This window comes from Elaeis guineensis, chromosome 8 (assembly GCF_000442705.2).
Source record: "Elaeis guineensis isolate ETL-2024a chromosome 8, EG11, whole genome shotgun sequence".
NCBI classification, from domain to species: Eukaryota; Viridiplantae; Streptophyta; class Magnoliopsida; order Arecales; family Arecaceae; genus Elaeis; species Elaeis guineensis.
In genome coordinates, this window is record NC_026000.2 from 19821525 (window position 1) to 19893613 (window position 72089).

The 72089-nt window shown below is 38.7% G+C and overlaps 1 protein-coding gene across 4 annotated transcripts; it reads left to right on the forward strand.

Moving 5' to 3' along the window:
• Positions 1-25655: 25655 nt before the first annotated feature.
• Positions 25656-50225, forward strand: LOC105049965 (uncharacterized). 4 transcript variants are annotated; one of them, XR_832921.4, is made up of 3 exons: positions 25681-27748; positions 27823-27864; positions 49977-50225. XR_832921.4 is itself a non-coding variant. In XM_029266087.2 (2 exons), exon 1 carries the CDS (start codon positions 25908-25910, stop codon positions 27699-27701), a length of 1794 nt encoding a protein of 597 aa, XP_029121920.1. In that variant the 5' UTR covers positions 25680-25907; the 3' UTR covers positions 27702-27748; positions 49977-50225. The 4 variants fall into 4 exon arrangements, 2 of the variants coding, with proteins under 2 accessions (XP_029121920.1, XP_010928098.1); XR_003801582.2 differs by having other exon boundaries at positions 25656-27864; XM_029266087.2 differs by lacking the exon at positions 27823-27864 and having other exon boundaries at positions 25680-27748.
• The last annotated feature ends 21864 nt before the right edge of the window (positions 50226-72089 follow it).

The window sequence follows — 72089 nt, forward strand, 5'->3', positions numbered from 1 at the left end:
AAGAAATTCTTGATGAACTGGTTCCTCCCCGATTCAAGATGCCTGTAGTGGAATCATTAGCCTCCCAAGTAATTCAATCACATCATTCTCAGCAACCTACCTTTCAAGATCCTCGCCGTAATCATCTTCTTGACCTTATTGATCAGTCTTGGGAAATAGAATCTGCTCCACATAAGAAGCTGAGTATGGAAGAAGGTCTTAGACAAAAAGATCCAAAATCTAGAGAAAAAATTGATGGAAATATAGATTGGAAGCCATTCTCATGGCGGAAGAGATTTCAACTTATGATCTCCTTTTTCTCGAGAAATTCTTGATGAATTAGTTCCTCCCCAATTCAAGATACCTGTAGTGGAATCATTTGATCATTTCACTGATCTTTTAGATCATCTTGAAGGCTTCAGAGTCACTATGAGATTACAAAGGACATTTGATGTGCCTACTCTGCATCATTTTCCTAATCACTCTCAAAAAATTTGCAAGAATCTGGTTCTCCGACCTCCGGCCAAGATTTATTTCATCTTTCGAGCAGTTGGCAAAACTGTTCATCACATATTTCAGTAATAATCGAGTTTATCTGAAGAACACTAACAGTTTTTTTACTATTAAACAGTAAGAAGGTGAATCTCTTTGAGAATATGTGGCATGCTTTAATGCCGCCACATTGAAAGTGAAGAACTTCAACGAGTTCGTTGTAATGATAGCTTTGAAGTAAGGACTCAAAAGTAATTATCTGATCTTCTCTCTTAATAAGAACTACCCAGACAGTTATTGTTGCCGCAGGGCTTAAAATCTGAAGTAGAGTGAATTGACTTGGGTGAGATTGGGCTGGAGCAATCCTTGCGATCTGACGAAAACTCTTTCAATTTATAAAATCAGTCAAAAAATCGAATAAGGATCCTCCGATTCTTGACCCTCTGATGCATAAATCAGTTTGAGCCTTGAAAGCTGGGGTGGAAAAGAGTGAAAGAGCAAGAGAAATTAAGTAAAACTGGAGGAGAACTAGATGGAAGCCAAGAGTCTGACCTAATTTTCTACCAACAGAATCTCCCTTAATTTTGGAGAGTTGAAACTTACCAACGGAGGATCCTTGATCCTCTATTTATAGAAAGATTGAGGAGGCCGTTCCAGAATTTAATAGACCGTTAGAAGAGTCTGTTAGGTGGTTAGAGAGCTACTTCTAAATGAGCTGACGTACAGCTATGCATATGAGCTGGATATGAGATAGTGGCTAGCTATGGCTTGGTTGAGGAAATCGTTGTGGGCGCTTACAGAATGGTTAAGTCCATCACAATAATAGCTCACTTCAATAGATGATCGAGGTGAAATAGAGGTGCCATAACATTCATCCCAGATAAAGAAGGTATCAGGGTTTAGGTCGGTAGATACCTGACGTAAACATTTTTTTGTCAGTTGAGACGTCGTCTGGATAGAATACATAAGGATGCCTTTTATTCAGCCTAACAAAATACTGAGCTGAATCTGCTTATAGGTAAATTGGTATACTGGGATCTGGCGCTTTAAGATTGATATTTTTTTGATCTCGTATTATAATGCCACGTGTCTCGAGGTTAGATTAATGCACCAATACTTTGCTCCCCACATTTATATCTGAAGTGATAATTTTCTGATCAGACTAGGAAGTAAAAGTATCTTCAAAAAGTAAAATTTTCACCAATTTGGAAAGCATTTGCTATAGCGACCAGATTTTATTAGGTGGGGTATCCTATTTCTAAATTAGAATCTTTGGTCCGATTTTTTACAGACTGGAAGATATTTTGTACTGAAATTTTCGATCTGATTTTTATCGATCAGAAGATCTTATCTTCGCATTTGACTTTCAGTTTGACTTTTCACTGATCAAAAGATCTTATCTCTATACTTGAATTTTTGATCCAATTTCAATCAATCAGAAGATCTTATCTTCGCATTTTGACTTTCAGATCGATTTTTCATCGATCAGAAGATCTTATCTCTACACTTAAATTTTCGATTCGATTTTCACCGATCAAGAGATCTTATCTTCATATCTGACATTTTGATCGATTTTTTATCGATCAGAAGATCTTATCTCCGTACTTTAGCTCGAAACTTTTCAGACTGGTATCGTCACCGCCTGGAATAAATACACCGCACCTCGAGAGCATAAAAATTAATTATTTGATTGAAAATGAAAGAATTTGATCTTTCAAAAAATGATCCGCCAGATCTTCCCTCATCATTGCTTGGACGGATGATTTGAAAATATCAAATAAGAGTGCGATAATTATCAACATCTGGTTGGCTTATCAACTTGGGCATGGATCGATCCGTTGTGGCAGAATCTAGAGGGAGGTGCACCTAATCGCTATTTGACTGAGCATTGGATTAACGTTAGTTGTCACAAATCGATAAGGAGACCAGTTAATCCTAACCATCGGTTCACCTATAAAAGGCTTTTGTCTTTCGATCATTGTTCATTTCTGCTGTTACCGTGCGAAGATGCTGTCGAAATATTTTTGAAGATTTCTCAGCATCGAACGATCGTCAGAAACAACAAGAAGCTTTGTCGGAGTGGGAGGAGAGGAGTTCACCATTCATCTCTTGAGAGGATTTCATCTATTTTTCTTAGGTATTAGTCCTCCCTCATTTGTTCTCTTTCAGTCTTGTTCTCTTTTAACCTAGGGTAGTCCTTTCTTTCTTCAATTCTTTTTCACTGTTCTCCATATTTTTCCTCAAGAAATATGTCCAAAAGAGGTCGAAAGAAGAAGGAGACCATAGATGACTTAGAGATTAGGTCGACTCAACTTTTACTGGCCATTGAGGTAGAAAATCTATCTTAGGAGGATCCTGAAACTGGTTTGTTAGGTGAGGGGAGTTTGGATCACAGCGTAGAATCTCCTGTGCATGGTCTCACGAACTACCTCGATCCAAAAATAGAGAAATCTATTTTGATCGAGAAGAACCTCATAACCCTCAGGGATAAGTATGACATACCCGATGAATATGAAATGATAGTGCTGGATCTAAAAGTTCGGATCTCTGAACCATCTAAGGGTTGCATAGCTTTTTATGATGAGTCTCTTCGATCCAGCCTGCGGTTTCCACTGCACCCCTTCTTCCATAATGTCTTTGATTTCTATAGAATCCACGCCACTCAAATAACTTCAAATGCAATTAGGATGATTATAGTATTTATCATCATGTGTAACTTCCTTCACATAGATCTTAGGATTTTTCTATTTAGATCCTTGGTCCTTTTGAAAAGGCATCTGAGTGAGAAGGGTTGATGGTACTTCTCACTTTAGAAGAGCTATAAATTTGGATCTAGCCTTTCCTCTTCTATTTACGGCTAGAAAGGTCATTTTTTCTTTGTCCGCACTCCCATTCCATGAGATTTTAGGACTTTCTGAAGGCGTCCGGACACCAAACATAACTCCCATGATAAAATTCTCTCTGAGGATAAGGTGGCTCATTCAACCCTGATCACCACTAAACACCCAAGCTTTCTTCTCTGATAAACGATCAAGCATTGTATGACATCGATATCAGTCTGTACTCTCCTCAGAATAAGATCCAAGTATTTTACTTTTAAACTTCTCCTTTTTTTATCTTCATTGTTCTAAAACATATATCTAATGCAGAAATGAGATTTAACCTAACGAAGGTGGAGGATAAGAAGAGGAAGGATCAATCGAAACCATCTGCCAATGTTCCCACACCAAAGAGAGCTAAAGGTGTGGAACTTTCTTTTGCCTTGATGTCGTCCCGATCTTCATCAACGACTCCCTCCCCAGCCAACTCAAGAAAAAGTGAAGCCTCCCAGAGATCGCAAAATTCTCCTCGAGCATTGTTGCTGAAACCACCTAGCCAACCCACTGTGGTGAGGGTTAAGAATAACAATGCCTGGCCTGCACTGCCTTCCAAAGAGCTCGGGCACAAACTGATCACAACCTCTAGGGCTCCATCAAGCTCGGTCAAGAGGGACACCGTGTCAAGGATGTCATTCCTGGAATGACCCCGACTTGATCAAAATCTTCTCAAATCGATAATGCCGACTATCGATATGGTGGCATGTCACAAGAATAAACCAGAGGAGATCATCAACCATTGGTTTGAACAACTCATACATGTGAGCATTTCTTTCTCTTCTTCTTTCCTTTTTTTTTCTTTTGGTGAATGACCGATCTGAATCTTTTATCCTACAGGTCATCGTTGACTTCAAAATCATGTACGAGAATATGGTCTACCTATTGAAGAATAAAGAGGCCATGGATGCCAATCTGATCTCCAAGAGCAGAAGAGAAAGGAGTCCGAACTCGTCATTGGACTCAAACATCAACTCGAGGAGAAGCTGAAGGCCTTGAAAGAGAAGAATCAAAACTTGTTGGACCTTCAGTGAAAAGTAAACGAGCAGGAGAAGAAGATTTTTGACCTACACACTACTACTGAGAAGAATAAAAAACTGGAATTGGAGCTTAGAGAGACGAAAAAGGCTAATGAAGCTCATGAGAAGGACATCGAGGCCTTGAAAAGATAAATTAAGAAAGAACAAGATAAGGTGGCTAAGGCAGTGGAACTGTATGAGACTTCTGAGGAGTTCGAGGATGAAGTATCCGAAAGCTCTGAGGGTGCGTATGACTACACCTTCAGCAAGTATCGCAACCTGATTAAGAAGTTGTATCCCGAGTTAGACATCTCTAAGGTCACTCCAAATGTGGCCGTTAAGATGAACGTGAAAGGAGATCTTGAATCACCCTCGGAAGTGGTAGAGGAGTCAGCAAAGGAGTCTGGACGGTCTCCTATCAGGGTGAACACAACTGAAGCTATTATCGTGGAGCCTATATCTGTAGTGCCTCCAGTAAAGGTTAAAGTTCTTAAGATCGGCAAGAAATCGGAGCCCACCCCAACTGCACAGCTTGCTATTACTGATATTGAAAAGACAGAGCAACCCAAGAAGGAACCAACCAAGGAGAGCTCCGATGCGTTGGTGATCATTCAATGAAAATTTCTCTTCTTCTCGGGATGTACTGACCTGATATAGGTCTTCTTTTTCCTTTTTTGAGACATGTAAATCTGACATGGGTTCTTATTTTTGTATCTTCTTTAAATATCAATACAAGAGATATTTTCTCAGGCGTGCCTGAGTCATGCATTCTGAATTTTATTGCTTGCTAGGATAAAGTAATTATACGTATCTTTGTAAATTAACAGAATCGAAAACTGATAATTAATTCAATAGTATCGAAGACTGGTAACCTTAAATTCACCCATCGTCAATTAATTAAAAATGAAGGACTGGATGTACCTTTATTTACATGATCATGGATAGATCAAGTTTGGAGATTCGATCTGAAGATTGATATTTTCAAGAGAATCCAAAAATAACTCACTCTAGAGATCAACATAAACCCTTCAGTCTCGTATTCGGCATAAGATTCGTCAGTTGATGAGGGGGTCAAATCCTCCGAAGCTTGTCTGGACTGAAATCTGGATGAATGCACATGCCCTTCGGGACTTTGCTGAAATGAGATCTGGGTTAATATTCATGCCCTTCAGGGCTTTACTGGATTGAAATCCAGATTAATATGTGTGCCCTTTGGGGCTTTATCAGACTGAAATTCGGATTAACATTCATACCCTTTGAGGCTTTATCGGATTAGAATCTGGATTAATATATATGCCCTTCGAAGCTTTACCGAACTGGAATCCGAATTAATGTTCATAACTTTTGGGGCTTTATCGAATTGGAATCCAGATTAATATATGTGCCTTTCAAAATTTTACCAGACTAGAATCCAGATTAATATTCATGCCCTTCAGGTCTTTATCAGATTGAAATCTGGATTAATATATGTGCCCTTTAAGGCTTTATCAGACTGAAATTCAAATTAATATTCATGCCCTTTGGGGCTCGATCGGATTGAAATTTGGATTAATATATGTGCCCTTCGGAGCTTTACTGGACTGGAATTCGGACTAATATTCATACCTTTCAGGACTCTATCAAATTGAAATCTGGATTAATTTATGTGCCCTTTGGAGTTTTATCGGACTGAAATCTAGACTAATATTCATGTCCTTCAGAATTTTACTGGATTGGAATCTGAATTAATATATGTGCCCTTCGGGGCCTTACCAACTTGAAATCCAAATTAATATTCATGTCCTTTGGAGCTTTACTGGATTGAAATCTGGATTAATATATGTGCCCTTCGGGGTATTACCGGACTGAAATTCAGACTAATATTCATGCCCTTTGGAGCTTTATCGAACTAAAATCTGGACTAACATTCATACCTTTTGGGGCTTTACTAGACTGAAATCCGGATTAATATTCATGATCTTCTAGGCTTTATCGGTTTGGAATCTATCAACTTAAGGATCGAATCTCGATAAATGGGAGAGAATGACATGCAAGAAAGAGCTCGTTAGAACATTTTTATTGATAATATTTTTTGAGATTTTTAGAATTTCAAGTGCAGAGAATAATAGATCCATCTAAATTCTCAATTTTATAAGTCTCCAGACGAATTACATCAGTGACTCGATAAGATCCTTTCCAATTGAGAGCCAATTTACCTTGCTCAGTAGGCTTTGAAACTTTAGCTCGTCTCAGGATGAGGTCACCCTTCTGAAATGACTTCGACTTCACTTGGGTACTGTAATACTTAGTGATTCTTTGCTTGTAGGTCATCATTCTGACATGAGCTTGTTCTCTCACTTCATCAAGAAGATTTAAGTCGATCTTCAACTGATCAAAATTGATTATCTCATGAAAGTTTTTGACTCTATCAGATAAGAGGCCAATTTCAATTGAAATCATAGCTTCAGTCCATAGATGAGTCTGAAAGAAGTTTCTCCTATCAGAATCTGATGTGTAGTCCAGTATACCCATAATACACTCTGCAACTCTTCAGCCTACAAGCCTTTTACATTAATGAGCTTTGTCTTCAAACTATGAAGGATAGTTCTATTGGTTACTTCAGCCTCACCATTTGACTGTGGATGCCTAATAGAGATGAGTTGGTGATCAAAATAAAACTTGAAGCAGAATTCTTTGAACTTGGGATTATCAAACTGCCGACCATTATTAGTGATGATGATCTGAGGTAAATCAAATCGACAGATTATAGGTTTTCAAATAAAATTCTGCATCTTTTTTTCTATAATTTGGACTAAAAGTTCTGCCTTTACCCACTTTGTGAAATAATCAATGGCCACCATCAAAAATTTTCTATGACTTGTCACTACCGAGAAAGGCCCTAGTATATTCATCCCTCAAATTGCAAAAGGCCAAGAGATAGTAATGGAAATAAACTCAATAGCAGATTGATGTTGGATGTTAGCGTACCTTTAATATTGGTCGCACTTGTTGATAAGATCAGTAGCATCTTTTTGAATAGTGGGCCAGTAATAATCTTGTCAGATTATTTTATAAGCAAATAATCTGTCCCTCAGATGATTTTTGCATATACCCTCATACACTTCTCGAAGTGCAAGTCAGCTTCATATGGCATCAAGCATCGAAGTAGAGGAAGAGAATAAGACTTTTTGTATAAATGACCTTCTTGGAGACATACCATGGAGCTTGTCTTTTAATGCTTCTGGTCTTGATTGGATCATTGGGTAAAATTTTCTTAGATATGTAATCCACGAGAAGATCAATCCAACTTGGCTCATAATCGACCTGAAATATGGAGAGCACTTCAATACTAGGCTTGTCCAATGGTTCAATCAATATTTTTTTAATTCAGTTCGAAAAAATCTAAAATGGCGAGGTGGGATAGAGCGTCAGCCCGAGCATTTTTTGATCTAAGAATCTGGAGTACTTCAAACTCTTCAAAATTTTTGGATAACTTATTGACATTCTGTCAGTAACGGGCCATCATAGAATTTTTGACTTTAAATTAACCTCGGACTTGGCCGACGACAAGTTGTGAATCTGTAAAAATCTTTAACTTTCTGACTCTGAGGTTTTTTGCCATTTTGAAACCCGTTGTTAAAGCTTCATATTCAATGCCATTGTTGGAAGTGTTAAAATTGAATCTTAGAGCCTGTTCAGTCACGAACCCTTTAGGATAAGCTAGAATTACACCGAACATCACTTTTCTAAAAATTTGAGGCTCCATCCACATGTAGAATGCAGAATAAATCATCACTCTTAGGGCTTGCTGAGATCGACTCATCATTTGAGATAGTGTATTTTGTAACAAAATCAGTTAATACCTGACCTTTAGCTGTAGTTCGAGGTTCGTAGTGGATATCAAATTCACTAAGTTCAATAACTCACTTGGTAATTCGATTTGAAGTATCAACTCTTTGTAATATCAATCTGAATGATTGATCTATCAATATTGCAATAGTATGAGTTTGAAAGTAAGGTCTGAGTCTCCGGGCTACCATAATCAAAGCATATATTATCTTTTTGGCCTTCTTGTACCGGATATTTACATCTCGTAACAATTTATAGGTGTAGTAGATAGACCTTTGAGTGCCTATTTCTTCTTGGATAAAAATTGAGCTGACTACATAGAATGAAATTAAAATATACATATATAGTTCTTCACCTTCGACTGACTTAGAAAGAAGAGATGGAGAGCCAAGATATCTCTTAAGATCCTCAAAGGCAGTTTGACATTCTTCTGCCCAGCTAAATTTTTGATATTTTTTAATATTTTGAAGGAAGAAATGCATCTTTAAGCTGACCTAAAAATGAATTGACTGAGGGTTGTCACTCATCCGATGAGCTACTGGATTTTTTTGATAGATGCCAGATATTTCATTTTCAATAATGCACTAATCTTTTTAGGATTAGCTTCTATTCTTCTTTGATTAATAAGAAAGTCAAGAAACTTATCTGAGCTAACTCCAAAGGTATATTTGTTAGGATTGAGCTTCATCTGGTGCCTCTTAAATTCTTCAAATGCTTCTTTCAGATCAATAATATGCTGATCTTCTTCGGTGCTCTTCACTATCATGTCATCAATATAGACCTTCATATTTTGATCAATTTATTGCTTAAAAACTTTATCGACGAGGTATTGGAATGTAGCACCTGCATTTTTAAGATCAAAAGACATCATTTTGTAATAATACAAATTTTTTTCGATGATAAAAGTAGTATTTTCTTTATCTTCTAGAGCTATTTGGATTTGGTTATAGTCCAAAAAAACATCCATAAAGCTAAAGAGCTCGTGACCAGAGGTAGCATCTACATGTTGATCAATTTTGATAGAAAAAATTATCCTTCGGATAAGTTTTATTGAGATCTTTATAATCATTGCATATCCTCTATTTGCTATTAGCCTTTTTGGCCATAACAATATTGGCTATTCATTTCGGATAGTGAGCTTTCCTAATGAATCTTGCTTTTAAAAGCTTGTCAACTTCCTCATCGATGACTTTTGGCCTTTCTGCGGTGAAACTTCTTTTCTTCTACTGAACTGGTTTGAAATTTGGATCTATATTTAGTTTATGAACAATCACATCGGCAAGGATGTTAGGCATATCAGAGGCCGACCAAGCAAAGACGTTTGTATTTGCTCGTAGAAATTTGATCATTCTCTCTTTTAAACTAGGCTTGAGGTTTACACTGATCTGAACCATTTTTTTTGGATCATCTCCTAAAGGAATGGTTCGAGCTTTTCTACTGGTTCATCTCGGATTCTTCCAACCTCATCTAGTGCATCCGGTATATCAACTGGCATAGTTTTCGTCGATTGATTTATTTTAGTAGAAATCATAAAATACTATCAAGCCACCATCTGATCGTCACGTATTTCACCAACTCCTTTCATGGTTGGAAAATGCACTAATAGATATTAAGTAGAGACAATGGTCTTGAGTGCATTGAGATCAGGTTGGTCGAGGATAGCATTATAAGCAGATGAAACTCGAACTATCAGAAAAGTGAGCTGCACTATGGACTGCTTTGGTTCTCATCCCACTGTAATCGATAAAGTAATTTCTTCCTCGACCACCATTAGATTTTCTGAGAACTCAAAGAGGGGAGTGCTAATCCACCTGAGTTGTCTGGCCAAATTCATTTTTGAGAAAGCATCATAGAACAATATGTCGGCTGAGCTTCCATTATCAATAAGAACTCTTTTTACATCATATTTTACTATCATCATAGAGACGATGATAGTATCATTATGAAGGATTTGGATCTCTTTTACATTATTTTCAGAAAAAAAAAAATCTTTAGTACTCTGTCTCTTGGGGGATGGGCATCTGTACCAGGTAGGACGTCGGATATCATATTGATAATACCAGCAATTGGTCAATTATGATCATCACAAGTTCCTTTCACTGGAGGCATGTACTCTCTGATTTTGGTTGGTCTAATCTATTTATCGAGGTAACCTCGGTGCATCAAGATTTCTATCTCATCTCGTAGCTGTCCGTATTCCTCGATGTCATGACCATAATTTTTGTAGAAGTGACAGTACTTTCATTTATTTTTCTTCTCTAGAGAGGCCTTCAAAGGACCAGGTCTTCGAAGATTTCTCTTCTCTTTGATTTCCATCAAAATCTGAGCTCGAAAAGCGATCAGGGGAGCATAAGAATTAAAACGTCGAGGTGGGCTTCTTGATCTCGGATCTTTTCGAGATTGATTTAAATTTTTAGTCTGCTCGTCATTCTCCCTTGACCATTTTTTTTTCATTTTTATCCTTCTTTGCCTACCTCAAGATATCCTCCTCCTCCTCGGCCTGGGCATACTTACGCATCCGATTGAGCATCCATCGAAGGTATCTGAAAAGTTCTTATTCAAAGAGAAAACCAGACAATTGCTCTAGGATCTCCTTTTCAAAGCAGACATGGCAACTGATTCATTAAAATTTTTTATCTTCAGGGTGGTCGCATTGAAACGAGCCATGTACTTTCAAAGATTATCTTCTTCCTACTACTGAACAGAGAAAAGACTGTCCACATACCTCAAATGAGGTTTGTTAGTGCTAAAATAAGTGACAAACAGTCTTCTAAGCTGCTTACAAAAATAGATAAACCCTTACGAGAGTCCAAAAAATCAAACCCTTGCCACCTTCTTGAGGGTTGCAAAAAAAGCAATACACAATAGGCCATCAGAAGCCTCTTGTAAAGTCATGAGGATCCTATAACCCCCGATATGATCTATCGAATCAGTAGAGCCATCAAAAGACTCGATAGTAGGTATCTTGAATCGGTTTGAAATTGGTTCACTTAAGATCTCATGAGAGAAAGAAGATTGAAGATTGAAATTATCTTTATTCTAAAATCGACCTCCTACCTGAAGCTCCATCAAATGCCTTTCAAGATCCAAGACCTTGTGCTCCAAGTCGCCCCCTCTTTGAACTTTCAAAGTACTGGGGGTAAATTCGTTGTTAGCCTCATAAATATTATGTTCATCTTGATGGGCTGGTTGAGGACTATGCTGGGATAAAGCATTTGGAGGTGGAACTTCTTTCAATGGCTACTCCTTCTTTTGAAGCTGCTGAACAACTGTTGTCAGGGCTTGAACTTACTGAACAAGAAGGCTGAATTATTGAGGATCAATAATAATTGGTTGCTGTGGTGGTGACTCAAAGGCTCCTTCTTCTAGAGCAGAGGGAGAAGGGTGCTGAGTTTGTGCTTTAACCATCTTTTCTATAAAAAAATCGAGATCCTCTTTCTAGCGTCAATCTATTACCGCAGGATTCAAAATCTGGAGTAGAGTAAATTGACTTGGGTAAGACTGGGCTAGAGCAATTCTTATGATGTGACAAAAACTCCTTCAATCTGTAAAATCAGTCAAGAAACTGGATGAAGATTCTCTGATTCTTGACCCTCCGATGCATAAGTCAGTTTGAGCTTTAAAAATAGGGGTGAAAAAGAGTGGAAGCTAGATGGAAGTCAAGAGTCTGATCTAAATTTCTACCGATAGACTCTCCTCTAGTTTTAGAGAGCTGAAACTTACCAACAGAGGATCCCTGACCTTTTATTTATAAAAGAGTTGAGGTGGTCATTTCAGAGTTTGTTAAACCATTAAAAGAGTCTGTTAGACAGTTAGAGAGTCACCTATAAGTGAGTTGGCATACAGCTATGCATATGAGCTGAACATGAGATTGTGGCTTGGTTGAGAAAACCGTCATGGGCGCTTGCAGAACGGTTAAGTCCGTCACAATAATAGCCCACCTCGGTAGATGACGGGGGTGAAATAGAGATGTCATAATATTCATTTCGAAAAAAGAAAGTATCAAGATTTAGGTTGGTAAATATCCGATCTGAATATTTCTTTATCAGCTGAGATGTTGTCTGGATAGAGTACATAAGGATGCCTTTTATTCAGTCTGATAAAATATCGAGCTGAATCCGCTTACAGATAAATTGGTACACTAGAATCTGATGCTTTAAGATTGATATTTTTTTGATCTCGAGGTTGGATTAATGCACCAACAGCTATAAACAAATATTGATCCGAGTTTGAAAGTATGCTCAAGTTGAACAGGAAGAGAGCATATTTCGTCATGCAAAGAACGAAAAGAATGGAAGAAAATAAAAACTCACATCCATGATACTGTTGAATCCATAATTTATTATTTGCTCCAGGAAAAGGTCTCTCCTCTAAGCATTCAAGTCCTTCTAGGGTAGCATTTTACAGAGCAAGTCTTTGTCTAGTCTTGGTGTCTCTAGAAATGATGCCTTTGCTAGGTCAATCTTGTTTGACGAGGAAGATGGTGGGTTGACATCAGGAGTTTGGGACTTTGGATGCTGATCGATTGGCCGAGCTGACTTGGCCAATGTTGGAGGAAGTGCTGGAGAAGCCGCCTGCTTCAGGCATGCAGATTCTTTTGAAGGCAGACGAGCCACCTTGATAGGTGGGAAAGTTGATTTTGCTAGTGGCACAGCTGAAATTGGAGCAGCATCTGTGTCGATTAGTATTGCCCCAGATAATGATTCAAGGACAGTCGATCTCGGAGGAGCAGTCTCTTTACTATTCTTCAGAGCAAGCTGGTCGGTTAGATCCTGCTTCCTCTTCTTTGAGTCAGCCAGCCTTTGTGGATTGAACTTAATTATTGCTGCTATACAAAGACAAAGATTATTAGAAAAGAAAAATGATAAAAAATGATAAAGTAACAAAGAAAAAGAATTAACATTAGACTTACCTTGGGAAAAGATCTGATTGATGTCGGTGTCAAACAAGGATGGGTCGAACACCAGTAGGCTCAATTTGGATATTTTTATATCCAGAAGCTCTGCAAAAATCTCCTTGTCCTTAGGTAATATTTCATTATTTGAGTTTCATTTGGTTTTAGAATTATGCTATTTATAGCTAAAACCCCATGGAACATCGAAAGAAATAAAGAAAAAATGGTTTTTCTAATTGTGTATTGAGGAACGAAGAGCAGGACCAAATTTGTATTTAGACCAAAGTGAAAAATACTACCAGCATTTCTCATAAGGATGTGTTTTTAGGATGACTAGTGCGTTAAAGAGAGAAATCCTAAGTTCTATGATAGAAAATTTATAATAGATAATGAAAATTATGATCATCCTAATGATATTGGGGATAACCTGAGTTGAATGGAGTCTATAAAAATTTAAAATATTATTGAAGAAAGGATGTAAAGAAAATCAAAGTCCAGACTGAAGTGCCTCATCATAAAATGCGACACAACCTTCTGGAGGTTCAGTAATCCTACCATTCCAATCTGGAGTTATAAACTAAAATTCTTTAAGAATTGAATATTTTTTCTTAAGTTTTTGAAGATTGAGATCGGTCAGGATAGATTGTTCAGTATTCGGGCTGAAATAATCCAAAAGATCCCTTATAAGAGATTCTAGATCATCCCGACCTGAGGTACTAACCTCAGCTGATGCTTGAGGTGAACTTTTCACCTCGAACTTGAGCAGTGGTTGGATCGACCAAGATACCTGATTGTCCTGACTTATCTCGTTGCTACTATCAGAAAATAGTTTTGAAAGAAAAGAAGAAAGCAAAGGTGAATGGGAAAAGAAAAGCAGACAAAAAGAAAAGAGAAAAGGGGAGAATTATCCAAAAAAAAATAAAGATTGCAAAAATCTAAAATCTCATATTTTCATGAAACAGAAGTCGAAGACGAATACCTAATAGGTAAGGAGGGATCTGAGGAAGCTTTTAAAAGACTTCTTTGCTTCTTTCTTCTCCAGCTCTGATGACTTTGGGGGGATCTCTTCTCCGATATTGGTGATGCGGGGCCTCTGAAAAAATTTCAGCAATGCTTCTGAATGAAGAAAATAGTAAAGTGACTTTAGAGCAGAGTATAGACCTATTTATAAAGCTTATCAATGGTTTGGATTGATTTGATATGCCATTGGATTGATGCCACTTGCTGATTATCTGATGATTTTGTGGAGAGCTATTTCGATGCATCTCTTCCAGATCGAGTCATGCAGGCAGAATCCATGTGATAGCTAAGGCATCCAATTACGATATCACACTTGGCCCATATACATCAAGGATTAGCCACCCAAATAATTGTAACCTCTCAATTTTCTAAGCACTCATCATTACTAAGTCCGACATTATTTTCGAGAAATAGCATATCACTTCGAATGATTAATAAATTAATACTTTCAATTGTCAGTGGTATGGAGTATTTATGATAACAATACAAATCAAATGAGATCTCTTGAAGAGATTTTCTATGCCCGATGTGAAGAACTTCATCTCGATCTAAAAAGTGGGGGGTATGTGTTGGTATATGTTATCTGACCTCATTATCTAGACATGTGGCAGTAAATTATTGTCTGAGTCATGAATATTCTTTCAGATCACATCGGTCGTTTATCAATCTACTTCTTCAATCTAACATTCGATTGACCTGACTTATCCAGAGTTGTTCTTAAAGTATGATGCTCATCTCAGCTTGTGGTCGATTTGCAGTGAGTTATGTCGATCTTTAGCCGATATGATTATTAAAATACTAGAGATATATGATATTCAGTTCGATCAGTTATCAATATCAGCTGCATCACATTGGTTGATTATCGATGTACTGTCAAAGTGGAGACGATTATCTGACAGCTATCATCCAGCTCAATTTTAGCTATCTTCCAGCTATATTACAGTCAATTGCCATATGGACAAATACCCCACGATCTCTATATAGCCGGTCATTCTGTTATAATAAACTAACAGCCTAATAAACTTCTTCTAACGACCTAATACTCTGAGCAGACCTCCTCATCTTCTCTCTATATAAAGGGGGCAAAGTACCCTCCAAGAGATAAGTTTGATTGATAGAGCTAAGATTCTGCTGAATCATTTTTAGCTTTCCCACTGAAGGGAACCAGAGTCTTTTCTCCATTTATGGACAATCTCTCTTCTCATCCTTCTACTCTTTCATTTTCACTATCTGTTCTCAAGACTTTATCTGACTTAACCATCGAAAGATCTGGAACCAGAGGATATCTACCGATTTTGAGAATTTCTTTGCAGGAATTATTATAGTCTTCATCAGATTCAACCAAGAGGCAATCTAGTTCGGTCTATGATCGATCTTGTCGATTGTCTTCTAAAGTCTTGCAGCAACATATGCAACAAAAGATGATGTGTAGTGGTGGTTATCACGTCAGTCTTACAAAAGTTTCTTTGTTTTTTTGGTAAAATGACAAAAGTTCCTTCGTTTAAACCTGTGTAGCAGCATTTTCTTCCAAATACTGAATTTATCGCTAGATTCATGGATTAGGTTGCTCATTTTAGTAGGGATAACTTAACACCTCACAGCCTAAATCTTGTGAGAAGATAAAAAAAATTTTTATGGGTCTTTTTCTCTTCGTCTAGCCTAACAAGCCTATAGGGTGGGATTTATGCAAATCCTTGTAAAATTTGAGTTGAATGGACTAAGAGTTCCAATCTTGTAGCTCAATCCTATAAAGATATCCAACTAGATTTCAATTTTTTTTTTAAAAAAATATTATATATCTTAAATATAGAAATAGATGGATGAGATAGATGAGGAGGTGGATGTTTCTTGTCATGCATTCTAAAGGGGTGATATCATCATTTTTATATCGATGATTAAAGACAAAATTCTTACCAACCAAACTGAACTTTAGCACGATCTTTCACCCATAGACTAATGGACAATTCAAAAGGACTATTCAAATTTTAGAGGATATATTGAAAGCCTGTGTCCTTGATCTAGAGGATGCCTCAGATGGTCACCTGCTTTTGGTATAGTTTACTGTGATAATAGTTATTAAACAAATATTCAAATGGCTCATCTCGAGACATTATATGGTAGAAATATAGCTCTTCTATTTGTTGGGATGACGTTGGTAAAAGACAACTATTAAGCCCTGGATTAGTATAGCAAACTGTAGAAAAGGTCCTACTAATCATGGAATAGCTGTGAGTAGCTCAAAATAAATAAAAGAGTCATGTGGATAATCAAAGATGAGAGTCAAGATTCCAATTAGATAACCATATCTTTTTAAAAGTATCTCCTATGAAAGATCTAATGTGGTTTGGTATTTATGGCCAACTTAATCCAATATATATGGGTCGTTTCGAAATTTTGGATAGAGGAGGGAGAAGTAGCATACAGATTGGCATTCTTATTTGCCATTTTCGATGTACATAACATATTCCACATTTAATGTTGAGGAAATATATGTCGGATCCTATCCATATAATGGAGTTCGAGTCATTATAGCTATATAAAGATTTGATATATGAAGAGTATTCGACATAAATTTTAGATAAAAAAAAGTAAGTTCTAGGTCATTGTATTGTTTTTTATGTTAGGATCCAATGGAGTAATCATACTGAAAAGAAAGCTATGTGGAAACTCAAGGATGAGATAGAGAAAAGATTCCCCCATCTCTTCACAAATTTTGGTATATAAATTTCAAGGATAAAATTTAATTAAGAAAGCAGGATATGATACCTAACGAAGCCTAGCTAGGGTCCAATCGACCAAAGTGCTCCTTATCGAGCCTAATAATCCTTTTAGATCAATTACTATGGTCCTAAAAATTATAATCAGAACCAATATGTTGAGAAAAAGGAATACAACAAATACGCCAATTTAGTTCAAAGTAATCTGAAAATAAAATTTTGTTTTAATTAGTGATCATTCACTCCCGATGTTCATTTATAAGTGGCAACGCCATCAACACCCCCCCCTCCCATGGGAATCCAATGTTAGATCATTCACTAGTTACTTTGAGACCTATGTAGATGGACGAATGCTAGAACGTTGAGTGCGTTGAGATATATGTGATAGATGACTCAATGATGGATTCATGCGAAGGAAGGTGAATCATTTTGTGACGATCTGGATCAGATGGAGCCCAAATCTCACCCTAAGTGGGGCCTGCTTCTTAGACGGTGTCCTACTGTATTTTGAAATCGAGAACAGGGGAGATTTTTCTATTCTCTCCCGATGGTTTCCAAAGCCCCACCACCCTCTCTCCCTCTTGCTCCCCCTCCCCACACACACTTTCTCTCCCCCTCTTCCTCTTTCTCTCACATGCTCTCCCCAGCCCTCTCTCTTTCTCCCTCTCTCTTGCTTTCTTCCCTCTTCCCATCTCCCTCTATGTGTGAGTGTTTGTGTGTGTGAATCTCCCATATTCTCTCTTTCTCCCTCTCTTTTGCCTCTTTGTGAGAGTGTGTGTGTCCATGTGTGTGAGTGTTTGTGTGTGCGAGTGTTTGTGTGTGCAAGTGGGTCGAAGGTAGAAAATAGGAAAAAAGAAAAGAAGGGGAAAAGAAGAAAAAGGGGGTTGCTACCTAAGGTTCTCTTTCCTATCAAAGTAAGTAAATCCTAAACTCTTTTAGTCTTTAATCTAATTTAAATCTGGATGTAATTGCTATATGGTTTAAGAAATAATGGGTGAATATTAAGGGAAGATTATTGCTGAATTTGGAGTATATTGAATCTGCCTATGATAATTTGAAATTTTTTAATTAATTAATGGTTAAGTATATAACTCTGAAAATTTAATTGAAGGTTGTCAACTGATTGTCCAACCAATTTGTAAAGTTTGAAAATTTTTGGATATTAAATAATAGGATAAATAAATCTCGAATTGGGACTATTGTATAGGAAAAATAGTAAACCAGAAATTTAGGTTTTAAAACTTTTATGGAGTTTTATAGATTGTTTCAAGGGAATAAGTGATATTGACTTTAAATTACATGTATACATTTTGGATTATTAGGTTCCGAGGAATGGTGAAGCATTAGATAATCTAATAGTGGATCTCCAAGATAAATAACCTTTACTTAATCAAGCAAATACATAAAAGGATAATTACATATTTAATTTAATTGTTGCCAAATGTTTTGGAAATCATGCCATTTGTTGTTATATTGGTTTTATTGAGCCAAGTATGATCATGGAATTATGAATATTTTAAGTATCAAGTAATCATAGCATTTTCCAAATTGATAATTATAGGTTTATTTGAATGATTTCTAATTGATAAATTCAAAGAAAATTTGTATGAATTTTGGATTTTATGTGAACAATTGTGAATCATTGATTTGACAATTATATTGCATATAGATTATTGAAAGTTGGATGATTAGTCATTTATATGAATTTCATATACTTGTTCGAAATTTTATATATGTTGTAACTTATATATGTTATAATAATGATTATTTGATTTGAGTTTGTGCATGTGTATTGAACCCTTAGTCTACCTACGTTTTGGATCCTGCCATATAAGGGTTGTACATTGGCAATTGATGGGGACTATTCTGGAACTTAGTACTTTGGACCTACTCCATGGGAGTTAAATGCAGTACTTTAAACCTACTCTGCAGGGGTTAAATACGGTATTTTGGGCCCTGTTACAGAGATTATATATGGCCATAGTTGTTTAGACTGATAAGTTATTATAATGCTTTTGAAAAGTATGATTTCATGATATTATCGAAAACTTGGAGGTAATTATCTGATTTAATATGGATTGTGAAATACCTTAGTTTATATATGAGATTTCTTTGATTTACATAGTTATATCTAAAATGGGATTATATATGGCTATATTCGTATGGACTGATGAGCAATATGACATTTCTGAGTGATACGATTTTATGATAATATCAAAATCTTGAAGGTAATTATCTGATTTTTATGTGAATTTTGGAATACTTTTAATTTATACATAATTTTAGTTTATATGGTTATATTCATATTATGGAGCTATAAGTTTGATCCTAACTATATGTACATTATGTTGATATTCCAATTCTTATATCAAAGGTTTATTGTCTCCAGCAGTTTAATTTCTTGATTATGTCTTGATTATTTACTGAGCCGTGAAGCTCATAAATTTTTACTTGTAGTTTTCAGATTCAAAAATTATTTTTGGAGGATCAGACCTTGACGTCTTGAAAGTTATGTATAGAGGCAAGGTCGGTCTGTAAAAGATGTTTATTTTTGAGATAGTTATATCTAATGATATGGTATAAAATTTATATGGATTACTGTAAAGTTAAAGTTAAAATTTACAAGCAATAGTTAGTTGTTCTGTTATTACCATTACTTAGATTAAATTATTTTGGATATTGTATTGAAGTTTTGCTAGATTGGAAGCCTTGCATGCCTATAGGATCAGCATTCTGTAGGCATGCAGTGACTGCTCACGCTCTTTGAATTTTATTTTAATTTATATTCTGGATCGGGGGTGTGATAGTTAAAGTGATATCAGAGCCTAGGTTTATAATCATTAAGGATTGTGACTTAAGCGGTATGAGAACTTGGATTTATAATTTTTAGGAATTGTGGTGCAAGTAGTATTGGAAGACATAGCTTTAATCATAAGAATTTTTTTAGATCCTAGAATGTGATGTATGTTGAGTGTAGGCAGGATACTTATTAGAAATTAAGATGCAATCTCTTGTGATATGATGAATGAAAGCTTGAGGTTGAAATTGAGTTACATATTGAGTTGAGAAAATTATGCTAACAGGTTGAGAATTGTATTTTAGTTGAGTTATGGTAGGTTATAATAGATGAATAGGATTTACTAGTATCTTATGAACTGCGGTACAAGATGCTAGCAAAATTCTACTCAGCTGTTATATCCTTGCTCGATCTAGGAGGTGGGGTGTGACATTTATTGATATCAGGTATCTTACAATAAACTCTTCATGATATTTCAACATAAATTAAGGATGGTTTCAATGGTATTATGAATATTGATAGTAATATTAATGAGTACAGTACTGAAAAGTTTTTCTTATGGTTATAGTCTAGCACTATACTGGATGTTATGCATTAATTAATATTTAAGCAATTTGAGTGATTATGAGTTGTTGGTATTTTGCCTAGTGAGCACAAGTTGAGTGAGTATGTCTATGTTGTTGATGGTTCTTGTGATAAGTAAAATATATGCATATTTCTATTCCCTTGTTATACTGAATATTATTTGTCAATTGGCAGAACTTGGGATAGCATTCCTATGTGGATGATGGTTGGTATGATTTATGTCGATAGATAGAGAACTAGATGGCCACTGTTAAGGATTATAGTACGTTAAAAGTTTCAAAATTTATACGATTATGATTTATAGTTTCAAGCCTTAGATAAACTCAGATGTTTAAGACAGCATTGGTGTGTACAATGTGGATAATCGAAGATAAGAATAACGTCCATAAATATTTAACATTTAGCAAGATGAGTGGATCAGAGTAGTGCAGCAAAAGCATGATGGAATTATAAACCGCAGATTATATGAAAATTTTTAATATATGATTTTATGATGATTAACTTTAGAAGAAGAGAATCGGTTTGTATATGTTTATAATCTAGTTGGGATTCATCTTCATATGTATATAATAATAGTCATTTTGTATTGGTAATTAAATTTTTATGGAGATAATTGTGAAGCAATGGAGGTGATCGAGATATCTCTAAATACTATTTTGGTTAAGATAATTAAAAATTTAGGACTAGTTGAACCTATGTCTGAGTGTGAATAATATAAAAGGTGGTATGGGCAGTATGTACAATCATTTATAAATATTGTGATGAGAGAGAGAATATCTCATAAAGTTGAAAGTCGGTGGTGGCCAAACAGAGTAAAGCAACAAAAATCAGAGGAGAAGGACTGGAACTTAAGCTTTTAATTTACTTCAAGAGACAATTTAGTTTGAAGGTTAAAGATGTAAATTACAATGATAAAGAATACAAGTATGCATATTAAAGAGTGAATGCTAGTATGAGGATTTATGAGTAGAACATCAATAGTTGAGATGAGAGTATTGATTTACTGGTAAAAAAATACTAAAAGTAAAGGAATGAGGTATTGAATTGCATCAAGAAGTCAGGAGATGGAGGCAAATACTTTCTTTAGATGTTGAATCTTTGTCAGGAGAAAACTAATGTATGAGAAAAAAAAAAGAGGAAACAAGTAAGATATGATTTATTATTGTTTAGAATAAGTTTATACATACTTAATAATTGAAAATATTCTAATTTAAGTTTATTTGAGTGCTAGCTTATGTTAGAAGACTCAAAGTAGTATTCATGTATTTAAAAAATAGTATAATTATGTATGTCGTTATGAAAGATTGAAATTATTTTTGATAATTTTTTTTTTAAAGAGCATGTTGGCTGAATAATAAGTATTTAATACTTTGATTGGTCTCCATTGATACAAGTAATAGAACTGAAGGCATTAACATATTTGGTGACAAACCTTAAAAGTTGATTAGGTCTAACTTTATTAATTGTTTAGAAATTTGAAAGCTATGAATTATTAGATCGTGAAAGTAGTATGTGGTGAGTAAGAACTAAGTTATCATTTTGTGAAAGAAGTTTGATGCATGTTGATCACGATAGTATTATGGAAAGAAAATTAAGGATTCAAGTAAAGGTTGCAAGCATATCAAGTAGAGGAACGTTCTAGAATCCAGAGGAATAAAGGTTGATGTAGGTTGTTAAAGAAAAGGAAGAAAAGAATTAGTAGGTACCAAAAAATTTGACATCAGAAGGCAAATTTAGAATTGAAATTATGATAGTTAAGAGAGAAAGGCTATAGTAATATAAATGCTAAATGATCAAGATAATCTAGGTTAATACATTGAAATAATTATTGTCTGGCACATTAATTATAAGAAATTTGAAGAATGCCTAAGTATATATGATAACAGAACTCCTTTGGTCACAATAAGAAATTCTAGTTCTTGATACTAAACTTGGATGTTTGATGGTTCTTGTTTCTTGAGAATTTGAAGTGAAGTGTGGTAAGGCCAACTATCTATAAGTGTATTTAAAAATTTGTAATAATTGTAATAAGCTAGAAGACTAAGATCTTAAAAGTATTTTCATCATTAAAGTTTTAGTTATGGACTAGTGTGTAAGCAATGATGATAGAAATTGTCGATACAGTTTGTGATTAGTTGGATGAGTCTAGTAATGATGAATTGAGGATATAATTCGAGTTTGAACATGCAAATTTTGAGGATAAAATTTAATTAAGAAAAAAAAATGATGACTTGGGCCAGATGGAGCCCAAATCCCACCTCCAACGGGGCCCACTCCTTAGGCGGTGCCCTGCTGGGATTTGAAATCGAGAACAGGGGGAGATTTCCCCTGTTCTCTCCCGATGGTTCTCGAAGCCCCACCACCCTCTCTCCCTCTATCTCTCTCTCTCCCGCTCCTCCTCCCCATGCTCTCTCTCTCTCTCCCTCTCCCTCTTTCTCTCACATGCTCTCCTTAGCCCTCTCTTTTTGTCCCTCTCTTTTGCTTTTTTCCCTCTTCCCATCTCCCTCTACGTATGAGTGTTTGTGTGTGTGAATCTCCTATATTCTCTCTCTTTCTCCCTCTCTTTTGCCTCTCTGCGAGTGTGTGTGTGCGTGTGTATGAGTGTTTGTGTGTGCGGGTGGGTCGAAGGTAGAAAATAGGAAAACAGAGAAGAAGAGGAAAAGAAGAAAAGGGGATTGCTGCCTAAGGTTCTCTTTCTTATCCAAGTAAGTAAATCCTAAACTCTTTTAGTCTTTAATATGATTTAAATTTGGATGTAATTGCTATATGGTTTGGAGAATAATGGATGAATATTAAGGAAAGATTATTACTGAATTTGGGGTGTATTGAATTTGCTTACGATAATTCAAAATTTTTAATTAATTAATGGTTAAGTATTTAACTCTGAAAATTTAATTGAAGGTTGTCAACTAATTGTTCAACCAATTTGCAAAGTTTGAAAATTTTTGGATATTAAATGATAGGGTAAATAAATCTCAAATTGGGGCTATTGTGCAGAAAAAATGATAAACCAGAAATTTAGGTTTTAGAACTTTTATGGAGTTTTATAGATTGTATCAAGGGAATAAGTGACACTGACTTTAAATTATACGTGTGTATTTTGGATTGTTAGGTTCTGAGGAACGGTGAAGCATTAGATAATCTAATAATGGATCTCCAAGGTAAGTAACCTTTACTTAATCAAGTAAATACATAAAAGGATAATTACATATTTAATTTAATTGCTGCCAAATGTTTTGGAAATCATGCCATTTGTTGTTGTATTGGTTTTATCGAGCCAAATATGATCATAGAATTATGAATATTTTAAGTATCAAGTATTCATAGCATTTTTCAAATTGATAATTATAGATTTATTTGAATAATTTCTAATTGATAAATTTTGGAAAAATTTGTATGAAGTTTGGATTTCATGTGAACAATTGTGAATACATTGATTTGACAATTATATTGCATGTAGATTATTGAAAGTTGGATGATTAGGCATTTTTATGAATTTTATATATTTGTTCAGAATTTTATATATGTTGCAATATATATATGTTATAATAATGATTATTTGATTTTAGTTTATACATGTGTATTGAACTCTCAGTCTACCTACGTTTTGGACGTTGCTATATGAGGGTTGTACGTTGGCAATTGATGTATACTATTTCAGAACTTAGTACTTTGGACATACTCTACCGGGGTTAAATGCAGTACTTTGGACCTACTCTGCAGGGGTTAAATACGGTATTTGGGCTTTGTCACAGAGATTATATGTGGCTGTAATTGTTTAGACTGATGAGTTATTATAATACTTTTGAAAAGTATAATTTCATGATATTATCGAAAACTTGGAAGTAATTATCTGGTTTAATGTGGATTGTGAAGTACCTTAGTTTATATATGAGATTTCTTTGATTTACATAGTTATATCTAAAATAGGATTATATGTGGCCGTAGTCGTATGGACCGATGAGTAATATAACATTTCTTAGCAATACAATTTTGTGATAATATCCAAATCTTGAAGGTAATTATCTAGTTTTTATGTGAATTCTGGAATACTTTTAATTTATACATAAGTTTTAATTTATATGGTTATATTCCTATTATGGAGCTGTAAGTTTGATCCTAATTATATGTACATTATGTTGATATTCCAATTCTTATATCAAGAGTCTATTGTGTCCAGCAGCTTAATTTCTTGATTATGTTTTGGTTACTTATCGAGCTGTGAAGCTCATAAATTTTCACCTATGATTTTCAGTTTTAGAAATTATTTTTGGGGGATCAGATATTGGCATCTTGGGAGTTATGTATAGAGACAAGATCGATCTGTAAAAGATATTTATTTTTGAAATAGTTGTATCTAATAATGTGATATAAAATTTATATAGATTACTGTAAAGTTAAAGTTAAAATTTATATACAATAATTAGTTGTTTTGTTATTACCACTATCTCGATTAAATTATTTTGGATATATATTAAAGTTTTACCAAGTTGGAAGTCTTGCATGCCTATAGGTTAGCATTCTATAGGCATGCGGCTATTGCTCATGCTCTCCAAATTTGATTTTAATTTACATTCTGGGTCAGGGGTGTGATACATTCTTTGAGATACAATCTTAATCCTTTCTCTTTCCCCATCCTATGTAAGAGTGGGGATATCATCTAGGAAAGCATGCAGAAGGAAAGAAAAAATCAAATAAAGACATGGGGATAACCCATATTATATAGGAATTAGAAATCTACCTCAGCGAATCTTGGTTTGGAAGCCTGCGATATAGCCCGTTGAATGTGATTGTAATCATGGAGCATTTTAATATTGCCATTATTTCTGTGATTGTAGTGTGAATGGAAGTTTATTTTACATAGTGGTCATTGAATAACACTTTATAGATGCCTAGGTCTTCCCAATTGCCTCATTTCTCTCTCCCTCTCATGTCCCACTGCCACCTTCAATTCTTCAAATTTGGAGGGGTTTGGCAACTTGAGGACAACCGATAAAGTCATTTACATCAACCTGTGAACTTCCTATATGCCCTTTCCATTCCAGGCGCATGTGAGCGCATTGGTTGGAGAATTATTTGAAATTTTAACTTAGAAAATCTAATTTTTTATTGATTTGTTTTGTTAAAAAAATAATCTACCTACAAAATTTTTTAACTAGTTTTCTAAAAGCTTTTGTATAAAAATATTATTTTATTTTTTCTCATAAATTTTGTAATCGAACACAATTTAAATAGTGGATGATTTGCCCCATCATCTTAGAAATAACAAACAAATATAATCATAATGGACTATGCTAGATATCTTGGAAGTGTTAAAATTTGCATGAAAGACATCTCAAGGTCTTACATAATTTCAAGGATCCAAGATATTGTATTATTCATCCTTGAAATCTGACTATTTGAATGATCTCCTTCCTCTTATTCATTTGCAGAAGATCGTTTGCCGCCAAAATTGGTAGCCTACCATCGCAAAATTACGTGTGCAGAACGAGTACACAGATATTGGTTCTACCCAATTCTATCACGGTCCTGTCTTGTGGGTCCCAGCTGACTCAATTCTAAGACGGTCAAAAGGCCAAAAAATCCTTTCCTCGCGATGTTCTTGCTGTTACCGCCCAACAACGGATCACCCTTGAAGGCTAAAACAGCAGCACCCTCCTCCTCCTCCTCCTTCAGAAACCCTAATCCTAGCCCAAGCGGAGGATGTCTGCGATCGAGCCCGGCGGAGGTGGAGAACAGGGCGGGTTCCACCGCAACGAGGCCATCTCGGCCGTTCAGGACGAGGAGCAGTTATACGGGGAGGACGAGGACTACGACGACCTCTACAACGACGTTAACGTCGGCGAGGGCTTCCTCCACGCCGTTCATCGGACCGACGAGCCGGGGGGGTATCCGAGGGAGGACGGGAGCAGGAGAAAGCCTGCGCCGCCGCCCCCGGTGCTCCCGCCGTCGGGGGAAGCGCCGGAGAAGGTCCAGATCCCTGGGATCGCTGGCGACCCGAAGATCGAGAGGCCGGTGGATAGATCCGGTGGCTTTCATGAGCAAGGGTTGCGGGGAGGTGGAGAATCCACGGTCGCGGCGCGGCCTCTGGCGCCGCCGCATGGTGGAAATAGGCCTGAGTTAGGGCAGTCTTCTGGTCGATCCGGCGAGACCCAGGGACAATCGAGGAACTCTAGTTATGGGAAGGAGGGTTATCAAAGGCAAGGGAGTGGCTATAGAGGTGAGGCGAGGCAGGTAGGAAGCGGGCCTGCAGGGGGAGGGAGTGTGAATGGTGGAGGAGAAGGAGCTGGGGGGACTACTCTCTTCGTGGGGGAGCTTCACTGGTGGACGACGGACGCTGATCTCGAGACAGAGGTCAGCAAGTACGGGCAGCTGAAGGAGGTGAAATTCTACGATGAGAAGGCGAGCGGGAAGTCGAAGGGGTTCTGCCAGGTCGATTTCTATGATCCAGTGGCCGCTGCAGCGTGCAAGGAAGGGATGAACGGGCACGTCTTCAATGGCCGACCCTGTGTCGTGGCATTTGCATCGCCGCACACTGTTCGTCGGATGGGAGAAGCTCAACTCAAGAATCAGCAGATGCCAGCCCAATCTTCAGCCTTGCCTCAGAAGGGGAGAGGAGGGGGAGGGGCCCCAATGGGTGGGAATTATGGGAGGGGTGGTGGTGGTGGTGGTGGTAATTGGGGGAGGGGTGGGATGGGGAATCGAGGGCCAATGGGGAATATGAGGAACAGGATGGGTCCTGTGGGCGGCAGAGGAATCATGGGAAACGGTGGGATGGTCGCTCCACCACCTCCGATGCTGCATCCTGGTGCTATGCTTGGTCAAGGTTTTGATCCAACTGGTTACGGAGCAGTGGCTATGGGGAGAATGGGTGGTGCATATGGAGGCTTTCCTGCAGGGCCGACGACAGCTCCATTCCCGGGATTGATGCCTTCATTTCCTCCAGTTGTGGCTCCTCATCTGAACCCAGCCTTCTTCGGAAGGGGAGGGATGGCCGCTGGTGGTGTTGGGATGTGGCCGGATCCCAGTATGGGTGGATGGGGAGGTGAAGAGCAGTCAAGTTATGGGGATGATGCTGCTTCAGACCAGCGGTATGGAGAAGGAAGCCATGGCAAGGATCGGGGTCCTGATCGGGATTGGTCACGGGTTTCGGATAGAAGGCATGACAAGGAGACGGACATGGGTCCTGCACAGGAATGGTCGGAGAGGAGGCATCATGATGGAAGAGAAATGGATAGGGAGAGGGATCGTGATTGGGAGAGAGACAGGGACAGGGAGAGAGAAAGGGGGAGGGACAAAAACAGAGAGGGGGGAACGGAGAGGGAGAGGGAAAGGGATAGGTATCGGGATGACAGAGACCGTCATGGAGATCACTACAGGCAAAGGGACCGTGAATTGGAGCATGCTGATGACTGGGATAGAGGACGATCATCGATGCAAAGAAGCAAGCCACGGGAGGTTGAGCATTCGAAGAGGCGGCGTTTATCACCTGAGTGAGATGGGGTGTTAGCAAATTCCTTAGCTAGGAAGGAGATCAATGATTTGTGAGCAAGCATGTCACTCACTCCTGTTTATGTTTTAGACTTTTAGTAATTTCATGCTCATGGGACATTTGCAGACGTTGCTTGAATGGACCTGTTGTAGCTGTCATTTTTGATATGTAAGTTTTCTATGTCGCTGACATCCGCATTTTTAATGCTTAGCTTGTTTGTAATCTTGCTCTGTGACTGATGTTCTTGATGACACTATCGCATGTTGTAACCTTTTCGTGCAATTTTATGCACGATGTAATTGTACATTACTAAATTAATTTATTCTCAATGCTCTGTGCATTCTTTATGCATACAACCTGAGGTTTCTTCAATGGCAATCTTTTCATGGTTTAGATTTCTGATACCACTTACAAGAATACTGATGATATATGAAATTCCTTTCTAGGGATGGTTAGTTAATTTTCTAAAATATTCGAGAACTTTTTTATTATAGGTTGTGTAATCCAATAATTGCTATTTTTGTCTCAGCAGCAATTGTTAATTGCACAAAATTTTATATGTGGTTCATCATATTGTTCTGTGGCTTTTTTCTCATGTTTTATTCATGGTGTGTATTTAGATTTATGATACTTGCTTTTCATCAAGCACACAAGAATTGTTGATAGCCTTGTCGTATAGTGGTAACTGTTCTTACCAATGTTTGGTCATTCTATGTACTATCATACTATAAATGGTGTCCATTGTTATTAGAGTGCTAACTGTGTGCCTTTAGATTTTAAAGAAGAGGACATGCCATCCTGTTGGTGTATTTCTGGAATTTTTGCTGCAAAACATTTCTCTATATCTATTTTTAATTCAAAACTTGACTTGGGGAAGTTTGACAGTAGCTGGAAACATCATAAAAATTTTATGATTGTTATCTTCTGGAACTATAAGTACATTTATGGTCAGTTTGTTGGATGCATTGAAAGTTTAAAAAGAAGTGATATAAGTAGAGCCTTTTTGATCATGGAATTGAAAGATGGAGATGGGAGTGGTCACTGAGAGGCCCTTAAGTTGATGGGTAAACCATGGAAAAATGTCCTAACCTATGAAATGTGGAGGGCATGACTGCATCAAAAGATGGTGGGCACATGAAAGGTGATAACTATTATCTAAGAATGTGCTAACCAAGGTTTGCCATACCGTGCCGAACCGGCCGGTACATCCCATCTCGTACCGGACCGGCGGAGAACCGGCACGATTTGGCCGGTAAAATCGGTACACCGGCGGTACAGAAGAAAAAAGAACGGAAAGTAAGAAAGAGAGAGAGAGGGGAGGGGAGGGAGGAAGGTGGGAGCCGCCGGAGGCCGGCGGTGGCTGGCTGCGGCCGTCGGAGGGCTTCCGAGCCCCGTATCGCCCGATAGGACTTTCAAGAGAGCAAAAAAGAGAGAGAGAGAGTGCTCGGAGAGGGGGCGGGGAACCTACTGGACGGACGGTGCCTCCATTGCGAGGCTCCTGATGGCCGGCGAGCCGACGCCGACGGCCTGAGGGCGGTCGAGCAGGCGGAGCCCCTCCGCGGCTCCGCCCCCTTCTTCTTTTTCGAAACAGACGATGTCTGTTTCGATTTTTTCTTTTTTTTTATTTTAAACTTATGAAGTCGGCAACCTAGTTGCCGACTTAAGAATTTTTTTTTTTAAAAATAAAAATCGTGAAGCCGGCAAATCGTTTGTCGACTTCACTTAAAATCATATTTTTTAAAAAAATTTGCGAAACAGGGGCGATGCCCTTGTTTCACGCCTGCGGCGCCGCGAGCATGGACTGCGCCTTTTTTTCTTCCTCTTTCTCTCTCTCTATTTCTCTCTATTTTTCTCTTTTTTTTTTCCGGTTCGAATCGTCGATGTGGTACGGTATGAAACCATACCGAACCGTACCGCCGGCCGGTCGAAACGGCCGACGGTACCGGTTCAGCATACCTTGGTGCTAACTAATAAAGGTAAATGGGGTGCTTATGTATATGTATACTTGAGGCTGATAATTGACATGACCATTGTAATCGTAATCGTGTCTCTTAAAGAAATGGTCTGAGAGGAAGCTTTATAGAGTTGAGAATCCATTTTGATCCTAGAAGGTTAAAATTTTAGGCTTTGTTTGAGCAAAACCTGTCAAGAAAAATGATGAGACTCTTATAATGAAAAGAAAAATGAAGGTGCAGGTCTTCCACTGCTCAAGAAAGGCCCATCAATTCCATCCAGTTGTAGTGCTCTCTTATTAATAAGTTAAGTTTAAATATTTTGTTCCTTAATTTATACTTAAATATCATGTTTATGTATACATCATATATGGTTTGACTGGACTCAACATGCCTTTTTGTATTGATGGGTTTCTTTGATTGCATGTGATTGGCTACTGGCATTCTCGTTATTGCAAATGCCTTTTTCTTGTTTTTATTTTTGCAGAGACTTGAAAGTGCTTCTAAATGTTGCTAATTGACATGTGCTGCAATTTCTGTGGGTCAATTTAATGTAGATGAGGGTAATTTAGAGTGTCTATTATAATAACATTGAACTGAAACTGGCTTTTCTGATGCATAGGCTCCATTCAAGTTTACTTAGACAATATATTGAGTTGCAAACAGTCAAAAAGATCATATATTGGTCGAGGATGAATTAAGTCATCTTGGAAAATGTTACTGTTAGCATCACCATTATAGCTTGCTTCATGAAGTTGGGCTTGCCGGATTTGCAGTGTATGTAGAAGTTCCTTAAAACCTGTTCCATTTGACTTATGTTGTACTTGGTGCAACAACTGACATAGGTTTTATCCTCAGAAAGAATTGATTGTATTTCTCTGTTTGCTTGCTAGAGACAAGGGCCAACATCTTTTAAACATCAAAGTTTCTGTTTAAAATTGGCATAGTACCTGGAAAACATTCAGAAAGCAGAGGGTCTGGATGTCAGAAACTTGTGGATCACCAGATTACGTGGTAAACTGAAGTTATGGAGAAGTATAGGACATCCGGTATGACCAAAGTGACTTTCTGTGGACATTTTTTGAGGACCTGAAACCAAGGACTCCATTGGGTTTAGGATTGACCCACAAGGAGATTACAGGTAGAGCAGCTCTTAACATGCCGTAATGTTATTGAAATAAAGTGTTGTGGCAAAAAATCACTAGTACTAGGTGGATAATCCAAATTATATAGAAGTTGTTTTTTCATCCAATCCATCACAACACAAAGGGTAATTTTTGCACGAGCTTGTATTGGGAAGCAGTTAGTAGTTCACACCCACAAGGGAAATTTAATTTCAACAACTTTATGGCAAAATCTTCTCTATAAATCTAGTGGATGAATTATTAATATGCTCAGATTGATGAAGAAAATGATTGGACCATAAGGAACTTATGTTTGACTTGATGAATTTATGAGCTCGGGAAGCAGCAAAAGTCATGGTTTCGATTATCTTTTTTTTTTAAAAAAAAATATGTTCTTTGGCAAATCCTAGATCACCATGGGCAATTTCTCTAATCTTGATTATATCATGTTCAATAACCTTGATCCTAGCTAAATGACTCAAGTACACTTAAAATAGATTTGCTTGATCGGTGCATCAAACACATGACATATTTAATGTTGCTAAAAATGTTATACCATGTCCATTACTGTAACTTCCTTTGATTCATTATCATTTTTGTTTTGGTTGTGTTTATTCGGGGTTGGGGGTTGGGGGCAGGGGCATGGGTAATATATATATAATTATATCCATGGATTGAGGTACAGTAACATACTCATAGGGTTTTGTACTTATATTCACATATCAAACTCATAGGGTTACATCCATCGTAAAGGTATAAATAGGAATATGATCACATTGTGGGTGTCTTCTGAAGCATTGTGTCTTAGTCTAATCTAGCTCTTAAAGTTTCATTTTATTGAACATTGAATGTTTGAATGCTTTACATAGTTTTGTTTCTAATGTTAAAAGATTGGATATATATATATATATATATATATATTGATTTAAGCTATATTTCAACTCATTTGTTTGGTCCATTATCGATGTAGATGTGTAGTTAATGGCTGCCAATACAGTAGTATTTTGGTCAATTATGAAAGGAATATGTCCTACAAGCCAATCGAAATTTGTAATTTGATGGATTTTTCTTGTAATCTTTCAGACTCATGTCATTGACACTTTATGAATATAAGGCATTTTTTTCATCATATGCTGCATCTTACATTCGTAATAATTATGATGAACCCCATAAATCAAGGCAATGATTTTATGGTTATGATAAGATCATATCTATGAGATCTAAAATCCTAAAAATTTTGATTTAGAATATTTCTAGTCATAGGAACATTGAGTAGGAGATCAATATTCCGGATAGACTGGCACGTCCTATGTATGCTCGATGATGAGAGTGGCTGATCTCATAGGCTACTTGTGTGAGACACTAATATAAGGATATGGGTTCTCATTAGAGAATGAGTTCACTGATTGATCCGATTTAACAAACATCTTATGGAATCGACTTATCTGTCAAAAGATATTTTCTTATAGTGAGAGTTGTGCATGTAATCTTTTGATCTGAGACTACCATAGAACCTTGTATATATGAATCCGTATTTTGGTTTATACTCATTCATGACTTAGTCATGTACGGGGTGTTCTGGATATGGTGGAATGTGTATGGAGGTTGTGAGTAGGTCAAATGGAATCGGTCACTCCTCGTAAGAGGAGATCGCATCCTATTTGTTCTAATTGATTGATGATTCAGGAAGTCTTTGATCAAAGCAGAATGAAAATTAGAAAGAGCTTCTAATATTTCATTAATCGAATCATTATTATAAGATTAAAAGATATAAATATGATATTGGATTTGACATGATTTTATATCCAGAGTCATATTTAGGATGCAGATTGATCGCAAGATCGAATTGCACGGTAATTTTTTATTGAAGAATATTTTTGGTATTTTCATCAAAATTTCATATCTTTCAGGTAGACATGATATGTTGCTAGACGTCAATCTTGTCTTGTAGGTTTGATCGAATTAAAAAGTTTAATTCGATCATCAATTAGAAAAAATTTTAATTGTTGAAATCGGGTTAGCTTGATTGGATCTAAATTGGTTAGATTAAATTCTAATCAAATCAAATTAACTTGCACCTGGATCCACTGCCGGCTAAATATGGAACCCAATAGGTCACACACAAAAAAAATTGATCGAGGATCTAATTGGATTAGATCATATTTGCAAGATGAACATGCTAGCACATGTTGCAAATCCTAGCTCTTTGTTTCGAATCGGGTTCGAATTTGATTCCAGATTGGGCTAATTAAATCTAATTAAACTCAAACCAAATTTGAGTCTGAGTTGGGTCAACCCTTTGCTGGGTGAACCAGGGAATGGGCGCCACAAAACCAGCATCCCACGTGCCAGAAATTTTTTTAGCGCATGGGGTTTATCTTGTGCGCAAATATCAAGTTGGCGTCCTATGGGATGGGATGCCCCTTTTCTCATCCTTATCCTTTTGTTCCATGGTGAAAAAAATTCACAAAGGTTTGTGATCTGATTTTAGGCACAGAAGAGTTCTTCTGTGGCTAAATCACTTCATGAATTAGCGTTGGAAATTGGATAAAGATCAAGCCCTAGCCAAACCTAATCCATGCGCCACTTAGAGTCCAGATTGTTTTGGTCTCTTAAAAATGTTACACGCCATTTTTTATCTCTGATTTTTCTCCATGCCTAAAGCAAGTTAGTGCCTCCCTTGTGGGCCCTTGGGTGGCCAGAGTGCGCTGATCAAGGGTGGGGAAAAATGCAGCCCAAGAGAAGCCTCGCGACGTCTCGAAAAACATAAAAAAAATTTCTCTGAAGAGTCTTTCTGTGCGAAGCAACTCTTGGACTTTTTCTCGATATTTACCACATGTCACAAGGTTTCCGGATGGGCGTGTGAAATTGGTTGGAGGCGTGAGAATTTTTGGTTGGGCACGAGTTGTCGCGTGGAGAGGGCGCGAGATGTTTCTGATGGCATCTCGTCGCTAAGTATAAAAAGGGTCCTGTGCCGGGACTCTGATTCATTCAGATTTATATTCTTATCTCTTCTTTTTTACACCTTTCTTCCTTTTGTCCAATTATTTTCTTCCTTTCTTTGTTAGGATGAGTCCAAAAATAGTAAGGACAAGTTCGATTTTAGGACAAGGGCCTAGGAAGAGATATAAGGAAGATAAGGAGATAAGAAAGGTAGAGATAGGAAGGCTAGGAGGAGAGAAAGGAAGCCCTAAGGTTCTGCTGTCCAAAGAAATTCTCGAAGAGAGAATTTTGGAGGAGGAATCATCTTAAAGAGTTGGTGTCTCGATCAAAATTCTGTGTGGATCATCGTTGGAGGGTGAACACTTAGGCGTCTGGTGGAGGTTCTGTCAGAGTTTTGGAATAAGCGTTGAGGTATTCTTCTACATCTTTAATTTTGTTATGAAAATATTTTATATGATTGTTAATCATCGAAGAGGTGCTGGTTTAAGGGTTTAATATTTAGGATTTCTTAGTTTAAATTTTTGAAATCCATTATGCTTTCGCTGTGCATGTTGTCTGTGAAATCCTACAGTGGTATCAGAGCTGGCCTTATTTGGTTCAATCATATGTAGATAATGTTCATGTGATGCATACTATGATTCATACTATAAAATTAATTATGCTATGAATTATGCTTTCATATGTTTGATATGAATTGATGCATGTCTGGTCCACTTCATCATTCTGAAATAAGGTTGTCCTAGCATTACGGGACTGTGTTGCAAGATTGTCCTAGAATGATGAATGTTCATATGTCACACTGGCACATATAAAATGGTTAATGCTGATATATATTAGTGTGCATTAGCATTATGAAATTAGAATGTGCATGAGACCAATGAAGCCCTCATAAAATTATATTTAGTAGTAGTGATAGCAACTATGGGTTAACCAATTATATATCAATTGATCAATTGATGTTTAAAAAAGTGCTAAAGGTGATTTTTTAATTGGTTCCGTTGATTGATCTGGCCAATTTGTTGGTGTCTAAGGAAAGCAACGGGGGGACTCCCATCTACTTACCTAATCAATTTGGTTAAGCGATCCTAAAATTGAAAAACCCTAATGTTGAAAATACTACTAGGGGTCTTCCTTCATGCTAGATTAATGTTACATCATGAACTATGGTAAGTTTGTTGTGTTACCATAAGGCTTGCCATAGGGGTTGATATAACATAATCCTGGTGCATAGAAGATGCTCACGGCAATTTTGGGTATACTGATTTGTTGTGTTACCACAAGGGCAGTAATATTCGAATTTGACTGTATTGAAATGAAGGATCTTACTTAACTAAAATATTATAGCTTGTTGTGTTACTACAATGCTAATAATGTTTTAGAGGCTAAGATAAAATTGGGAATTGCATGAGATGCAATTAGGAAGAGTTCCTACCTATGAACTCATAACGGTTTGTTGTGTTACCGCAAGATCATTATGAGGAATTAGGGTCTCAATCCTACTAAGATAAATATACAATATCTCTCGTTTATCATAGTAGAGGGTTATGATGTTCGATAAAATAGTGGGAGACACAATTAAATCTAAAAGATCTTATTTAATTGTGTAAGTCATCATGGGTTGTTTGCTTATGTTATGTTCTTTATTTATTGTAGATTAAATTCTACAAATGGCATTTTCATTATCATTGTGAGGAATTTTAGATTCCAACAAATTGATCGGTCCCAATTACGTGGATTGGTCGAGGAATTTAAAAATTGTACTCACTTAGGAGAAACTCTCTTACATTCTTGATGTCTCTGAACCACAAGAGGTTGGGGACGATGCCATGGAGGAAAAGGTATCCACATACAGGGTGTGGAAGAATGACAGTTTAACTATCAAATGCATCATACTGGCCTTTATGAGCAATGAATTATAGAAGCAGTATGAAAGCATGGATACCTAATCCATACTTCTCAATCTTAAGGAGCTATATGGAGAACAGAGTAGAACTGCTAGGTATGAGATATCTAAGCAGTTATTTCGTGCTAGAATGACAGAAGAGTCATCCGTACAAGACCATGTCCTTAAGATCATTGACTTGGTCACTAGATTGGGTCAATTGGATTTTGTGATGGATGAAGAATTGAGTCAGGATTTGATCTTGCAATCTCTTTCTGAATCATTCGCGTTGTTTGTTGTGAATTATCACATGAACAAACTGAATACCTCTTTGCTTGAGCTGTTAAACATACTCAAAACTGCTGAGAGCCACATTAAAAAGAAAAAGGCTCCATTTCTTGTAGGTAAAATCTCTAAGAAAAAAATCAGGCATTAAGGGTTCAAAGAAAGGATTGAACCTTAAAGATGGCAAGATGAAGAGGAAAGGGAAGAAAGCTTTCGGACAAGGTACTTTCACTGCGGCAAGGCAGGATACTGGAAAAAGAATTGCAAATCTTATCTTGCAACTATAAAGATTGGTGCCAGCGATGCACCAAAAGATATGTATGAGATACATACAATTTTGTCATTAAGTTCTAATTCAGACTCTCAGATATTGGATACTATCTGCGGTTCTCATATATACATGTCATTGCAGGGACTGCAGAACATTAGAGTATTGAAGAAGGTTGACTTCGAGCTCTACGGTGCTGGAGGAGAGTCCATTCAGGCAGAAGCTGTGGGGACATATATCTTGAAGTTACCTTCTGAAAAGATCTTAGAGCTGGAAAACTGTTACTATATGCCTAAGATCATGAGAAATATTATTTATGTACCGTTGCTATTGCAACGGGGTTTTGAAATAAATGAAAAAAGTAATAATTGCTTAATTTTTTTTCTAATGAAATTTTCTATAATGGCATTGTGAATAATGGTCTTCTGATTCTATCTCCTAATGACTATTTTTCATATAGATGAAAGCAAAAAACAAAAGAGAGAAGATATAAATAATATTTTACTTTGGCATTGTCGACTTGGTAATATAAGTGAGACGAGAATTAACAAGTTATAAAAAGAAGAATTTTTTTTATCCTTATGATTATGAATCATTAGAAACTTGTGAATCTTGTCTTGTGGGTAAAATGACCAAGACTCCATTAGTATACTGATGTTTGTGGGCCTATGACAACTGAAGCCAGAGGAGGATACTCTTATTTTATTACGTTCACTGATGATTTATTTAGGTTTGGATATGTGTATCTTATGAAATACAAATTCGAAGCCTTTGATAAATTTAAAGAGTATCAAAGTATGGTCGAGAAACAAAGTAGAAAAGATATTAAAATCTTTCGATCTGATCGAGGAGAATACTTATTCAGTAAATTTCTAAATCATCTTAAAAAAAAAAAATTTTCTCAGAGTGGATCCCTTCTTATACATAGTTAAATAGTGTAGCAGAAAGAAGAAATCATACTTTATTAGATATGGTGCGATCCATGATGTATCTTGCAGACTTATCTATTTTTTTTGGAGATATGTCCTAAAGACTGTTGTCTATATCCTGAACAGAGTACTTTCAAAATCTGTGCCAAGCACTCTATATGAGATATGGAGAAGTACAAAGCCTAATCTTAAGTATCTTAAGATTTGAGGCTGTCCAATTTATGTTAAAAAAAACTTTGGACATAAGCTGAGTGCTAGAGCAGATAAATGCTTATTTGTAGGTTATCCTAAAGAGAGAATGGGATACTTCTTTTACCACTTTACTGAACAAAAAATTTTTGTCAGTAAGCACGCCACTTTTATGGAAAAGGAGTTTATCCTAGAAAGAGACAGTAGAAAGAAAATTAAACTTGGTGAGGTTCAAGATCTACAAATAGAAGTATAAGATATTTCTCAACCAGAAGTACCCATTGATAAGGTGCAACCACAAAATATACCTCCTCTCCGAAGGTCGGATAGAGTGCGAAATGCACCTCTAAGATATGGGTTCATTATTGAGAATAATGAAGCCCACATCATCGAGAATGATGAACCTTTAACCTATACAGAAGCTGTCATGAGTAGGGACTCAGACAAATGGCTAGAGGCTATGAAATTCAAAATGGACTCAATGTACTCTAACCAAGTATGAATTTTGGTTAATGCACCAGAGGATGTGACCCCTATTGGATGCAAATGGGTCTATAAGAAAAAGATTGAAGCAGATGGTCAAGTTGAAACCTATAAAGTCAGATTGGTGGCTAAAGGTTTTAGGCAAAAATAGGGTATTAATTATGATGAAACGTTCTCAGCTGTTGTCATGCTCAAATCTATACGGATTTTGCTTGCTATAGCAGCATATCATGATTATGAAATTTGGTAAATGAACGTGAAGACCGCCTTCCTTAATGGTTATCTTGAGGAAGAGATTTACATATTTCAGTCAAAAGGATGTCTCAAAAGAGATAACAAAATAGGTATGCAATCTTAAGAAATTCATTTATGGATTAAAGCAAGCCTTGAGGAGTTGGAACATATGCTTTGATGTTACAATCAAAGAGTTTGGCTTTATCAAAAATGTGGATGAACCTTATGTGTACAAGAAGACTAGTGGGAGTGTCATTGTTTTCTTAGTTTTATATGTGGATGACATACTTCTCATTGGGAATGATATCCCAATGTTACAATCGGTCAAAACATGGCTATCAAGTAAGTTTTTCATGAAGGACTTGGGCGAACCATCCTATATACTAGGTATAAAGATCTATAGGGATAGATTTAAGAGGATGTTAGGCTTGTTCCAATCCAGGTACATAAACCTTATGCTAAAATGGTTCAGCATGGATGGGAGTAAAAGAGGTTACTTACCCATGAGTCAAGGCATACATCTCTTTAAAAGGATGTCTCTTAAAACACCGGAAGAGAGAAATAGAATGAGTTCTATTCTCTATGCTTCGACAGTAGGGTCAATCATGTATGCTGTGCTATATACCAGGCCTGATATTGCCTATGTGTTAGGTATAGTTAGTAGATTTCAGGCTGATCCAGGTGAGGATCATTGAAAAGCAGTGAAAAATATTTTTAAGTACTTGAGAAGGACTAAAAATATTTTTCTGATATATGGAGGATTTGATCTAAAATTAGAAGGTTATTCTGACTCTAATTTTCAGTCAGATGCTGATGATAGCAAGTCCACTTCAGGATATGTCTTTACTCTAAATGGAGTAATAAGTTGAAAAAATTTCAAGCAGCAGACTGTAGCTGACTCAACCACTGAGGCAGAGTACATAGCTGTAAGTGAAGCCGTCAAAAAAACTGTCTGGATGAAGAAGTTCATCACTGATTTGGGTGTCGTTCTTGAGATTGAGAATCCAGTATCACTTTATTGTGATAATATTGAAGTCGTTGCTTAAGCAAAAGAACTAAGGTCTCATCATAAATCTAAGCACATTCTAAGGTGCTTTCATTTCGTTCGTGAAATAGTCGAAAGACAAGATGTAGTCATTGAACGAGTAGACACAAAAAACAACATAGCGGATCCGTTCACAAGACTACCACAGAAGCAATTCGATCGCCACCTCGATTGTATGGGGATAAAATATATGGACGATTGGCTTTAGCGCAAGTGGGAGATTGAAAGGAATATGTCCTACAAGTCAATCGAAATTTGTAATTTGATGATTTTTTCTTGTAATCTTTCAGACTCATGTAATTGACACTTTATGAATATAAGGCATTTATTTTTCATCATATGTTGCATCTTACATTCATAATAATTATGATGAATCCCATAAATCAAGGAAATAGTTTTAGGGTTATAATAATATCGTACCTATGAGACCTAAAATCCTAGAAATCTTGATTTAGAATATTCCTAGTCATAGGAACATTGAGTAGGAGATTAATATTTCGGATATACTGGCACATCCTATGTATGCTCGATAATGAGAGTGGCTGATCTCATAGGCCACTTGTGTAAGACACTAATACAAGGATATGGATGCTCATTAGAGAATGAGTTCACTGAATTGATCCGATTTAAGAAACATCTTATGGAATCGATTTATCCGTCAAAGATATTTTCTTATAGTAGGAGTTGTGCATGTAATCTTTTGACTTGAGACTACCATAGAACCTTGTATACATGAATCCGTATTTTGGTTCATACTCATTCATGACTTAGTCATGTACGAGGTGTTCTGGATATGGTGGAATGTATATGGAGGTTGTGAGTAGGTCAACATAGAATCGATCACTCCGGGTAAGAGGAGATCGCATCCTATTTGCTCTAATCGACTGATGATTTAGGGAGTTTTTGATCAATGCAGGATGAAAATTAGAAAGAATTTCTAATGTTTCATTAATCGAATCTTCATAAGATTAAGAGAAATATAAATATGATATTGGATTTGACATTATTCTATATCCAGAGTTATATTTAGGATGCAGATTGATCGCAGGATCGAATTGCACGGTAACTTTCCACTAAAGAATATTTTTGGTATTTCTACTAAAATTTCATATCTTTCAGGTAGACATGATACGTTGCTAAACGTCAATCTTGTCTTGTAGATTTGATCGAATTAAAGAGTTCAATTTGATTGCCAATTAGAAAGGGTTCTAATTGCTGAAATCGGATTAGTTCGATTGGATCTAAATCGATTAGATTAAATTCTAATCAAATCAGGTCAACTTGTATCTGGACTCATTGCTGGCTAAATATGGAATTCAATGGATCACATACAAAAGAAATTGATCAAGGATCTAATTAGATTAGATCATGTTTGCAAGATGAACATACTAGCACATGTTGCAAATCTTAGCTCATTGTTTCGAATCGGATTCGAATTTGGTTTCAGATTAGGTTAATTAAATCCAATTAAACTCAAACCAAATTTGGGTTTGAGTTGGGTCAACCTTTTGCTGGTTGAACCAGGGAATGGGCGCCACAAAACTAGCATCCCACGCGCCATAAATTTTTTTAGCACGTGGGGTTTATCTTGTGCGCAAATATCAAGTTGGTGTCCCATCCCATGGGACGCCCCTTTTCTCAACCTTATCCTTTTGTTCCATGGTGAAAAAAATTCATGAAGGTTTGTGATCTGATTTTAGGCACAGAGGAGTCCTTCTATGGCTAAATCACTTCATGAGTTAGTGTTGGAAATTGGATAAAGATCAAGCCTTAGTCAAACCTAATCCATGCGCCATCTAGAGTCCAAGTTGTTTTGGTCTCTTAAAAATGTTACACGCCATTTTTTATCTTTGATTTTTCTCCATGCCTAAAGCAAGTTAGCGCCTCTCTTGTGGGCCCTTGGATGGCCAGCATGTGCTGATGAAGGGTGGAGAAAAATGCCGTCCAAGAGAAGCCTCGCAGTGTCTCGAAAAACACCGAAAAAAATTTCTCCGAAGAGTCTTTTTGCGTGAAACAACTCTTGAATTTTTTCCCAATATTTGCCACATCACAAGGTTTTCAGATGGGCGTGTGAAATTGGTTGGAGGCGTGAGAATTTCTGGTTGGGCGCGAGTTGTCGCATGGAGAGGGCGTGAGATGTTTTTGATGGCATCCCATCGCTAAGTATAAAAAAGGCCCTACGTCGAGGTTCTGATTCATTCAGATTTCTATCTTTATCTCTTCTTTCTTACACCTCTCTCCTTCTTGTCCAATTATTCCCTTCCTTCCCTTGTTAGGACAAGTCCTAAAATAGTAAGGACAAGTCTGATTTTAGGACAAGGGCCTAGGAAGAGATATAAGGAAGACAAGGAGACAAGAAAGGTAGAGATAGGAAGGCTAGGAGGAGAGAAAGGAAGTCCTGAGGTTTTGCTGTCCAAAGAAGTTCTCGGAGAGAATTTTGAAGGAGGAATCATCTTAAGAAATTAGTGTCTCGATCAAAGCCCTGTGTGAATTAATTACTGTTGGAGGACGAACACTTGGGCGCCTGGTGGAGGTTCTACTGGAGTTTTGGAATAAGCGTTGCAAGTATTCTTCTATACCTTCAATTTTGTTATGAAAATATTTTATATGATTGTTAATCATCAAAGAGGTGCTGGTTTAAGGGTTTAACATTTAGGATTTCTTAGTTTAAATTTTTGAAATCCATTATGCTTTCGCTGTGCATGTTGTCTGTGAAATGCTACAAGTTGACCATCACTTATTGAACCTATTAGCATGATTGTCATGCCCTGACTTGTCACTTGGTCGACCACGTGACATGGCCACATGAATCCTAAAGCATTGCTCCAGAGATTATGTAAGGCCTAAAGAATATATATATATAATCTGCAACAAAATCAATTTTTTTTAAATAATAAATGACAAAATATGTCAACTCAATGGATTCACCACGAACAAATAAACAACTTATTCAATTACAATTATTCAAATATTTCATAGTATCAAAAATTGAACTAACTAATGAATTAGCAACTCTGGTGCTCGAATTGCTCATCCAATCCATCCAGACTAAGCATCTTGTGCCTTTGAAAAAAAAAAACAATATAGGGTATGAGCTTTCCAGTCCCATAAGAATTTCAACACAGCCATATCAATATAATAATAATAAATAAGAAAATTATCATATGCTTTTGATTTAAATAACCTTCATGCTAAAAAATACTACAATTGTGTATAGCTTCACATCATTTAGTGCAATGCATCATATCATGTAATTATTTCAATATAACATAATTGGATCTGATCATATTTAGGATGTTCAACTTTGGACTACTACAACCATATTTCTAACCTGTGGCAAGGCATCAGCATAGTTGCTAATCCTGCAAACTACCACAACCACATTTCCAGCATGTGGCGGGGCATCAGCATAGTGGCTAGTCATGTAGACTACCACAACCACATTTTTGGCCCGTGGTGGGGCACCGATAGGGTCTAGTCCAAAGAACCACAAGTGTTCACCTCTGAACCATCATAGTTACGTTTCAAGTCCGTGGTGGGGCACCAATAATGGTTAGTCCAAAGGATCATAAGTGCTCAACTTTGAACTATTACGATCATATTTCAAATCCGTAGCAGGATATCAACAAAGTGGCTAGTCCGGAGCACCACAATCCCATATTCAGTCATAATTCGATTACATGTTAAATATTATAATTCAAGATCATTTGAGTGGATTTCGATAATCATGTGCATTGAATTTTGCAAAAAAGTATGATCTTAAATTATAATACTTAACAAGCATGTAATCGAATTGTGTTATTGAACGTGGGATTGTGGTACTCTGAACTAGCCACTTTATTGGTGCCCTACCACGGACTTGAAACATGGTTGTAGTAGTTCAGAGTTAAGCATTGTGGTCTTTTAAACTAGCCACTGTTGGCGCCCCATCATGGGCTTGAAACATGGTTATCGTAGTTAAGAGTTGAGCATTTGTGGTCTTTTGGACTAGCCACTGTTGATGCCCTGTCATGGACCGGAAACATAGTTGTGGTAGTCTGTAGGATTAGCCACTATACTAATGCCCCGCCACAGACTGAAAATGTGATTGTGGTAGTCTGGAGCTGAGCATCCTAATGTGATCGGATCCAATATTTGTTATGTTGAGATAATTATGTGATATGATGTATTGTACTAAATAATGTGTTGTTATACACAAGTATAGTGTTTTCTGACATGAAGGTTATTTAAATCAAAACTATATGATAATTTTCTTATTTATTATTATTATATTGGTGTGGATATGTTGCAATTTTTACGGGATTGAAAAGCTCATATCCTATGTTGTATTTTTTTTAGACACAAGATGCTTAGTCTGGATAGATTGGACAAGTGGTTCGAGTACCAGAGTTGCTAGTTCATTAGTTCAATTTCTGATATCATAGAACATTTGAATAATTGTAATTGAATAAGTTTATTTGCTCTTGGCGAATTTATTTAGTTGACATATTCGGTCATTTATTCTTTAAAATAAAATTTTATTTTATTAGAGATTATATATATATTTTTAAGCCTTACATGATCTCTAGGGCAATGCTATAGGATTCATATGGTTGTGTCATGTAGTTGACCAAGTGATGGGTTGGGTGTGACAATGATAGAGGGACACGAGATGATTGGTAGATGCTCTTCTTTTTCTTCTTTCCCTGCTATTTTTAGGCCTTACATGATCTCTAGGGCAATGCTATAGGATTCATATGGTTGTGTCATGTGGTTGACCAAGTGATGGGTTGGGTGTGACAATGATAGAGGGACACAAGAGATGATTGGTAGATGCTCTTCTTTTTCTTCTTTCCCTGCTATTTTCCCCTCCTTTCTCTGTTTCTCTTCTTTTTAATTTTTAAATTCTTTCCTTGCTTGGAAAAATTTCCAACAAAACCAAAGAAATGTACAGCCAGCAGGTTGCTATCATGTTTTCTTAGATCCATAAATGGTTTCTTGCAACAAAAATTCAGATCTAGGACTTTGCTAGTTCATGTAGTCTTGAATCACCATTTTGGAATACTGCCATCTTCATTTCCTCTCCTCCATCTGAAGAAGATAAGAGGAGCTTCAAATATATGCCTGATTGAAATTTTGTCAGATTACTCTTTTTTAATTTTTTAATAAATATTATCTGGTAACCAATATATACAACACTTATTCTACATGCTACATGCCATTTGGTAGACAAAGAATAGGTATCATCTTGAATAATTCTCACTTTCTTGATTAGTCTAGCTTTCCCTTTCTGAAATCTACTCAATTTATGTTTGAAACCATTCTGATATCATCGATTAGTAAGGCTTTCAGCTTTTGTCCGGCCATATGCATTTGTCATGGCAAGTCATTATGAAATAAACATATCCCAATTCATTAACTGAAGTTGTAGAACAGCTATGTCTTGGGCATGGTTAATGAATGAGTTTCTTGGTGACTAGTGAGGTTAAAATATTTGTCTAAAAACCTGCTTTTGAAATATGGAAGTAGTCTTGATGATCGGAGGCTACGGCATTCATGGTCAAGACATGTTGAGAAACAATGCTATATGTGATGTTCTTGGCGCTTGGATGCAATGTGGGGTGTGGAAAATTTGTCCGTGTTGTTAAACTATGTTCTTGTCTGTAACTTAAAAATATTTGTATCAAGGTTCACTATGCCATTATTGGACCCTAGATTGGTCAGCTGGCAGTATAGTTCAATATGCTTCTGTACCATTCCGTATAGGGTTTGAACCGACATAGAAAAGAGAGAAGGGAGAGGCACAAACGAAGAGAGGAAAAGAGAGAGAGAGGAAGAGGGAATGAAGGAGTGGGAGACAGTGGACTTATTAGTGGATGTGGAGGCCCCTGGACGATCAGAGAGTAGCTCCACCATCCTCCGGATCGAAATAGAGGGAGGGGGAGAATTGAAGAGAGAGAGAGAGAGATGGAGAGAGGGAAGGAGAGGGAGATGCGGAGACCTCGGCGGTGGTTGCCAGAGGGCCGTGAAGCCCTGATGATCGGAGGAGCTGTTCTACGCTCCTTCAGATTGAAACAGGGGTGATTGCCCTGGATGATTTTTTATTTTTTCCTCCTCTGGATTGAAACAGGGAAGGAGAGGGAGGGCCATGGAGGCCCTCAGATCGAAACAAAATTGCCGGCTTCATTGTGAATTGGCCAAAAAAAAAAAAATAGTTCGATCGAAACAGGGATGCATCGCCCTTGATTTAATCCGAAAGAGGTGGAGGATTTTCGAAGGCCTTCACTGCCCTCCGACGGCCACTGTCGGTCACCATGGCCTCTCCCTCTCTTTCCCTCCTCTCCCTCCCTCCCCCCTTCCCTCTCTTTTTTGCTCTCCAATTCTCCCTCTTCTTGCTCCTCCGGTAATCCAAGGACCTCCGTGGCCCTCTGATGGCCTTAGTAGTCCTTTGGCAGCCTTCCCGACTTCTGTCGTCTTTCCTCTCTCCTTCTCTCTATCATTTCCTCTCTTTTCTTCTCCCTCCCCTCTTCGTTGTCGGTGTCTTGTTTCTATTGGCAGAATTGATTTGGTCTGCTGTCGATATGATTTGGCATGCCCTGAATCGGGCAGTTTCATCCGGTTTGGCGAACCATGAGATTCTGTATGCTCTAATAGGATTATAGAGCACTACTTTGGCTTAATATTCTAGTCCGTTATGTTTTTTATCCTTGTAGACACTCCTTTATAACTCAAGCACCTAGAACATATTGAGAATGCACTATGCATTTGGGAGAGATTTAATATGAGTAAATTGAAGTTAAGAACTTTTGTAAGTCAATACTACACAATCCCAAAACTCATACTTGAACACAATCATTATTGTTGGTGGCTAAATGACAAATAGACCTGTTCATGGGCCAAGTGGCTTGCCTAGCCTGCTCAAGCCTAAAGCTTTTTGGGTGGGCAGGGGCCAAAATTTTTGGCTTGGTATGCTGGGCCAAGCCTAGAAAATAACCCTGTCTATTAAATGAGCCAAACTTCATTACTTGGGGATGAAAGCTCGACTCAATTTTTTTTTTTTTAACTTAGGTTTTTTAGTCCTTGGGTTAGTTTGCCACTCTAATTTGGGTATTATCTTCCTGGTTCCTCGTTTATTTTTTCCCTTCTCTGCTCAGATCTTTTGTCCTCCTCTTCTCCCCTCTTCTTCTTCTCCTATTGTTGTGGGCAACCACAACAATCACCATCGAGAGGAAGGCTTTGGAGGTGGTGGAGGAGGAGGTGGGGATTTGGCCCTTAGTCCTCTTTTGCCTCTTCTACCTCTATGCTCTAATGGTTCTTTCTCTCTCCTGGAGCCACCCTCTAGGATGACTCCTCATGGTGCACTTGGTATTCCTATTGGTCTCGAGTCTCTTGAACTCCTCCCGATGCTTTCTACTAGTTTTGGTCCATGTGTTGATATCAGAATACCAACTTCTTGTTATTTGATCCCGATGAGCTTATGTTAGTCATCTTTTAGCCTTTTTACTTCTAAGCTAGTACCTTTCTTTTCTTTTTCCTACTTTGGTCATCAAGCTTTTAATCCACTTCCAGAGCTTTTCTCGAAGTGTGGCTTTGTATTTGTCATAATTGATATGTTTTCTCTTGTCGATATCATCCCAAGCCTAGGTTTGGAAGCCTATTGTAGTATATTAAGTCCTAGTCCATTTGTTTGGCTCGTTGGGCTGTTAGCATCTCTTTTGTTGATTGCTATTGATTTTTTGACTGATTTTGGTCCCCGGGACCTCTTTTATCATCTTGCTTTCTTTTAATATGCTTTTAAGTCTATAGAACCCTTTATCATGGTTGTTTTGGCGTGCATCCATCTTTCATTTGTATGAGCTTTCAGCTACTTTTAGCTATTTTATGTTGATGGACCGAATCTAGAAAATCGGAACTCTAAACCTGATTCTATAAGTATTTTCAAAGCACTTTTTAGCATCTTTTAAAAAAGCATTTTTAATTATTTTTATATTTTTTAAAAATTGAGGAAAAAGGGTGTGGAAGCTTGAGGCCCTGCTCGAAGCCTGAAACCTGAGTAAGGGTGGGGCTTGGGCCTGCAAAGTAGGTCCAAAGGTAGTGGCGAGCTGGGCCTAGGCCTAACTAACTTGAGTTACCCTTTGAGTAGTGCTGGGCCCGGCCGGTGAATAGGTCTAATGATGGAAGTTGTAAATAGTTGCAACCCTTGAGATGTGATCTTATTGGCACTTGATATATCTGGATTATTGATGTAAATTCTTAAGCGCGGTCACCTTCCCTAGACTTAATGTCTCATGTTCCCAGAAGGAGGGGGGGGGGGAGTTCGTGTGTGGCATGTGCACATTGCGCACTTGGGTCTGTTTGTGTGTGTGCATAAATGGTGTATACAAAGTATCTATTTTTTCCCTATGTTCAAGGGGTGGTGATGTACTAATTTAGGATCTGTTAAAGAGAATTGAATGATAAAGAGGGAAAAAAATGCAAGGGGTGTGTGTAAATAGTGAATACAAAAGATTTATTTTCTTTTTCCTGGTGTAGTAAATAAGGATACTATTAAAGAGATTTGTATGGAATAATAAAGATAAAAAAGTCAAGATATCCATTGAAATGGATGGAGGCGGGAAGGGCAGTTGGGAAGCGGTCCCGGGAGAAATAGGATTGTAGGTGGCATTAGGAAGTCAAGAGGTAAACCTCCTTTTTTTTTTATAATTTTTTTAAGAGAGAGAAAGAGGGGACCAGAAAGGGGGAGACAATAGTTGAGAAATTAAGAGATAGCAATTGAGATAGGAAGCCAATATGGGGGTTGGGGGGGGGGGGAGAGAGTGGCCTTCATCTAGTTAGATGTTGGTAGTTAAGGAATACAATGCCTATCTATGTGCATAAGAGATTTTAGGGATGCAGAAGTCAGTTCTTTGGGATGATAGGTGGGGCATTTGTCAAGAGAGTGGGAACTCATTGTTCATCCTTTCTCTCGTTGGTGGGCCTCATCTTAAAAATCATGAAAGAAGTAAAATGGAAAATTCATGGGTGTGCAAGTGAAGTCTCAAAGAGAAAGAAAAGTTGCAAAGAGGCCAAATAGTTACTTGGTGTTTCATGTTTGTATATAGTTGGAGCAAAAGATTGAAAAAATGTTGGTTATTTGAGAAATAATTTGACAGAGAATCTTTTTGAAATTCAGAACTTTCATTTTCTTAATATGGCATATTTTCGCTGGCAAGTTTCTTGCAAAGCTGTAGATTTGACAATATCAGCATGTTCTAATGTTTAGAAGTGAAAAGAGGGGATTTTGAACCATAGGCAGGAAAGGAAACTTGTTTTATTTATTTATTTATTTATTTTTTAAGGCCCGTAATTGCTAATGTAAATCTGATTCCAGGTTGTTCTGAAAACTTTAGAATACTTTGAACAAATAAACATTGAGGGGAGAGGGTTGAAGAATGGCAGTTGAAATGTAGATAATGAAAATAGTGGAAAAAAAAAAATAAAATAGGAAGAGATGTGGGAGAAGGAAGTCAAACATCTGCAAATAACAGATCCCTGTCTCAGTTGCAGAAGAGCCCTTAAGTGAACAAAGTGCCAGTCCATCTGTCTCGCTGGTTAGGAATCTTTTCTTGACTTTATGGAATAACAATAAATTGAAAAGTGCAGTAAATAAACTATATTATGAGGCAGCACTTTAGGGACTACAATGATAAGAAAGTTAGGCTGACATTATTGGCTGGCAGGTAGATGCCATAGTGCCTTTAATTCCAAAGTTCTTAGTTCTGTTAATCCCAGTTTTAAGAGATGTCATCGTTATCTATGGAAACTTTTGAAACTGAAAATGAAATGTCATTTTTGTTCTGAGATTGTGATTGCTGTGACAGCTATCCTCCTTTTAACCTTATCTGGGTCCTCTGACAAAAGTAGGCCCGAGAGTAAGTCTCTACATGTGCCATAGTTGGCTGAACGAAATCTGGTTGCAAACCCAAGGATATGATTTTCTTTTCATTTTATCCTGTGTTTGTTGGTGGAGATATCACTATGAATTGGGCTAATAACAATATTATTGCTTGGGTGATTTAACAACAAATATTAAGTAAGCCATCTTGTTTGGATGTACTTTGCTGGATAAATTATTTGTGAGGAATGTCTGGACTTCTGGATGTTCCTGGTTCCACTGACAACTGCTCATTAGTGTATAGGACGAGAAAACTTATTTTTCCAGCTATGGGTTTCTTAAAGAATATATATTTTTTTTCTCTTGATTTCAATGTAAAAAGTTACTTAGTCATGAGCATGGTAATTGGGTGCTTTGGAAGTAACTATTGCATTGGTGGCATGGGTATGAAGTCTCTATAATTAGTCTTGATCTTTTGTCGGTTGTACCTTTGAGTTATACCCATGATGAATGTGTAGAATTAGCTTCATGAATCCCCGATCATTTTTTGACAAGGTGTATGTTGTTGCTAGATTGCAAGCACTGGTGTGCAGCTGGCATACAGTTGTGCCATGCATATGTGAGGCAGTAGCATCTGCATGCCAATGCCACAGAGTTGGCACCTTCATCAACAAATTGAAATTACAACTGAATAATGATCCTATGGCCATTTTTAATGTGTTTTTGCTTGTTACTTTTTAAGCTTCTCCATCGGACTTGTTTGTGTATTACTTTTGTTCTATTTCCAGTGTCAAATACGGATCTTGTTTTGCTTTATTAAGAAAGGATCACTCATTATAATGCAATATTAGTCCATTTTTAATTCGAGTGTATGATATATGGTTTTCCTTTATCGCTTTTAAGATTCGAGTCAGACTTGTGTTCATTTTTATTCTGTTTCTGGTCCATGATTTTCTTTATTAAGAAGTAATTCATCGGTCTTGTGCTTTTTAAAACTGGATTCTAGATTTTGATCAACTGACACTTATTGCATGTCCTTTTGTTTTAGTAACAAAACTCTGATATGTAGACTTTCACCAATTTATTGATGCAGAAGAGCAGTTGGAAATGGTTTGGCTACAGTAGCAGGTCCCTCTTTGTTGAGTGGATGCCGGTTATCTTCTGAGCTTACAAATTGAATGAGTGATGTGAATGGTGCATGTATTCTGCTCCAAAACCAATTTAGTAACTGTCCTCTTGGTTTGAAACATTTGGAATGTATTGAAGTGCTGTAGGAGATTTCACTGCATGGAATGTAAGATTTAAATGATAGGAAAAAGGTCTTGCTGATTTACACCTGTTACTGCAATATCTGACCATGCATTTTCATAAAAGTGATGGTGAGATGGATCTTTGGTCGGTGCTGGTGGTCCGTGGAACAAGATGCTGTTCTTGAGGTTTCAGATTTTGTTAGCTTTTCCTTTTTAATGAATGATGATGATCAAGGAATTTTCTGGAGGCATAGTCACAGATGCACGGGTCGCCTTTTCTTGATGTATGATAAATGTGTGCAAGACTTGAGCTTTTTGGAGTTAGCAGTGCCCAAGGTGATTTTTGACTATTCTTTTCTCCGCTCTTTCCTTGTATGGATGAAGAGAAAGACTACCATTTATAGAAAATTCTGAGATCGTTGAATACAATTTTCATTTGTGTTATCCCATTTATAGACTTTCCTTGCAGGGAGCTTGTATGAGAATTTCTGCAGCACTTTGAATGATGAGCCTGCTTGGTGCTGTTTATGAGTTTGCATTGTGAACTATGCCACAACGAAGCAACGTGAATGGTGCAAGACAGTTGAGTAAATTTTTTTACTGATTTTTCTGTGTTCCCATAGCATTGCTTAATCCAGTTTATCTATATATTGTATGATTCATTTTAGAAGTCTGCTGTCCATGTACCGTTTTGGTAGAAATTTTGATCTCAAACATTTTGTATCAGCTAAGACATCAGGATATGTTGGCTTTTAAGCGGTCAATCAGCTAAGATACCATGAGTTGAAGACTTCCTGGGGAGCAGCTGCTAATATAAGCATTGCCTCTGGGAGCTTAGTGGGTCCAAAATAATTATTTTTGGGGTATCTACCATTACCATGCTGCTCCGGTATCGGTATGGTTAATTAGTGATATCAACACTTCGTTGCTTCCTGTCCTGATTATTGGTTCGTTGTTGCTATGGTATCATATGCTTGGTGCCAGGTGATACGATTTGGTATGGTGAATCTTGATATTAGTTTAATGGTTGCCAAACTCTCAACACCCTTTTACCCTCCCCCCTTCCTCCGCCCACCACAAAAAAAATCCATGCATGATATACTTTGAGGGTCTGGATGGCGTATATTAGATTGTAAGGTATTTTGATGATTTTAGGGAATCGTTTATCTAAAAAATAATTGCAAAGAAAAAAAAAAATATCACATTTGATTGGTGAAAAAATTATTTCAGAAAATAAGTGTCAGAAAAAAATTATCATATTTGGTTGAATGTAATCTTATACGAGAATATTATTAATTTTTAAATAATTTTTAATTAAAATATTTAAATAATAATATATATTTTTTCACAGTCTATTTGTTCGCTCGCACAAACATTGTCAATATTATCTATTTTGAATATTAAAATATATTATATGAGTTAATAAATATTTTAAATTATATTAAAAAATATATTTTTCATTACAAATAAATTTTAGTATGTTTTGGTACACATAAATATATTAATTATTAATAAATCATATATTAGATTTATTGATAACATATAAATATTCATTGATTATTTGTTAATAATTAATATTTATTAGTAAATATAATAATATATTAAATATATTAATATAATATTAATATATATAATGTATATTAATTATATAATATAGTTAATCTAATATTAATAAAATATAGGTGTGGATATTTTTATCAAGAATTGATAATTTTAAATTATCTTCACTTAGTAATAAAATTTTCTAGTGGTATTTATTTTATCTTCGTTTTGAGAAAAATAGATATGAAACCCAGTATTTATTTTAAATCTCTCTTATCCATTTTTCCTATGAAATATAATAATTTAATATAACATTTATTTTCTCATGCTAGATTACCCTAAGCTAAATGATCCGAGGATTTTGAGAACCTCTGACAAGGCTCGGGTCTATCACAGGGATCGCATGGTGCTAGGAGTGCATGATTATGGCCATCCTTCCACCATCAATATGTACTTCTCTGTCGCAGTTGGTGCATTCTTATCATTTGTTAGGACTTGTCCAGTCCTTTTGAGTTAGTTGAGTCTGTCCCTAACCTGCTCTTTTAGCAAAATTCTGTGCTGGTCGAATATAAGTTAAGAGATCTTGAACACAAGCTCAAGCAAGGAAATGCATGATGCAAAAGCTTTTTCATATGTTGGGCCATCTCCATGCAGGTTGATATGACCAAATTTGCTCTTGTTCAAAGACAATGGAAATATTTCTTAATATCACGAGTTGTTACGTTAAAGACAGACCTAGCTTGTATGAAGATCTCTTTAAAGACATGGAGGGATACAACTTGATATTTAATTAAAAAAGATTATATGATTTTAGCCATGTTAGTTTCTACTTGTTTTGATGGTTAGAAGCATGCCTATATGTATAAAAAACCAAGGGAGAAACAAATAATCCAATAAGAGTACAACATTATAAGGCTAAAGGAGTACAATATGAGGTTGTGGATGAGTAAAGAGTAACTTGGTAGCATAAGAGAAGAGCAGAATAAAAGCCAAAAAAAAAAAAAAGGAACGACATACAGCTATACCTATAGCAACATATCTTGTGTCAGAAGAGGTTTCAAAAATCTATAGATAGTGAAGGGAAAAAATTATGAAATTGAAAAACTGCAAATTAGTTAGCAAACTCCAAAGAGCCAAAAATATTGGTGTTCCTTCCACCAACATTATAAATTGACAATACCGTGAGCTGTAAGCATTACCAACTTAGTTCAAGCCATGATAATTAAAATTACAATACTTGTCGACGAACAGCCGATAAAACAGGTACTAGATACTTTCAAATCTATAATAAGTTAACAACACATCTTATACAGGCATCCTAATCAACCCCAATAGAGTAAATAACCAAAAGTTTAGAGGAAAACACTCTCTCCTTACCTCCCGGTTGGCCCCTACGGTCCCTCCACCACCCTCGCAATATTGATTCCTTATTCCGTAATACCTAATTATTGACTCTCTTATGTTCCAATATCAACTCTCTTAGTTATAATTTGACCTTTTTCTCTTTCTTGTTTCTGGCTGAAAAGGCTTCAATTCATATTATGGGCCTATTTTTTTGAGGATAAAAAATTTATCAAAAAATTTATATTTTTTTGGATACGTATTTTTCAGATAACATTTAAATAGAAAAATATCCATGATCTTTTATGTATCAGAAAATAGTTCGAAAATCTATTACCCATGTTTTTTTGCATTACTAATTTTCTGAATAAGTTGCTAAGATTTATCCATAATTCCCATAATACCCTTTAGTATATAGATATTATTATAATATATTAATATATTATTACAATATACTATAATAATATAATATAAATAATATATTAATATCTTATATTAATATATATCTTATAATATATATTAATATCTTATATATTATTATATTGTTATATATTATTATATTATTATAATATATTATGTTATAATATATTATATATAATAATATAATATATTATATTATGATATACTATATTATAATATATTATTATAAGTTTAATGATATATTAGGAATGAATTAAAAATATTATTTTTTTGATTGATGAAAAAATAATTTAGCCACCTCCTAGGTGGATAAGATTTTCTCCCATTTGATGGATAAATGCTATCCATGGGAAAGTAACTTATCCATCTTAAAAAATATAAGAATATGGGTAAGTTGGTCAATGAAAAAGTTGATTAATTTTTTTATAATATTTATCCGCAAAAAAATATGCCTTATAGATTCTGAATTTTTCAAATATAAGCTGCTTTGAAAATTTAGGATCAAAGATAAATGAATGTTCTCACCACAATGATGCAATGAGATCAAGTGAACAACATCAGCAAAATTTTGTTATGTTATGTAGATTCTTATATCTAGTTAAGGTATTCTTCTTGGATATTGATATATTTATTTAGTGATCTAACTGCGCAGAAGGAAGATTTTTCTCAATTTGCTTAACTCGAACCTCACAAAAAAAAAAGAGAACATAGACGAAATGTGAAAATAGGGCTTAAGTTTTATTTTCTTTCATTAATTGATTTAAAAATGAGGTGCACAATCTCTATTTATAATGATGAGATCTGTCCTTATATAACTTGGGTTGGATTTTCTTCTTAGCTCTAATATGATTCTCTTTTTTATAGACATAAGTATAAATAATCTCAAAAAAATTAAAATATTTTAAAAGATAGATCTCGATTTTTACATCAACTCTGCCTTTTGTTATTCTATAGGATTCTTTTCAGATTGAGAGATATGCCCAATCAAAATCTTATTCAAAAAGAAAATTTTTATTTTAACCGATGCATTTCAGGCTCCAAATGATGTAATTGGGTCCAATCATTTATAGGAAATCTGATCTCCTAGATGTACATGCAGAAATTTAAAATAGTAGTAAAAAAATTTTAGATTTAGATTAAAATACTTTTAATCAATCATACACGCAATAGATCTAATCTGTTGATGCCATAGAATCTATCACATACAAGATCAAGATGTTGAAAACTAAAAATCAGATTTAGATGAGATTAATACCTTTACACAGGTCGATGAACACCGTTACTGATGATCGTGAAAATCTGATAAGGTTCCTACAGAGTCGCACATGCGTCCGACTTCTATGGATATCCATATGAAGCCTTTGATCCGATCAGAGGCTCCTGACTTTATCGAGGTGTTAGCTCCTTTGCAGAAGTAATTTTCTGATGGTTAATGAAGAACTTTTTCATCGTTTTCTCTCAGACCCTCTCAGAGACGATGGAGAATTGGAGGAAGAGGAGGAGGAAAGTAAGAATAGGAGATACTCTCCTTTTCTTTTCTTTCCTAAAGCCCAAACCACAAAGAGGGAGATACCCTAGAGATCTCATGTCCAAAAGGAGACACAAAGTGGATTAACACCTCTTCCCATAAGAAGCCTCACGCCCCAATATTTCTCACGGATACCCCACACTCCTCTATGTTTCTCACGGCCTTTTTCTTTTAAATTTTGATGCTCAAAATCAGATTTCTATCTATTCTTTCACACCTAAAATAAATCTCCATTTATTTTGGCATCCAAGAGGGAAAGATAGGAATCAATTTTTATCAAATAAGGAGTTTGATTTTAAAAGAAAACTTATCTAAACCCTTTGGCATGGAGAAGGGATATGGGGCATTGGCTTCCCATGGAAAAACAAAAGTAGTGCAAGAATATGGGACGCACTTTCTCATGGGGTGTAGTATCATGGGGTGGCACCAAGGGAGAGAGAGTCCTAATAAATTTGGTCTCTCTTAGTGCTTCATTAAAATCCTAACTAATTCCCAACCAATTAGGGATTGGTTGCACCAAATTAGAGGAGGATTTCTAGTCCAAATAGGAACCCAAACTCTCTTGATTAAATTCTAACTCAATTAAAAATTAGATCAAACCCAAATCCTAATCGAATAAAAAATTGTTCTCCCTTTATAATTGGATTATCTCATAATCCAATGAGGCTTGATTTAATCAAATCTAAATGAAGTCAAATTGAATCCAATTTAATTAAACTTGATTTTAGCCTTATTGCTCAATCAAATTGAACCAATTAGCAATCCAATTGCTAATTTATCCTCTTACAACTCACTAACACAGTAAGTTTGACAATTGCAATAATTATATTGGATCAATCATCAATCACATTGATAATTAGATCCCTCTATGATTCATAATCACAGATCAACCATCTGATCGGATAAAGATCTCTTTTGTGTATGATCCCATAGATTTTATTTTGTCTAGTAGTGAGATATATTGTGATCTCCATCATAATATCATTGAAACTCTTTTTGATGGGTTGGAACGATTTCAACTCTATCCATCAAGAGTCATCGATCATCAAGATGATATTTGATGAGTCTCACAATCTACCAGTGAAATCTAGCAGTATGTAGTGACAATCCCGCAGAATAGAATATTGAACCTCCAGATACAGTTTTCATGTAGTTCGATTCTTCTATCGAGAGTCTCCATAAGAAGTTGGTCAAGGATAACTTATCAAATCCATTCGTCCGTCATATGTCAAATTCAATCAACTCGAGTCCAAGTGAAATCTTATGAAAATATTTTTTTATTATTCACCTATCATGGCTATGAATTTTAGGACTCAGTCTCATGAACTACATAGGATCTCTCCCTATCTATCAAGATTGATGGATCCCATCTTGGTGTACATCATATTTCTACAATAGACGTACTGTAGCCAACATATGCCGTAAGGTTTCAAATGGCTCGCTAACCAAATGATTGTACAGTCAAACTATAGCAATCCCACCGTGAACACTCGAGGCACCGCAAGTCAAAGAACTATCTACATAATTGCAATATCGAGTAAGTCACTGATGAGTGGATAGCTATCCAAGTGACTTTTTGTACTGATTATGCTCGATATCTTTGATCTTTATCAAGCTTATGCACTTTCGCTTCAGTATCTTCATACTGTAGACTCGTGATTCCTCTATCTATGAAGAGAAGTGATCCATGTACCAATCTATCTGGATCATTTACCATCTTTGTGATAATCCATTGATTAGGAGCATTTAAGAATTAACCACTAATGACACGTGCCTCAAATTCTCAACTCTTAAGAATACGTGTTATCATCCGTTAATTTTTTGAATGATTTATGGATATAATTTAAACAAAATATGAATGATAAATAATTCAAATTTATTAATTTCAAAATTCAATTATAAAATTATGCTCCTTAAATGTGTACATGTGTCAGTCAATCTGACTTTTGGGGCAAACAACTAATAAACTTTCACTTGATCTAAAGTCAATTAACTATAAATCTAAGCCCAATCTTCTCAAGATGAGCTTCAGTCTTATGTTGGCTCAGTGACTTGGTCAGTGGGTTAATCACATTTTCTATGGAGTTGATTCTCTGCATCTCGATGATTTTTTTTTCGAGATATTCATGAATCAAATGAAATTATCGCTCGATGTGCTTAGACTTCTGATGAGACCTCAATTTCTTAGCAAGCACTATGCACCATTATTGTCACAGAAGAGTGGAACGACATTTGATGGTATCACACCCAGCTCCACAACAAACTTCTTAAACTAGAATCCCTCCTTAATAGCTTCTGATGTGGTGATATACTCTGCCTCCATGATGAAATTTGTAATGATCGATTGTTTGGAACTCTTCCAACTAACCACACCATCATTACATAGGAACACAAAACCTAATGTAGGCTTTCTATAATTAATGTCAGATAAAAAATCTGAATTTGTGTATCTCTGTACCTGTAAGTTTTCTCCTCCAAAGATCAAGAAGAGATCCTTAGTCTTTCTCAAGTACTTAAGGATATTCTTCACAGCAATCCAGTGCTCTTCATTTGACTGATATCTACTTGATACACTCATAACAAGAGCAATATCAGGTTAAGTACATAGCATAGCGTATATGAGGCTTCTTATAGCAGAAACATAAGGGATCTTGCTCATACACTGAATCTCCTCAAGTGTGCTAGAGCACATCTTCTTGGAGAGATGAACTCCATACCTGAAGGGCAACAAACTCCTTTTAGAATTTTTCATGCTGAACTGCTTCAGTACTTTCTTTATGTACAGTTGTTGTGACAAACTTAGTATCCTTTTAGATCTATCTGCACAGACCTTTATTCTTAGAATATAAGATGTTTCTCCAAAATCTTTCATGGAGAACTCTTTAGATAATCAAACTTTCACAGAAGTTACCATGGGAATGTCATTCTCAATTAGGAGGATGTCATCTATGTACAATATAAGAAATGTGACAGTCCTCCCACTGATCTTCTTGAACATGTATGGTTCCTCCTCATTCTTGATGAAACCAAATAATTTGATTGCATCATTGAATCGAGTATTCTAACTTCGAGATGTTTACTTTAGTCCATAGATAGACCTTTGCAGTTTGCAAACCTTGTGATCCCCATCGCTGGAAGTAAAATCCAGAGGCTGCTCTATACAGATATCTTCCTCAAGATATCCATTCAAAAAGATAGTTTTCACATCCATCTGCTATATCTCATAGTCATGACCTGCTACAATAGCAAGCAGTGTTCGAATGAATTTTACCATGATAACTGATGAAAAGGTCTCCTGATAGTCAATGCTTTCGTGTTGACTATAACTTTTAGCCATAAGCCTAGCTTTAAAGATCTCCACCTTTCTATCCGAATCGATCTTTCTCTTAAAGATCCATTTACACCTAATAGGAACTATTCTTGTTGGTGGATCTACTAAGGTCTAGACTAGGTTGGTATGCATTTAGTCAATCTCTGATCTCATCACTTTCAATCATTTTTCAAAGTCGATATCTGACATCGCCTCATCATAGATTTTAGGATCATTAATATGGTCCATATCACCCATGAAGAATATTTTCTCTATATCTTCTTCCAGCATATCCATGTATGTTTCAGGAGGACGTATGATCCTATTGGATCTACGAGGTGGAATGGGTTCCACAGGCTCTATGACTCGTTATCTTTTAGAGATACTCTCTTCGAGCTGAATTTTCCTCCCACTACCTCCATCCTAGATAAAATCTCTTTCCAAAAATTTGACATGCCGACTCACAATCACATTATGATCCTTCGAAAGATAAAAATAATATCTTAAAGACTCTTTTGAATATCCTATAAAACAAGCTCTCATAGATTTAGTCTCTAACTTATCCATCTGTTATCGTCTGATATTGGCCAGACATCTCCAAATTCTAAGGTAACCAAAATTAAGTTTCTTAACATATCATATCTCATATGATGTGGTAGGAACGGATTTAGAGAAAATTCTATTAATTAAGTAATTGATAATCATTAAGGCGTGTATCTAAAGAAATAAAAGAAGGTCGGTGAAACTCATCATGGATCAAACCATATCTAATAGGATTCGATTTCTCCATTCTAAAATTTTATAGAGCTAAGACATTTCAGATAGAGTCCATTAAGAGACTATGCTATTTTTCTTGAGATAATCAAAAAATTCTTGACTCAGATATTCTCCTCCTCGATTTGATCGAAGTACCTTAAGTGATTTTCTAGTTTACTTCTCTACCTCATATTTAAATTTTTTGAACTTTTCAAAGGCTTAAGATTTATGTCTCATAAGAAACATATATCCATACCGTAAAAAATCATTGATAAAGGTGATGAAGTAGAGATAACCTCCTCTGGCTGGCACATTAAATGGGCTGCATACATCAGTATGTACCAGAGTCAGTATCTCAGTGGTCCTTTCTCCGTATCCTATAAAGGATAGCTTGATCATTTCTTTCTTAAGATAGAATTCATAGACTGAAAATGACTCATCCGAGAACGAGTCTAAAAGATCATTTTTTATTAGTCTGTTAATCATTTCTTCTCCAATATGATCTAGCCTAAGGTGCCATATGTACTTTAGATTAACCTCATCTCTGGATCTCTTAAATCCAATGGTACTCACTGTTTACTCAGATAAGTTAACTGATTCATTTGCATCGACATATAAATGATAGAGACTATTAATTAAGTGACCACATCCAACCATTTTATTTCTAAAATAAATGATACAATGGTCCTTATTGAAACTAATTTCATAATTGTCCTATGCTAAGCATGAATTAGAAATCAAATTTTTATTCGCATTATGTATACAGTAATAGTTTCTTAGTTATAGACAGAAATCAGACGGTAGTTGAAGAGAACAGGTCCCTACAGCTACAGCAATAACTCTTGCTCCGTTGCCTATTTGTAGGGTCATCTCTTCTAGTCTCAATCTTCTACATTTCTTAAGATTTTGCATTGAAGTACACAAGTGTATACTAGAACCAGAGTCTATTATCTAACTGGTAGTATAAGAAATCGTTAGATTAATCTCGATCACGAGCAGATACGACATACCTTCATAGAAGGTATTTTTTTTGAACTCTTCAAAGTCCCTATCGGTATTTTCTGATCTAAGACACAATCTAGCTTCTCGAAACTCAAGACACTTTTCAAATTCCTTAGCTAATCCTTACAGTTGGAATCTGACAGTTGGTTGATTTCTAAGAGGCGAGATAGACTAATAGAGACAGATAATTTCCTACAGAGAGAAGAAGTTTCTAGTTAGACTTTTGTAATTAATTTTAGTTTATTTTAAAAAAATTATTTTAAAAATAAACTTAGCTCCTACTATATCTTCGGATCCCAACACTCCTCGGATTGGAAAACGAAAACTCTTTTGTGAGTTAAGATTCCTAATAGGTACCACGATCCCATCGATTGGCATGCTACCTCACTTGATAGATCTTGATGAATGTGTCAACCAATAGATAGACAACTATTGTCCAATACTTTTCAAGCAAATTACAGTGGACTTGGTCTCTAAGTTCTGAGACCTCATCTGATAGATCTTGACTTCATTCTTTAGTTAAGTCAGACCTACCATTGAGCGTGAGTGAAGCCATCATTGGATCCTCATCTGATAGATCTTGGCCCCGACCCCATCTTCACCCTGCAGCATCTCATGCCAATAGAGTGGTTGCTTCTCTCCTGATGCAACTGAACTACTATATCCAATCGAGAACAGTCAACATCAGAGAGAGTATGGTATCTACAATAGTGGAAGACCCTACAACTTGATATTAATGAGGAGATTTTTAATTTAGATCTCTTTAATCCTAATTAGTCATAACTATTATGACTAATCCTAAGGGCATGGGCTAGCTTGAATCATCAAGCAACCACATCATGACTAATCAACCAAATTGGCCAGAAAAGTATAAAATCAATGGGGGTCCCTCCATTGCTTTTTTTAGACATCAATAAATTGATCGGATCAGTGAACGAAATCAATTAAATAACAATCTCTCTTTAGATCAAATCAAATCACTTTCGTTAGACATCAATAGATCAATCAATTTTGAATGAGTTAGCCTGTGTAACTCAGACTCGAGCCACTGAGCCAAATCAGGTCTTTAAGTTAAGTGATCCAACATGTGGCTATTAATCGATGTGACCAATCTATAACTATTGGATTGATCTCGAGCACTTTTGATCTAATCTTAATCAACTTTTGATTGGATTGGGTCAACCGCTCATCTCGATTGAGTCCTTCCATATACTAATTGATTATCCTAAAGTAATCCAATTACTAGATCTAATTGAACTACCCAAGCTCAAACCCTTATATTTTATGCTTAAGATTAAGATCTTAAATTCTCAATTTCAAATTTTAATCTTAATTTCAGATTTTTAATACTTAATTTCAGATCTTTAATTTATAATTTCATATCTTTAATTAAGTGTATTATAAAAGTGAGTTTGTTTAGATGTCAAAACTACATTCAGATCTAAACTAACAATCTATGTATCGTATATATAAGCATAAAATCAGATCTAAATATGATCAAATATATCACATATATTCATCAAAGATTAGATCTAAAAATGAAAATAACTTTTCAATTAGGGTTAGATCCCAAACAGTTTTAGATCTAAAATTTTGCACAAAAGTAATTTTTTTTTTCATAATTTTTCTTCTTGATTCATACAGACACCCCTTCTATCATAGTTCTCATGGCAGGATAACCTTATTGAGGATGTCTGGCCAGGACACCACCACCACCATAGGATTTTTTTGATACCACGCATCACAATAGGAAGAAAAAAGAAACAAAACATAAAATAATCAAATACGTGAATCAGCTAAAATGCTCACCTCCATGGGACATGCAAGCTTCACTATAAAAAAAAAATTATAAGAGGAGATCATATCCTCAACCCTCGTACACCCAATCTCTTTCTTACAAGAGCTCTCCCTCACAAAAGCTCTCTCTACGAAGATCCCATGAATTTCTAAAGCGATCGTTGTCTGTTGTCTAACAGTTTGCCTGAATTCTCTGCTCTTGCTCTTTGTCGGTGCCTCTCCAGGGTTTGCTGCTGCCTGGCTGCAACTCAGATTTCACCAAACTCACCACACCACGTTGTGCTCTCTGATGTTTCGCCCACGCAACATCTTAAAGGCCCTAAAACCCAAACAAGATTGGAGACAAACTCCTTTCAGCATCCAAACATGCCTCTCACCATTAGATCACGTCCGGCAACACTTTCACATGGTTTGATTAAACATCGGATGACTTCTGACCATTGGATAGCACCAGATCATGCATTGCACGCCAGCTGATCTCCTTGGAACCGCCGACAACCGTCTGATCACGATCGAAATCATCCATAGCCACCCGTTCGCACACCGATCCATGAGAATCTATTATGGACCATGAGAATCACCTCCAAAACATCTTCGATCCATGATGGACCACAAGAAATCAGGCCGAAAATGTTCAATCGATCCATATAGGTCCCTATGGACTGTCGATTCATGCACCGCATGTGGACCGCGTGAGGATCCATGCAAGCCGTGCTTGCACCCGCCCGCCTGGGCCTAGGCCGTGCCACGCACGCGCCCACCTGGGCTTAGGCCGCACACTGGGCCACACGCTCGTGGCCGACCCACATGCCGCCGCGCACGCTCGCTCCGCCACGGCCTCCACCGGCCTCTGCCACCTCATGGGCTGTGCCACCTGCTCCAGACTTCTCTCGAACGTATCTTCTCCATCTGAACTATATTTGGACTAATCTTGGGCTCGTTGGACTCCGTTTGTCATCTTGAACCTCGCTGTGGGCTCAGTGTGGATTGAATCTCGAGGTATAAAATCTTAACAATCTTCATCTTGACTCGATATTAGATCTCCTCCTAACTCTGAGAGGTTCTGGATCTCCTTGCCCTCATGCCCTGGGGTAATCGTCTGCTGACCATGGATGGACAAACATGAGAGTCGAGCTAGGCCTCCCAATCTTATCTCTATCATGTGCTGTGCTCCTTCTGACTTGAGATCTGCTCGGGGTATCCTCCTGCGGTAATAAAAATCTCATCCTGCGATATCGCCTCTTATCTTTTCGAGTTTCTCATCTCGTGTCCGATCCACCTCCACCTGAAGCTCCACCTTACTCTGGACTTCTCCTGACTCCTGAAGCTCCACCTCATATTGGACTCTCCGTCAGGTAGTAATGTTCTCTCCTCTTTTTTCTCTTCAGAATAACCCTAATGCCATATAATACCTTCAGAATTCTTCCACTAGCTACATCCTGTAGCCTCTTGAATCTACTCTGCTCAGTGAGATAAGATTCCACCTCAAATCAGGTATATATCGAACCTCTCCCAATCTCCTCACTACACCATCATGTATCTTCCAGCTGACCATCCCGATGCCTCTGATCACACAGCTCGATCCATTCGACAGATAAACAGTATTCTTATTGCTCTTTAGGAAGTCAAACTACTTCTCTCTGCAACATACATGATAAGTGCATGCAAAATCTAAAATCTACTACTGAAAAAAAGTAGATACTTCATCAGATATCTTTAGGATATCATCCTCTGACTCGCTACTGATCTCACTGTAGTAGCCTTCGTTCGATCCCTGAGTTGAGAGTAATCTCTGGCTAGATGCCCTAACTGGTCACACTGATAACATCTAGTCTTGCTCAAGTCCCTCGTCCTGGACTTGGATCGCCCTCATCATAATTTTCTGTCGCTCCGTCTACCACCTCCTGCTCGTTCAGAAACTGCTAAAGCTGAGCTGCCGCTTGAGCTCGAAGCTAAATTCGCCCTCCTGAGAATCTCATTCTGAAAAATCATCGTGGTGACCTCGTCCATCATGATAGTGCTCTTTTTCACTAGAAAAGCATTCACTAAGGACTCATATGAAGTGAAAAGTGACGCTAGCAAGACCAGCACCCTAGTCTTCTCCTCAACTTTCTCTTCAATGCTGAGGAGGTCGATGAGAATCTTCTGAAAGTGGCTGAGATGCTCCTGCATGCTCTGTCCCTCAGTCATCCGCAGCTGGTAGAATTATCTTCAGAGGAAGAGAATGCTGGTGAGAGACTTTGCCATGTCCAACTCCTCAAGCTTCGATCATAGTATCATCAAAAAAATCTCGTCAAGCATATGGATCACCACCTCATCCGCTAGATACATACAGATCGTACTCACTGCCTGCATTTGGAGCCATCTCTAATTCTGCTCCTCCATAGTAGTCGGCTTTTTCTCACACAAGAGAGTATCAATTAACCTTTGCTGGATGAGCACATCCTTCACACTCGCTTGTCACAAGAAGAAATTGCTCTTTCCATCAAACCTATTGATCTCCATCTTGATTTAGCCTATCTTTTCCATCTTCAATCTTTCTCACCATCGCCGCAACCTGCATCTTGATACCATCTCGCTCTGATACCATTTGTTAAGGATGTCTGATCAGGACACCACCATCACCACAGGATCTTTTCGATACTTTTGGGTATAAAATACCCCCCCAGTCGAAGTTCATGACAGGAGTGACCCTCCGGGGATCCAACCAACTTCTGACCTCCGACAATGTCTCTTCAAACCTCCCAGATGGTCGAGCCTCCGCAACACTCAAGTTTTGCCGACGGATGGGACCCCGCCAGCGTCGACCAGATTCTTCGCGACGTCCGGACTCCTACGGAAGCCGGACCTCGTCCCCAACTCCGGCTGTAGGTAAACTCCGTCCGGACTCCTACGAGAGCCGGACTTCGCCCCTGACTTTAATTGCAGGTGGACTTCGCCCAGACTCCTACGGAAGCCGGACTCCGCCCATGACTTCACCTGCAGACTTCGTCCGGACTCCTATAGGAGCCGGACTCCACCCACGACTCCAACTACAGGCAGACTTCGTCCGGACTCCTACGAGAGCCGGACTCCGCCAATGACTCCAACTACAGGCAGACTTCGTCCGGACTCCTACGGGAGCCGGACTACGCCCATGACTTCACCTGCAGGCTTCGCCCAGACTCCTACGGGAGCCGGACCTCGTCCCCCAACTCCGGCTGTAGGTAAACTCCGTCCGAACTCCTACGGGAGCCGGACTTTGCCTGACTTTAATTGCAGGTGGACTTCGCCCAGACTCCTATGGAAGCCGGACTCCGCCCATGACTTCACCTGCAGACTTCGTCCGGACTCCTACGGGAGCCGGACTCCGTCCACGACTCCAACTACAGGCAGACTTCGTCCGGACTCCTATGGGAGCCGGACTCCGCCCACGACTCCAACTACAGGCAGACTTCGTCCGGACTCCTACGGGAGCTAGACTCCACCCACGACTTCACCTGCAGGCTTCGTCCGGACTCCTACAGGAGCCGGACCTCGTCCCCCAACTCCGACTGTAGGTAAACTCCGTCCGGACTCCTACGGGAGTCGGACTTTGCCCCTGACTTTAATTGCAGGTGGACTTCGTCCGGACTCCTACGGGAGCCGGACTCCACCCACAGCTTCACCTGCAGGCTTCACCCGGACTCCTATGGGAGCCGGACCTCATCCCCAACTCCGGCTGTAGGTAAACTCCGTCCGGACTCCTGCGGGAGCCGAACTTCGCCCCGGACTTTAATTGCAGGTGGACTTCGCCCAGACTCCTACGAAAGTCGGACTCCGCTTATGACTTCACCTGCAGACTTCGTCCGGACTCCTACGGGAGCTGAACTCTGCCCACGACTCCAATTGCAGGTAGACTTCGTCCGGACTCCTACGGAAGCCGGACTCCACCCATGACTTCACCTGCAGACTTCGCTTGGACTCCTACGGGAGCCGGACTCCACCCACGACTTCACCTGCAGACTTCGTTCGGACTCCTACGGAAGCCGGGCCTCATCCCCAACTACGGCTGCAAGTAAACTCCGTCCGGACTCCTAAGGGAGCCAGACTTCGCCCCTGACTTTAATTGCAGGTGGACTTCGCCCAGACTCCTACAGGAGCCAGATTTCGCCCCTAACTTTAATTGCAGGAAGACTTCGCCCGGACTCCTACGGGAGCCAGATCTCATCTCCGACTCCGGTTGCGAAAAGACTCTGTCCGGACTCCCATGGGAGCCGGACCTCGTCCCCGACTTTGATTGAAGGAAGACTTCATCCGGACTCCTACGGGAGCCGGACTCCAAGCTCCTCCCAGACGGATAGCTAACCACCTCTCTTCGCCCGACACCCCAGCCGAACTTCGACCGACAGGCCTGGACCCCCTGGCGGGCCGCAGCAACGGCCACGACTCTGCTCCACTTCCTGCAATGGATTTCGCGCGGCCCCATCACTCCATGGCGGGCCGCAGACGGCCACGACTCTGCTCCACTCCCTGCAACAGATTTCGCGTGGCTCCATCACTCCCTGGCCGACCGCAATGATGGCCACGATCCTGCTCCACTTCCAGCAACGGATACCGCGTGATTCTTCCATCCTCTGGCAAGTCACGACAACGGACGCTGCTCCACTCCCCACGACAGACTCCACGTGGCATGTCCCGGTGATAGCCACGATTCAACTCCACTACTCTTCGCAACAAACTCCTCCTAACTCTGAGTAGCCCACTGCCAGATGGTTACAGACATCGCTATCAGTCTGTTGCTCCCTCCGCCTATAAATGGAGGACCCCGGATACGTTATTCTCTAAGCTCTACTTTCTATCCCAAAACTCTGCTAAAATTTATGTTCGAGCACTCCATTCTTGTTGAGGTAGAGAACTGACTTGAGCGTCGGAGGGTCTTGCCGGAGCAACCCCACCTCCGGTTTAGACTTCTTTTGTAGGTCCCGGCGGCGACCGCGACTCCCTCGACTCCAGCTTCTCTGGCGCAGGCAGATTTTTGTACCAACAGGATTGGCGTTAGAAGGAGGGCTGTGTCTTCGCAGTACCCTTGTTCTTAAAGGAGCGCTCAACGGGACCGCCTTCAATCATCTTTTCCGACGTCCTCTCCTCCTTCCCCCACTAGGTCTTCGCTTGATGCCTCCCCATAGGGCATCCACACGACGATCCACAGCCTCCGCGGCCAGATCTCAGGCTCCGGCCTCACCTCCAGTCTCCCAGTCTCTACCCCCTCCTCCAGCAGCGGCGGTTGGCGCGGAGTAATTTGATCTACTGGTGCAGTAGGTCAGAGGCCTCACTGAAGCTGTGCAGGCCATGCAACAGTAGCAGCAACCACAGGCATCAGTGCGACCGGAAAGAGCGTCGCCAGAACTGCAAAATCCGATGGTGGGACGGGCCACTTGGGCCAGCCACCCAGTCTTTCCCGGAAAGACGAATCCAAGGGTGGAGAGCCCTCAATCAGACCATGATTCCACCCCTGGAAGATCTCTGCCTCCATCCTGCCAGAAGACCCTCGAGACCCGTAGTCAAGAGAATTTTCTGGACCGGAGGCTTCAGGAGATGAACCGGTGGATCGAAAAACTCCACCACGCTCCCCCCGCTTATGGTGAGGACATTTGCACTGACCCCCCCTTTTCTCAAATGATCATGCAGGAGCCAATCCCGCCAAACTTCAAGCTCCCTCAATTCGAAAGCTACGACGGGACTTCGAACCCGGTTGACCACCTGGAGGCCTTCCAGATAATGATGCTGCTTCATGGCACGTCCGATGCCATTCTATGCCAAGCCTTCCCATCCACTTTGAAGGGAGCAGCGAGAAACTAGTACTCGACACTGAAGCCGGGTACCATCTTTTCCTTTGATCAGATGAGCCACCAGTTTGTGGCTCATTTCGTTAGCAGTCGGCATCCCCGAAAGAACTCGGAGTCCCTCATCAACATCAAGCAGAGGGAGGGGGAGTCCATTCGGGCCTACATCAACCGTTTTAATGTCGCCGCGCTGGAGGTCCGGAACTTGGACCAGTCGGTAGCAATGGCCGCTTTGAAGGGCGGCCTTCAGAAGAACGACCTTTTATTCTCCCTGGAGAAGAAGTACCCCAGGGATTTTGCTGACCTGTTGGCTCGGGCCGAAGGGTATGCCCGAGTGGGAGAAGCCTTCAAGATGAAGGATGAGGAGACCGTGAGAGAGCGGCAGGTGGGAGACTCGAGTAAGCCCGCAGTCGAAAAAGAGCTGAGAGAAGCTCAGCCATGTTCTCGAACTCCTCCTGGGCCCAAGCGCGCCCAGACTCCTCCTCGAGCACGCAGGCAGGGAAGCCCGAAACGTCGAGCTCGGTGGGGCTCTCCCCCAGGAAGGTTCCGCAACTATGCCCCCCTCAACGCATCTAAAGCCCAAGTACTGATGGAGGTCAGAGAGCAGCTCCCTAGATCTGAGAGGATGCACACACACCCCGGAAAGCGCAATCCCAACAAGTTCTGTCTCTACCATCGCGACCACGGCCACGACACGGAGGAATGCATCCAGCTCCGAGACGAGATGGAGGAGCTCATCCGGCGAGGTCGACTCGATAGGTTCATTCGACGCCGGCCTGAGGGTAGAGAAGATCGGCCAAGGGCCCTGCCGCAGCCTGAGCCGCCGAGGAGGGAAGAGCAACCCGGAGATCGGCCTCCAATCGGGATCATCAACTCCATCGCCGGAGGACCCCAAGGGGGAGCAGACCTTCCGCGACCATGGGACTCGAAAAGCCTGTAAATGTATTACTAACGACTTTGCTTTGAATTAAAATTCTTTTTAACTTTGCATGGGCTTGTCATGACTGGGGATAACCTCTTCAAATAATTAAAACAAGGTCATGTTAGGAATAGGAGGAGAACCTCGTCCTAACATAAATAAAATGAAAGTCTGATTATTTTAAGATCAGATTGGGGGAGATGCCCATATAACGGCCCTTAGGTGCCCCCATGACTATGTTAGGAATAGGAGGAGAACCTCATCCTAACATAAATAAAATGAAAGTCTGATTATTTTAAGGTCGGATTGGGGGAGAGGCCCTACAACGCCCTAATGTGCCCCCACAGCCATGTTAGGAACAGGAGGAGAACCTCGTCCTAACATGAGCAAAATCAAAGGTCCGATTCTTTTAGACCGGATGGGGGAAGAGGCCCTACAATGCCCTAATGTGCCCCCACAGTCATATTAGGAACAGGAGGAGAACCTCGTCCTAACATGAGCAAAGTCAAAGGTCCGATTCTTTTAGACCGGATGGAGGGAGAGGCCCTACAATGCCCTAATGTGCCCCCACAGCCATGTTAGGAACAGGAGGAGAACCTCGTCCAAACATGAGCAAAGTCAAAGGTCCAGTTCTTTTAGATCGGATGGGGAGAGAGACCCTGCAACGCCCTAATATGCCCCCACAGCCATGTTGGGAACAGGAGGAGAACCTCGTCCTGACTTGAGCAAAGTCGAAGGCTCGATTCTTTTAGATCAGATGGGGGGAGAGGCCCTTGCAACGACTCTTATGTGCCCCCACAGCCCCGTTGGGAACAGGAGGAGAACCACGTCCTAACCTGAGCTGAGATCGACTACGTCAGGAGCAGAAGGAGAACCTCGTCCTGATGATGACAAAAACCCGACTGTCCAACAAGATCGGATGAAGGGGAAAGTCCCCTCAGTGGCACCTCTACACTTCTACGCAACCCCGCAAAAAGCAAGGGGAGGACCCTCACTCCAAAAAGAGGAGGAAAATTAAAAAAGAAAGCGACGAACTACATCGACAATAGATGAAAGACAAACTACGCCAAAGACATAGGGGACCTCGTCTCCACAAAGGCGGGAGTTCCTACCGGACACCCCCGATCTTCAGGAGGGCTCTCGATACAGGTCAAAAAAATAATGACTCCTTTGAGGTAATGCGAAGTTCGGATCACCGAGCTCGAGCCTACGGTCATGGACGATAAGAAAAGCAAATCAGCATGGCGACGACTGGGCACCTCCAAACGACATCGACGTCGAACAAGTCAAAAGACAAGAGAAGTTCGACGGACGATAATTTAATACAATACGTGGACGAGGTAACACAAAATCTCTTTTTCATTTTATTCACGAAATATATACTATAAAGCCCAGAAGGCTAAAGGAACAAAAACAAAACAACAAAAACAATGACGACAGCAACAACGGTGACGATAAACAGACAGGCGACAAAAGAAGACACTTAGAGGAACAAAGGACAAAAAGAGCCCTAAGGGGACCCGACTTCCTCCGACCTCGGACTTTCGGCTTCGACCCTCGCCAGGGAACACCTTAAACGTTCGACTTCTGCTTCCAATTCCCTCTCTCTCATTAATATCTCCATGTATCTTCGATGAAAATGCTGGCTTTCATTCTCCACCTCTCGACGCCTTTTTCTCAGGACCTCGGATTCTGCCTCCGCATCCTTGACGGCCTGCTGCTCGCATACCAGCTGGATCTTCAATTGCTGCAGCTCGGCCTTCCCCTCCCCAAGGGCGACAGATAGCTCTTCTGCGGTTCTTCTCAGGGATTGGAGTTCGCTAGAATCTCGAGCGGAAGCGAGTTGAGCCCCTCCAGCTAGCTGTCCTTGAAGGCGGGCAACCTCGTCGGTCGCCATCTGGAGCCTCCCCTTGTATTCGTCCACCTGCTTGCGCCAGCCGACCCGGTACGCATCATAGCTCGCCTCAGCATCCTGGAGCTGTTGCTGGAGGTCAGAGACCTTCTTCGACCACTCCCAGTCGCCGTCGGCCTGAGTCAAAAGCCGGGATAAACTTCCTTCCAGCTGGCCAATCCTCTCCTGGGCAGCCGACAGCTCCACCCTAAGAGAACTGATCTTGACAGCTTGAGCCCAAATTCGATTGCTGGCGCGCTTTTTGTGTTCCTCAAGCTCCTTCGTGAAGTTCGCCTTCCTCCGGCTGTACTCCATGATCCCCTTCATGTAGAGATTCCGAAAGCGGGTGGCCTCCGCGGTGGCTTCAGAGTGTCTCTCCCTCAACCTGCAGAGGTCGCCATCCATCTTCTTCGACCTCTTCGTCAAATGATGGACTTCCTTCTTCAGACGCTGGATCGTAGACTTCAGCGGGATCCCCCATGGTAGGGGAAGCGCTACGGCAGGACACTACCATCGGGAGACAAAAGCATCAAGGCGCGTCTCATTGTAGAAAGAAAAACTAAAAGGAGGAAGGAAGAGAGGAGAAGTCATCCACGATGAGAAATTCAACTTTATTGACTGAATGATTCTTAAAGACAAAAAGGAAAGAAAAAATTACAGTAAAAAAAAACACAAGGTCAGAGGTCTCAGATCTCTGCGGTAGGAGTTGGGGAGCTCGGTGTCCCTGGAAGGGAAGCTGCGGCAGCAGTAGCAGCAGGAGAGGGACCGACCTCATCTTCAGACTCCTCGCCCAAGAAGCTGAGATCGAGCTTGGGAAATTTTCTGACCACCTTCTCTTGGCAGAGCTCGAACCTCTTGATGAATGCTTCTTGGCCGAATCGGACGTTCAGGTCCCTCATCTCCGCAGAGACCTTGAACTCCTCCACCGCAAGAACCCTGGCCTCTGAGACCAGGACCGAAATCTGCTCCATCAAATTGGCGACCTCGGCCTCCGCCTTTCTCACCGTCTCCTCCGAGGTCTGCTTCTCTTCCTCCCGGGCCTGCTTTTCTTTCTCCAGGGCCTCTTGGAGGGTAACTACCTCAGCTGCCTTCTCTTCGAGATGGGCAATTCCGGCCCGATGACGTTCCTCTGCCTAGATGGCATCCCTCCTCGCCTGGTTCATCGCCTCGATATTGGCAAGGAGCTGGTGCCCAATCTGCAAGGACGGTTAGGGGATCAGAACAAGGGTCGAAGAGCCAATTAAATGAAGATTTGTTTACCTTGAGGAAGGACCCTAGGGAGTCCCAAACCCACCGCTCAGGATCGGCGTGATTGATCCTCTCGACGACTTCAGGTAGAATACAGCCGTCGATCAACCGCTTGATCAAATCCCTGTCATTGAAGGGATTCTCCGGCTCTCCTTCAGAATCAAGGGACTCCTCAACGGCGGCTCGGTGGCTACTCACCCTGCGGGCCACCGACTTCCTTCTCCTCCCCCTCTCGACCACGGGCGCCTCCGTGGAACGGACCCCCGCAACGGGAGCCCCAGTGGGGGGACTCCTTGAAGAGGCCCGGGGAGCTGATGGTTCGACGTCCGAAGGAACGTCGACCGTGGGGGCCACCTGGACAGGCACGATCGAGCTCGTCTCCTCCACTCTGGCCTTCT

What these genes read in the sequence shown, in the direction of transcription:
- LOC105049965 (XM_029266087.2), top strand. Translation starts at nt 25,908, where the DNA reads ATGTCTGCGATCGAGCCCGGCGGAGGTGGAGAACAGGGCGGGTTCCAC.